General features: G+C 37.5%; 1 protein-coding gene across 1 annotated transcript; it reads right to left on the bottom strand.

Moving 5' to 3' along the window:
• Positions 1–31,756: 31,756 nt before the first annotated feature.
• BET1 (Bet1 golgi vesicular membrane trafficking protein) lies at positions 31,757–50,337 on the bottom strand. Its single transcript, XM_060108371.1, has 4 exons — positions 50,173–50,337; positions 45,424–45,548; positions 42,600–42,656; positions 31,757–32,953 (listed from the first exon to the last, which is right to left on the bottom strand). The coding sequence occupies exons 1-4, from the start codon at positions 50,189–50,191 to the stop codon at positions 32,798–32,800; spliced, it is 357 nt and encodes a 118-aa protein (XP_059964354.1). The 5' UTR covers positions 50,192–50,337; the 3' UTR covers positions 31,757–32,797.
• Positions 50,338–72,089: the final 21,752 nt, after the last annotated feature.

The raw sequence follows: 72,089 nt of genomic DNA, 5'->3' as shown, positions 1-72,089 counted from the left end.
TCCCATATGCCGCGGAGCGGCTGGGCCCGTGAGCCATGGCCGCTGGGCCTGCGCGTCCGGAGCCTGTGCTCCGCAACGGGAGAGGCCACAACAGTGAGAGGCCCGCGTACCACACACACAAAAAAAGAATGTGGAAGAAGAAATTTGATAGTGAAGATAATAAAGAAGAATTGCTACCAGGAGAGGAAGTTGGGTGAAGAGAAGTTTTCCTTAATGAGAAGCTGTCTGGGGCAGTTTTTAGGTTAAGAAAAGGGAGAAATTGAAATGAGAAAGAGAAGTGACAATAAACCAAGTTAATATAGCAAAGAGAAGGTAGTGGACGCACACGAGAGCATTATCTTGGAAAGGACAGCAGACAATTTTCCTCTAAGGTCATAGGGAAGGAAGAACATATGAGTGACAACAGCTGAAGAAATCTGAGGCAGAAGAAATATCATAATAAGCGAGTTTTTATTGTATGGTTCTGGGCGAAGGAAGTAGGAAGTGGGCTGCTGGGCAGCATTTTAAAATACTAGTGCTCTCAGACACAGAAAACAAACTTATGGTTACCAAAGGGGAGACAGGGGTGGAGGAGAGATAAATTGGCTAAGTTAGGAATATGGGATTAACAGATACAAACTATCAGTACTTTATATATAACATAGATAAACAACAAGGTCCTAGTGTATAGCACAGGAAACTATATTCAATATCTTGTGATAACCTACAATGGAAAAGAATCTGGAAAAGAATAGATATGTATAACTGAATCACTTTGCTATACACCTGAAACTAACACAACATTGTAAATCAACTATACTTCAATAAAAAAATAAAAAAAATATCAGTGCTGGGTCACGCTTCCAAAGGTTCTGATATATGTGGCCTGATGTGGAGCCCAGGTGTCAGCATTTTAAAACATTGCCCAAGTGATTCTAATGTCCAGCCAGGGTTGAGGGAAAGGCTGGGGTGCCCCTATTTAGAGTAGGTAGAGAAGGTTTGAACACCTGTTGAGATTAAAGAGCCATTAAGGAATAACATCTTTTGACAGAAAAATCAGGAAGAAGTGAGGCCAGAGAGTAAGGAAGAGTGAATATGCAGTTTTCCTATGCATCCAGTGGACTCTGCATTCTCCCTTATTTAGTTTACACTCATTTCTTATTACTTCCACATGTTGGCCTTTATTTCTGACCAGCCCCACACTCTTTGCTTTCGCATGACCTCCCTTTCCATAATCTGCTTCCCTTGCTTCTTCCATCCTTCACACTTTTCAACTTTTCCTAATTTTCTGCCCATTAGTTCCTTTCCACTTTCCTGTAGCCAAAGGAGCAAAAATCACTTTGGCCAGGCAGGGAACAGAAACCAGACAGTTTTGATAAATGAGCCAAGCCCGAGCTGCCTGCAGAATTGAGCAGGCCTGGAGGATACGGCACTGCCAGAGAGACTGCTGAGCGAGTTGAAGCAGGAGGAGGTAAAGGGCGAGCCACCGCCTCCCCGTTTTGAGCATTTACCTGCAGAGCTATCCTGCCAGGTTCTTTGGGAGAGTTGCAGTTCTATAGACCAGTCTCAGAGTATGAGCAAAATACTGGCAACCAGTCCATGCTTTCTTGTGCCAGTGGTGTGACTGGGAGATTATACTACTTGGAACTGTTTTAATTACAAGTGGGAGAAAGGAATTTGGAAGAGTTTGCGCTAAAAAGGAAACCATTACACAGAAATGTTCTAAGGATGCCAAAGACAGATAGGACTAAAACCAAGAACTAAAATTTTCCAGACTGTCTGTCCCTTACCTCCCCCATATTCTGCTGGTTTTGTTTTCTTTTTCCCTCCATCTTGCATGCTCGTGTTCCCTGCTGCTTTTCCATCCAAGTGGTGGAAACTGTTCCAGGGATAACAGTTCTGACCAGAGAATGAGTGTGTGTGTGTGTGTGTGAGAGAGAGAGAGAGAGAGAGAGAGAGAGAGAGAGAAACTGCCCTAATTTTAGCACTCTTGAGAAATAATCTAGTTGGTTTATTGGGGTTACTTCCTGGTCATCTACAGCTAAGACATTCAGCTCTTCAATACCAACTCGGTCGCCCGGTGTGCAGCCCTCTAAATGAAGGGGTCGGGGGAGAAACGTGAAGAATCTGAGCCACCAAAAGGCAGTCGCTCTAGAGACAATCTTGTTTGGTAACTGATGTTAATTCCCCCCAAAGTTCTAAGGTTGATAATTAAGACTAAATATATCTTAGCATCCCGTTGGTAGTTCGATACATAAAATCTCTATTTTGAAACAAAATAAATAATGTATTTCTTAAATCAAGTCAGGATTCACCCTAGAGAAATGCTGTAAGTGTACTTAAAGGTAAAAAAAAAAAAAAAAAAAAAAAAAAGCTTATCTGAAAAATTACAAATGCAGTAAATTTAGGCAGGTATTAAATTTCACATATGGTCTCTAAGAGTGAAACAGAAGATGGGATAGGGCCTCTAGTAGTGTGTTGTACACTTCACCTCACACAAAAGTGAAAAGGACAGCTATTAGGGGACCGTCATGTGCTTGAAGACTACAGTGTGAATTTACCCTTACTATCATTCCTTTCCATTCCCTCGACAACTTTAAACCATGTGGCTTCATTTACATTTAAAGCATGTGTATGTGCAAAAGTATTAGTCATAGTGGTAGTAGCAGTAGTGTCAGTGAGAGAAGTTTTTCCTGTGTTTCAAGATTTGGGTTTTGTGTCACTGTATGAGAAGTCTGAGAATCGTGGTGTACAAGAATGTCACTGATAATTTCACTGCACTTTTTAGCCCAGCAAATAAAACTGATGGTGGGAACTTATTGGCAATGAGAAAATAGCAATTTGTGTAAAATCGAGTTGAGGGCAAATTTCAGGAATTGTTACTTTAAGCCACATGTCAGTGGTCATGTGAGGTCCTAACTGGGGTACAGCCTGAGGCAAATTCTCTTACTCATTTTGCCTTAGACCCTCATTTTGATTTTGTGGATACTATTCTGAACTAAGCTACTGTCATCTCCCACCTGGACTACTCAAGTATCTTCCTAATTGGTTTAGTCACATGTACTGTGGTCCCCTTTATTTTTTCTCCACCGTGTTGCCAGAGCGTTAATCTCATTATGCAGTTCTGGACCCCCAGTACCAATATGGCTATTTACCATCACTTTCTACCTCTCCTGGGAGTCATCCAAAAACATTATAGTGTCAGGGTTCTCCAGAGAAACAGAACCAATAGGATATATATATATATATATATATATATATATATATATATATATATATATATATACACACACACACACACACACACACACACAAACATATATATGATCTATTGTAAGGAATAGGCTTGTGCACTTATGGGGGCTGAAGTGTCCCATGATCAGATCATCCCTGGTATAATGATAATAAGGAAGGACTGGTTTCCTGGGCTTGCAACTTGTGTAGCTGTAGAGAGCCCCATGCCCAGAAGGGCACATTCGGTTTGACACTCTGCTGATGCCATTGTGAAAAGCATAATAATTTTATATTTTGAGTTTATGTTTTCTAAGTGAAGTCTGAAGGGACAATCTATAAATATTTTATACACACACATAAATAATATGGTTGACAATAAATAGCAAATAAAAAATGCCATGAGAAATTGAGAAAGAGAGTATCCATAGAAAAAAAATACACTATATTTTAGTACCTTTAATGGCAATTTTTTTCTGATTTTGAACATGGGACACTGTGTTCTCATATTGCACTGATCCCTGGAGATTAAGTAGTCAGTCCTGGAGAGGGAATTTTGCAAAGGCGTGAATGTCAAGAGGTGGGAATTGTTCTGGGCTTTCTTGGAGGCCGGCTACCACACTAATTAATACAAGAGGATAATTCTCCCTGCTAAAAAAACTATTTAAAATTTATTTATTTATTTATTTATTTTTGGCAGCATTGGGTCTTTGTTGCTGTGCTCAGGCTTTCTCTAGTTGCAGCGAGCAGGGGCTACTCTTCGTTGCAGTGCATGGGCTTCTCATTGTGGTGGCTTCTCTTGTTGCAGAGCACGGGCTCTAGGTGCGCAGGCTTCAGTAGTTGTGGCACATGGGCTCAGTGGTTGTGGCTTGCGGGCTCTAGAGCACAGGCTCAGTAGTTGTGGTGCACGGGCTTAGTTGCTCTGTGGCATGTGAGATCTAACTGGACCAGGGCTCGAACCCGCATCCCCTGCATTGTCAGGTGGATTCTTAACCACTGCACCACCAGGGAAGTCCTAAAAACTATTTTTAACCTTATACCGAATTTATATATGCATACATATGTGTTGTGTGTGTGCGTATGTGTGTGTATTTACAAAATTTTGACTCATCAAAACGTTGTCACCAATAGGTATCAAAATATGGATGAGTGTTATGGAAGCAGATTAGAGATTAGATTAGTAGAGTTCTAAAAGGTTATGTGTTTTTCATCAGCATATATGTGTTTTTTAAAATCAGTTTCCTCTAAAAAATTAGTTTTTTAACAGTATCATATTTCATTGGGTATTGTCAACATTTTTTTGTTATTAAATATCACACTGCAAAGTTAATACGGTGCTCTATGGGAATAATTCTAGTTCTAGTGCAGATGCTAAGAACTCCCTAGATATTTCTAATTTCATGCAGAGATCATTTCGTACAGATATAATTCTTCTACGGTATGCGGGCCTCTCACTGTTGTGGCCTCTCCCGTTGCGGAGCACAGGCTCCGGATGCGCAGGCTCAGCGGGCCACAGGCTCACGGGCCCAGCCGCTCCGCGGCATGTGGGATCCTCCCGGACCGGGGAACGAACCCGCGTCCCCTGCATTGGCAGGCGGACTCTCAACCACTGCACCACCAGGGAAGCCCCGTACAGATATAATTCTTAATGATCTATCTCCTAGTATTTTTATAGACCAGTTATATGCTGCTAGGGTTATACACAGGTTTTATAGATGAGCTTTACCTCATATATAAAAATACAATTCATGCTCTGTATTCTGGATGTATAGTTTCCATAGCAGTGGCCTTCTAGTCTTGTCAAAGAGTTGTCACTGAAAATAGATCATAATAAAAAAAAAAGTCAAAGGGAAATTATGCAAATTGGGCCGTCTTAAAAAAAAATCTTAGTCTTTGTTTTGGTGTTCTTCTATATTCACTCATAGTCTGAAACTACAGCTGACCATAGAACAACTCTGATAAGCATGGAAGCGAGGTTTAACAAAACAAAGATGAAAATAACGTTGTTAGCTTTCAAAAGCTAACGGACCTGTAAAGTATATTTACGAATGTAAATTGAGAGTTTCCAGGTACTAAGATAAAGTTCTAAGAATTATTTCTTTACACACAGGTTTCAAAAATTTCATAATTTAATGGTAAAATAAAATAGGATACATTATTTGAAATTCAAAATATTGAGCTAATGGACTCCCCTCAGTTCACATCACAGAATAGCTAATAAGATTCTAAACACCCTGACTGAGATTAAAACTGGATATATTTGACTCTTTAACTATATCCCTGAAACTTATTTCCATTTCTACAGAAAGAAAACCAGACATTTTTGTACATTCACTTCGACGTTCAGAAAAAAAATCCTCTGCAACTGATCTGATGTCAGAAAAACCGTAGCATCAAATGTATTTTAAATTAGTATTGGCTGTGACTTTATCAAGCCTATGTCAAAGATGTTTATTCTCTAATAGGTCAAAAGAGGCAGTTACTGTTCATAGAAGGGCCAAGAGGCAGCTAGATATTTAACATTTTTTCTTTTCCTTTTAAGACTAAAACATTAATATATCAATAGAACAAAAATGAGCAGACATTTCCTAAATCTCTTAAAGTTTAAAGAGCAAGCCAGGATATTGCATGCTGAATCTATTAGTCAGATTTTTTCTTCCATAGCACTTATCATCCTCTGACATATATATTTATTAGATATTTTATTTATTTATCTATTTCTTTGTTCCTTCCACTAAAAGTTCATCATTCTTCAATGAGGGCAGATGCTTTATTAACTGCTATATCTTCAGAATTTAGAATAGTAGTGGACACATGGTAGCCACTTAATTATTTGTTAAATAAATAAACCGATCTTTAGGTTGTCTTCAATTTACTAAAAGATGATTTTTAAACTGTGTCATGGGCAAGAAAAGGCAGCGTGAGCCTGGTTGTTTTACATGATGACAAATTTACTTTTGGGTTTCTACCTTATTTCTGTTGCTGTGTTCAAAATTAGCTTTTTAAAGACTTTCCTATATCTAAACCTAGTTGGAAATTATATTAACAGCCAGTCAATACAATAAGACATGCCAGGAGCTGCATGTATTGGAATTACTTCTGGTCTCTAGGAGCCTAAATGTTGAGCAATATACTTTGAGGAATTTCAGATTTGGAAAGGACAGTTCTGGAAACTGCCATAATTTGTGAAGAATAGAAAAAGTATGATGCTGATAATGATACTGCTTTTTCTAGACTAGACTCAATAAATTAGAATGAGTTAGTGTTCACTATTTTATGGATGCTAGCTTCCAAAGATGAATATGTAAGTGATTTTAATGGTGATAAGTAATATGAGAAGGACGACCACTGTGGTATAGAACTGTGACTACTGTGACTGTCAACCCACTTTGGGTGAATTAGAAGAAAAGTGTTCCCAATCTATGAATACCCATTGTAATGTGGAATAAATAAGCACAGAAGACTCCTTAAGAGATTTTGAAGATGGGGTGGCAATAGATAGCATTCTAGAAGTTGCTGTATGGTTTTAGAATGCAGGTACTTTCACAACTGTATGAATGAATCTTTTTACTAAGTATCAAAAATCGTTACTATAGAAGGAACAGCTGCTATAGTGGAAGGACAGCAAATGAGTAATACTTTCCATCCTTGAAGCTTCCTAATTCGTAGGTACATTTTTGGAACATGTTTGGAAATCATATATTTAGGATAATGAGAGACATGTCAGTTCATAGATGCTTTTGAATAAAATAGAAAAACCAATACTAGATGGCACACATATAACTCAAAGTCCAGAGTTAGAGAAGGGCTGTTTGATTCAGTGGTTCTAGGATGCCACCAAAGACCCAAATTCTTTCCACGTTGTCAAACTGACAACCCCATCGGGTTGATACACCCCCTACCCATGCCAGACCACTATACCTTTAAGATGGCTGCACAAGCTAATCATGACATTCCCACAGGATGTTAAAGAACTAGAAGGTAGTCTATTCTCCCACCCCACCTTCGCTCCCAAAAAGGAACTTTCCCACATGCCTTTATCAGATTTTCATGTCACCTTGGCCAGAATTGCATCATATGCTTATTTGTAAATTAAGCACTGGAAAAAAGACATGGTGCAACCTTAATCTGACCTTAGGAATCAAGATTTGCAGGTGGAGAAGGATTCAAGTTACTCTGAAGCACAGGGCTATCTGAGACTTGTACACAAGGTTCTGAGAGTAAGGCAGAGGGAGGAGGAATGGCTATAGGGTTGACACCCCACCGTCTGTCACTAGGCTGTATATGGGATGGGCCCTTGATAGTAATGGTAAGAATTTATTGAGAGTTGACTTTGGGCCAGGCATTGTGCTAAACACTTTGCAGCTATCTGTTTGAATGGCCAAAAGGTGTTTTACCTCTTAGAAGAGAGGAGATATCAAAAGGAGAGTTGAGAAGTCCCATTCTCTCAACTCCTTTCACTTGGGCCAAATCAATCCATTCTTCATAACAGAGGAGGAGGCTCTTCAGAATTATGAGAATCAGATCAGTAATTTTAGCCATTCTAGGTAGTTTAACCAACTTCTCAAGTTCAATGACGAACATTAATACTCTTCCTTTGGCTATTTTGACAATGTTCACTTTTTAAAAAATATTTTAGTAGTAGCTTAGCAAGCCAGGATGGTGAGCGTAGTACACCCCAGATGCAGACAATAAGATTAGGCACCATCTCATCTGGAAGTTGAATGGGTTCTGGAAATCTAATGCACAGTGCAGTGATTATAATGAACAGTACTGTTTTACATACTTCAAAGTTGCTGGTAGACTGCATCTTAACTGTCCTCAGCACAAAAGAGAAATGATAATTATGTGATGTGATGGAGGTGTTAGCTAACTGTATGATGGTAATCATATTGCAGTGTATAAATGTATCAAGTCAACATGTATACCTTGAACTTATAAAATGTTACATGTCAATTATATCTCAATTTTTAAAAAATTAGGCACTGCTGTAAAACAATTTAAAACAATAATAAAATCAAGTAAAGATCCTTTTTTTTTTTTAATTTTTATTTTTTGCGGTAGGTGGGCCTCTCACTGCTGTGACCTCTCCCGTTGCGGAGCACGGGCTCTGGACATGCAGGCTCAGTGGCCATGGCTCATGGGCCCAGCTGCTCCGCGGCATGTGGGATCTTCCCGGACCGGGGCACGAACCCGTGTCCCCTGCATCGGCAGGTGGACTCTCAACCACTGCACCACCAGGGAAGCCCGATCCATCTTATTTTTAATAACACCATCCACCTGCAGTGTTTTAAACGTCAGTGATAAAGTACTCGTCCTAGAAAATAATCTTTTGTTGATCTAATTTCTAAATTGCTTTTTGTTACTGTTGGGTTTCAATAATATATTAAGGGCTTCCCTGGTGGCTCAGTGGTTAAGAATCCGCCTGCCAATGCAGGGGACATGGGTTTGAGCCCTGATCCGGGAAGATGTCGCATGCTGCGGAGCAACTAAGCCCATGCACCACAACTACTGAAGACTGCGCAGCTAGAGCCCATGCTCTGCAACAGAAGAAGCCACCACAGTGAGAAGCTCATTTACTGCAACGAAGAGTAGCCCTTGCTGGCCATAACTAGAGAAAGCCCGCGCACAGCAACGAAGACCCAACACAGCCAAAAATAAATAAATTAAATAATAATAGTATATTAAAAGCATATATTAAAAATATGCATTAATATATTCAAGCATATATTAAAAATATGCTCAAATTAGCATATTTTTATTATCTTTTGATAAGTATTGTATTTTACACAAAAGTAAGTTCAGAGAACTCCCAGATAGTCAATCCCAACACCCACAGACTCAGGGACACACACTCTATTCAAGAATCTGTTTGCAATAGCTCAAAATTATTTAATTATTCAAACTTGCTTTGGGTACCAGTTATATCTCCAACCTCCCAATTCCTGCTTTTAAGCAGTAGATTAGAAATAAACAAGGGTATTATAAGTATATTTATAAAATGCTTATATTATAAATTTTATATTATATAAATATATAATATTAATATATAGTATATAAAATTTATATTAAATATAAACATTTATAATATTTTACTATCAATAAGTAGATGAATTATAATTACATAGATTATATCATTATAAAGATGAAGAGGGACTTCCCTGGTGGTCCAGTGGTTAAGACTCTGTGCTCCCAATGCAGGGACCATGGGTTTGAACTCTGGTCAGGGAACTAAGATCCCACATGCTGCACAGTGTGGCCAAAAAAAAAAAAAAAGGATGAAGAAACAGAACTTGAATTAATTCAATTCTGTTACTCTATGTGACAATTTGGGGGTTTTATTTGTGTTTAAATTTTAAAACAGTGAAAGTTTATAAACCAGAGGTGTCATGGGGTTTATTTTTGTAAATGTAAATTTTAGTTCATACATGAAATACTTTACTTAATTTGAATAATATTTAAATAGAACCTTTAAAAGTTATCTATGTGGATATAACTGCTCTATCATGTCAGTAACTAAATAGCATTCCATTATAAGTTTATACCATATTGTATTTAACTACCTCACTATTGAGAAACACTTGGCCTAAGTCCATCAACTTTACTTTAGTTGTGAAATTCCTGCATGGCATATTGGCTCAATTCCCACAGATCTAAGAATTAATGAGACTGGAAGGGAATACTTAGAATATGTAAATGACAGATTTTGACTTTATATTGTTAAGAAACTAAAACTAGATTTTATATCTATTTTTATTTTTATTTTTTATTTATTTATTTTTTTTTTTTTGCGGTATGCGGGCCTCTCACTGTTGTGGCCTCCCCCGTTGCGGAGCACAGGCTCCGGACGTGCAGGCTCCGGACGCGCAGGCTCAGCGGCCATGGCCCACGGGCCCAGCCGCTCCGCGGCATATGGGATCCTCCCAGACCGGGGCACGAACCCGTATCCCCTGCATCGGCAGGCGGACTCTCAACCACTTGCGCCACCAGGGAGGCCCCTATATCTATTTTTAAAAGCTGAATTGAATGTTGCATTATAAAATCTATTAATAACTCAAATTTTCCATTTGTTTACAAATCTTTAACAATTTCTAACAAATTCTCTTGCATTACAGGACAAAAATGCTGTGTTACTCGTAGATGATTAAGAGCTGCATTATTTTAGTTTAGTGTTTCCATTCCACAAAAGTTATCACATAAACCACCAGAAAGAATAGAATCCAGTTCTATTTGTGACATCTCTGCAAAATTATCACAATATTCCATGAGTATTTGAAAAACCAAAGTAATAATAGGCATTTCTGTTGAGAGTTCCTTTGCCCATGAAGGACATAACCAAATTTACTTCTGGCAGAAACTCATTTGACACATACTGACCAGAATATATTAACAGAGAATTATTTGCATTGCGTGGAACATTAAAATGATATTCCATTTGACCTTTCTATTTCAGTAACACAATAATGAGCATATTTAATTCTTACATATTTCAGTTTAGTGGTGAACCATTTCCTCCATATTACTCCTGCCGCCTCCACTTCAAATTTATCATAATTACTCTCTTGGTGGTTCATCAAATCTACAAATATGGTAAACATGACCAACCAAATACGATTTTTTGACTTTATTGAGATATATTTGACAAATAAAAATGGTACATATTGAAGGTGTACAGCTTGATGTTTTGATAAACATCACTTTTTTGTTTTTTTGTTTTTTTTGGTGGTGAGAACACTTAAGATCTACCCTCTTAGCAAATTTCAAGTATCCAATACAATATTGCTAATTATAGTCACCATTTTCTACATTAGATCTCTTGAACTTATTCATCTTCCATAACTGAAACTTTGTACCCTTTGTCATAAGCCTTCAATTATTCTTAAAAACAATTAACCGCAAATGTGCTGCAAATGTATTTTACAAAATACATCTAATTTGAAAAGCAGATTATTCCTAATTTACCAGACTGAAATATTCAAACACTAAAAATATACAAATATTCCAAAACCATACCTATAAAAGTAGTATCTGTTCAGTAGTGACTCTCAAGACAGGGTAGCCAGAGCTTAATATTCATTGTCATTTGACATTCTTGACAATGTGCAGAAAATCATGCTATGTACAGAATTCAAAAGAGATAACAAATGCCTTTTGTGGGGAAAAATATGAGTGTCAATGTGTCTAAAGCACATTCAATAGACATTTTATGTGCTTTATTATTTGTATGCCCCATAATCATCCTGGAAGTTAGGCTCATTTAATAGATAAGGAGATTGAGCCTCAGAAGGGTTCATAAATTAGCCAAGGTCATACACCTGGTAAATGGCAGAACTGGAATTTTCACCCAGCTGTCTGGGAACTTAAAATCCATATGCTTTTGCAGTACTATGCTGTCTTCGTTTTGGAATTTATAATCTATAACTGGGGAAGGATGACACACATGTGAAACATCTAAGTAACAATGAAAGTCAAATATGATTTTGTACCAGAATGAGTGGTCCAGAATGTGTGTGTGTGTGTGTATAGCTAGAGAGAGTAATACAACTTAGAGAAGTGTAGTTGAAGAGGTTTTTGTCTCCTATTGCTTAAGTTTAGAGGATCTGCATTTTTTTTTCTCAACCTCTGTAAAGTTGAGAGATTTAACATATATTATTTTAAACTAACTTTAGGTAAGTGATAATTACCCAAATATTTACTAAATTGATGAATTTCTACAAGTCCTTTTTTCTGTCTTCACAGAGAGAGTATAAATTACTAATCATTCTCAGTTAGTGGTTCCTTGTAAATGAAATATCTAAATTCATAATCGATCTGTTATATGAAATTGGTGTTATACAACAGCATTTTCAGTAAAGATATTTCACTCCAAAATGAAATTTTATACAATCTAACATTCGTGAAAGAGATAAATAAATGAGTTTTGCAAAGACTGTTCATCAAGACCTTTTTTTAATAGAGGGGGGAAAAAAAAAGAAATAATTAAATATTAGTGGAAAATGGTGTTTCCCCTTTGGGAAATGCACTCATTTAGACTGACAGCCCCCAGAACATTCAGTAAATACCTTCCCTTGTCTGCATAGAATGCCAGTGTGTGGAGAAGCTAATGAATGCATGTCCAAATTCAACCTCTTTGGTTGGCAGATTTTCCTCCATCTCTATCAGCTCTTGAGAAGAAAACACTTCTCTTGACCTTTTAAATAGCTAGACTTCAAAATAATTTTAGAATTTGCATTTTTTTTTGAACCCTGGGCACATACAATACAAATATAATCTTTACCCTATTACCTTTTTCTAAATAACAAAAAAGAGATAGTGATCCCCTTGAGACAGGACACGTCTTATTCACTTTGTCATCCTCACAATGATACTCATGCTCAGCACATAGAAAATAGTTCAAAAATACTACTTGGGTTATAAAATAAATGTCATACAAAAAAGAAGAGAAAAACAAATTTACAAATGCAGCTGGGGATAAACGTGTTAAATATTAGATAAAAGTGTTAAATATTATATAGTATCTGACTTTTGACAAAAGAAAATACTAATCAGGGTTTTCAAAATTCAATCATTCACTTTTTTCTTTAAACCTTTTAGTGTCTCCAGTAATTTACTAGCTGGAAGGTATACCTAAATGTTGTGAATTTTCAAAGTGAACGTAGAAAGCTTGAAAAAGGCAGGGCATACATAGAATAAACAGGCCTTGTCTGAGCCCTGAAAAGGGCGAGATGCCATTATCACAGCATTTTAAATATCTGTGAGTTAGTTATAATAAAAATTACTGTGGATATTTATGTTATTAAGAAAATTACTTGACAGAAAGAACACTGCACGATATTAGCTCAGCTCCCAGTGCACCTAACTGATAAATCTAATAGACTCAAATACATACGGCATACACTGTAATATTTAAACAGAAATATCTATAAAATCTAATATACCCAGAGGTAGTTCTGTTTCTCTGCAAGCTTTATCTGAAAGCCCAGATTTGTCTTTTAACTATTTATCCTCAGACCTGTAGAAAATGTGTCCCTTTGCGGGTGGGGGGAGTCGGGGGGTGCCATACAATAAGGTTCAAATCTAATAATCATAAAATTAACATGCTGTCTCTAAGGCAGCAGCAAACACTAAATCAAAGTCCAGAACATCAATACAGGAAATCTATTCCTCCTTTGAAATTTGGGGACAGTTTAGGTATACAGAGTTTTTCTTAATGCTACGGTTAATGCTAAAATTTAAATTACATGCAAATCTTCCAATTCAGGGGGAAAAAGAATCATAAAACGCTTCTGCTGAATCTAAACAGCCTACTCCCTTCTGCAGGACCCTTGTGCACCAGTTCTCTCAGACACCAGTGATCAGGCTAGTCAATCTTTCTGGAGAGTTAGAGTGAACTTCTGTCCAGGTTTTCCCAAGACCATCCCTAAACATGCTTTATGGTCCCAGCATAATTATTAATGAAGCCCACTGTCACTCCCCAAAGTGTCTCAGTCTGGATAATAAATTATAGAGTTACCCTATTTTAGGTTAAGGCAACAAATAGGAAATTTTATTAATGATATGGGTGGTGTTAATGAGATTTAACTAAGAAAACTTTATTTATATAGTAACTTTCCATGAAGTAAGCTTTCTTTTAAAGAGGCAGGAAAATGCTTTATTAAATAAATTTTTAAAAGAGATTTTGCAGCCCTTTTTAGCAGCTGAAAAAAAATTTTTTTAGAGTCCAATTGGAATTTTTTTAAAAAAAGACAGTCTTGAGAAAATTCCTGAAAGAGGCTTTGCTTTTCTTAAAATAGGGCTTTATTTGAGGCACCAGGCTATCGTTGTATTTCTTCCTACCCAGAGAACAACAGACACTCAACATCAAGTCTTTGGCCATAATTCTGCTGTAGACATTAGTGTATCATCCAGTCCGTATGTGATTGAGTGTGAACTGTTAGCTCTAGAATGTGAGCTCCCATCTGTCAGAGACGAAGTTTGTTTCTCCTGTGTTATAATGTCCACGACAATGCCTAAGTAGACAGGCAACAAAACCAATATACACAAAGTGCTATCACCGGTGTTGGCTTAAAGGCAGAACACGTTGACCCAAGGTTGTTTTCTAATTCAATTAGTATTTATAGAAAGCCTATTATGTGCCAGGCCTTTCAACACATTTTTTATTTGATCCTAATAACAACCTGTGAGGTATGTGTTACTTTACAGGTGGGGAAATAGAGAGCCAGAAAGATTAAGTGACTTCCTTGAAGTCACTTAGCTGGTAATTGATGGATGGTTGATTCAAATCCAGGCTGATTGATTCACATGTGTGCTCTTTCTGCCCCACCTCTGCTTACATCTCTGGCTCCAATCTTTGATGGTCTGGCTGAGAAGAGTTTTCAGATGGGTAGAAAACCACTTCCTGCTACACTGAAATAATCTCTGCATGGAGGTAAAATTGAATATTTCTATTTTACTTGAAAAATCTTCAACACTTGCCTTAGAAAAAAAGTGGTTAGACGGCATCATCCTTATCTTTTTTCCTTCTCCCATCTGCCCTTGACCATTTTATGAAGACAATTGTGTATATTTCAGTGGGAAGACTATTATTGTACTGCCTCAAGACAGCCTTATCTTCTCCATTTCATTTATTTTTTGATGATGTAAATGGGCTAAGTTCTTCAGCCTTTTCAACTTCAAAAATGAAAAGTTGGCTCTAAAATTAAATAGTATCAAGAGTCCACAAAAGAGTGGGAAAATTTGAGATTCTTTTCATTTAGCTTTCAAGGATCATTGAATCATTTGGTTACAGAGATATCTGAAGTATAGTTAACAGATATCAAAAAAAAAAAAAGGCCTGGGCTACTTGCAGTTATGGATGCTACAGATGTCAAAACTTCACATGTGGGATGAAAGATGGTCCATACTATGGAAGAAGAGAATCCAGTACCTCTTCCAAAATATTTATAAATTACAAATGAGAAGATAGTAACTGTAGAATGGAGAAACTTGGCAGACACCAGTTTTACAAAGTGATCAAGGTTAACATAACCCATGATATGTTGACATCATATATTCCCTGATATGATACATGGAGAGGGATACATCACATCTCCAGTATTCTCACCAAAAATACATAACCTCAATCTAATCATGAGAAAACATCAAACAAAACCAAACTGATGGACACTCTACGAAATAACTGACAAGGCCACTTCAGAAGTGTCAATTTCATCACATGTCAGAGACATGACAACTAAATGCAACACGAGATCCTAAAGAGGATCCAAGAAACAGTAAAAGGACATTAATAAACAAAAACTGGAGAAGTTTTAATAAAGTCTGTGACTTAGTTAATAGTATTATACCAATGCTGATCTCTTAGTTTTGGTAATTGTACTACAGTTATGCAAGGAATTAACATTAAGGGAAGCTGTGTGAAGAAAATAAGTTAACTCTCTGTGCTGTATTTACAACTTTTCTATCCTTCTAAAGTTTTTTCTAAACAAAAAGTTTTTAAAACTGAAACAAAATGTATCAGAATATTAAGAGCAGTGATCTTTGGAGAGTGAAAATATAGATGATTTTTATTTTCTCCTTCATACTTTTCCATTTTCTAAAATTTCTACAATGAGTATGTATATTCAGAAAAAGAACTGTTTTTATCTTTATTTTTAGTCTGGAAATTCCTTATGTGTGGCTTTGGTTGTGAAAAATTAACACATTTTTATTTTAAAAAGATAATGCAAAAAATTTTATACTGTGTGTTAGAAAATATCTGAAAACTTTAACAGCAAAGATTTGGCTTTTGATAGGAGAGATCCCCTGCCAGTTAATGTTGTCTTTGTATAGAAATTAAATTGCCATTGAGTCATCCTTTATGTTCTAATTACAAGCAGACTCACCATTTTTGAAAGCTAGAACGATCCCTGATATAATTGAGTATATGTGGAAAATGCTGCGTTCTCTCGAATAGTTGAAGAATGTCATGATACCATCTTTCAATATCATGCTCAACTATAACTCCAGATATTGTTTTCAATTTTCAAAGTATTAGGAGTCCACAAAATATATTTGTTTTAAAAAAAACTTACCTCTTTCCTGGATGTTTTGGAAGGCACTGTAGGATTTCACAGTGTCTCCAAGCCATTATTTTGACATATTATTTCCTAATATGTAGCTGTGGTAGATGGGACTGAAAGGAAGCCTGTTTCCTTTTAGGCTTCTGGACAAAGGACAAGGAATAGATGAACCAGGCTTCCACTGTTATCATTAGTTGGAACCTGAGGGGTCCACTGTGAAAACACCTGCATCTTAGTTTCCAAGTATTTCGAACATTTTGTTTAAAGTTAAAGTAAATATAATTTCAGGAGAGCTGCAGAAAAACTGAGCAGTGAATGAATGGAAGGCTGATGCGATAGGAAACCTAAATCATTCTTTTATCCTTCCTCTTCCCCATCCCCTCGCACATCTGGAACCATTTTTCACATTGTGAAGGAAGGATGTTACTTTTTTTTTTTTTTTTTTTTTTGTGGTACGCGGGCCTCTCACCGTTGTGGCCTCTCCCGTTGCGGAGCACAGGCTCCGGACGCGCAGGCTCAGCGGCCATAGCTCACGGGCCCGGCCGTTCCGCGGCATGTGGGATCTTCCCGGACCGGGGCACGAACCCGTGTCCCCTGCATCGGCAGGCAGACTCTCAACCACTGCGCCACCAGGGAAGCTCAGGATGTTACATTTTTACTTTCAAAAGTAGAGCAAAGAAGATATGACAAGATTATTTTGAGAGCTTTACTAAACAGGATATATTTGAAAGGTGTCTATTTATAGTATATATACAAACATATATGTATACATGATATATAATATTCACAGTAAGTGGTGTAATGACAACTTAAACATAAATTCTTATGCTCTGACACTATCAACTCTATTTATCTACTAGGGGAGATGAATGCAGGCAGGATCTCTGAACAATAGCTTTTGTGGGAACTATAAAAGAAAAAAATATATTATACTTTAGAAAATAGGAATTAGCTTAGTATTATAGCACTTTAGTATGTTTCACATTTTATCCCATCATGATAATTCGTGGTTAATAAAAGTGTCATCATTTAATGATGGGCACTTGGATACTTGAGTTTGGTCTCCTCTAGATCTTTCAAGGATTAATAACATGGAATTAAGATTTGTCCATTGTTCACAGGGCTTTCAGCTCAAAGGTGAAGGGACAATTCTGCTTGACAGTGACTTAGAATTTGCTTTAATCTAAACACTAGGATAGTAGTTGGAATATGTCTTGTCTTTAATACATGTTTTTTCTCATAAGTTTGATTTTTAGGTGGGTCGAGTCAGGAGACAATTGTCTGGTAATTGACAGGAATACATGATCAAAGTGTTAGATGGAGCTTAGTGGTGGAGCTTTGTTATTGCATCTTTCAAAGACAGTTTTATTTGGATGGTCTGTTTTATTTGGCTGGCCTGTTTTCCTCAGAGCAGTTTTTTCAGTAAAGGTAACCAGACATGAAAAATACACAAACACTTCAAGGGGCATCCAGATGAAAACTGTTATAAGCAAGATATTTGTTCAGCTCATCCTAGATAATTTAGCAACTTTGGCTACCACCCTCTGAGATCAAGTAACTGAATTTGAATGTTATTTAGACTAAAAGGAATATATTGTTAGAATATTTATTTTGCTATAAATTTAATACAGTACAATTAACCTACTAATTAAATTGTAGAAAGGAAAACATCCAACTTGTTTTTATTTGAGTATTTTAGAATTGATGACCTATTGTAAGATTACACATGCCTAAGAAACTCTATTCAAAATTACTTTTTTTCTCCTCTGAAAATATCTTAGGCAACTATACTTAAATTATTATATTAATACTAATAATGAATTTTTCCAAAGCCTTTTATTGGTTGCTATTTTACTCACTAGATTTTATGCCATTGAAACTCACTGCAACTGTTACCACATGTCCAATCAAGTGTTTGTCTGCAAATCAGAGTGACTACAAGAGTGTAAGTAGGTGGCAGTGGGTAGGGGAATGGTGATGCTGAAGTGTGAGATGTTCTGTGGGTGCTTTTTATGCACCATCTCATTGAGTCAGCCTCCCACCACTGCAATTCTATGTCCACTGTCCCACCAGCCTTAACCCCAAGCTCTTTGCTCGGTTGTTTCATCTCATCCTCCCAACCTCAGCTTCCCAGAGAGACCTTCTCTGATCATCCCCTCTAAAGTGGCCTCCCCAGTAAGTCTCACTCTGATTACCCTACTTACTTACTTCTTTATCAAAATATGCTCATTTTTATTATCCCTGGATTTAGCTTCTCTCTTGCCTGCTTTGTGCTTAATTTATCCCTAATGCCCAGCAAAGTGGGTGACCTGTGGAGCAGCTTATTAAATATTTTGCTTTAACAAATGAATGAAGGATCCTTTCAACAGTCCTGTGACGGAGATAAAGGTATCCCCAGTTCACAGAAAAGGAAACAGTGCTGGAGAGATTACATGACTTACTGCACAGCTAAAAATGGAAAGGCTAAAATTTAAACCTAAGTGTTTCTTTTTTTTTTTGAATTTTATTTTATTTATTTTTTATACAGCAGGTTCTTATTAGTTATCTATTTTATACATATTAGTGTATTATATGTCCATCCAATCTAAAACCAAGTGTTTCTGACTCAAAATTTTTCCTGCCCCATCAAAGCTTCAATTAGTTGGCTTTTAAGACTTTGGGTAAATTATATTCTTAAAATTGTCATAACATTATTATTCTTTGTACAGGCAATTGTTCTCCTATATTAACCTTGTATAAGCTGCACAGCACCTGGAAAAAAAAGTAAATGCTTAAATAAGCTAACATAGCACATACAGTTTAAGCAATGCAGGAACATTTTGTTTGCTTTCTAACTTTCTTTCCCCTAAAAACATTTAGTGTTTTTAGTGATATTCCCATTCAGATATTGAGATCTTCTCTACACCAAGGCTATTTCATTCTTTCTCTAGGTACTTCCCTCAAACCATGGTGATTTTTCAGTAAAACAGAAAAAATACCTATGGCATAAATTTTCTGCCCTATTTCATTATTAAATTGGGTAAAACTGAATTGAGGGGAAAGGTAGCATTTGTCTGCAAAGTGTTTGTCTAATAAATAAATAAGTGTATTTCTGAAGAAATTGAATCTTCAAATCATAATTTTTTTTTAATTCAACAAACATTTTTATTTTATTAAAAATTTTTTTATTGGATTATAGTTGATTTACAATATTGTATTAGTTTCTGCTGTACAGCAACGTTAATCTGATATACATATACATATATCTACTCTTTTTTAGATTCTTTTCCCATATAGGTCATTACAGAGTATTGAGTAGAGTTCCCAGTGCTATACAGTAAGTCCTTATTAGTTATCTATTTTACATATAGTAGTGTGTATATGTCAATCCCAATCTCCCAATTTATCCCTCCACTCCATTTCCCCCCTGGTAACCATGTTTGTTTTTTACATCTATGACTCTATTTCTGTTTTGCAAATAAGTTAAGTTGTACCATTTTTTAAGATCCCACATATAAGCAATATCATATGATATTTGTCTTTCTCTGCCTGACTTACTTCATTCAATATGACAGTCTCTAGGTCCATCCATTGTTGCAGTAAATGACATTATTTCATTCTTTTTTATGGCTGAGTAATATTCCATTGTATATATGTGCCACATCTTCTTTATCCATGCCTCTGTCGATGGACATTTAGGTTGCTTCCATGTGCTGGCTATTGTAAATAGAGCTGCAATGAACATTTTGGTACATGACTCTTTTTGAATTATGGTTTTCTCAGGATATACGTCCAGTAGTGGGATTGCTGGGTCATACAGTAATTCTAGTTTTAGTTTTTTGAGGAAACTCCATACTGTTCTCCATAGTGGCTGTACCAATTTACATTCCCACCAGCAGTGCAAGAGGGTTCCCTTTTCTCCACACCCTCTCCAGCATTTAGTGTCTGTAGACTTTTTGATGATGGCCATTCTGACTGGTGTGAGGAGATACCTCATTGTAGTTTTGATTTGCATTTCTCTAATAATTAGTGATTTTGAGCATCTTTTCTTGTGCTTCTTGGCCATCTGCATGTCTTCTTTGGAGAAATGTCTATTTAGATCTTCCACCTGTTTTTTTGATTGGGTTGTTTGTTTTTTTGATATTGAGCTGCATGAGTTGTTTGTGTATTTTGGAGATTAATCCCTTGTCAGTCAATTCACTTGCAAATATTTTCTCCCATTCTGTGTTGTCTTTTTTTGTTTATGGCTTCCTTTGCTCTGCAAAACTTTTAAATTTAATAGGTCCCATTTGTTTATTTTTGTTTTTATTTTCATTACTCTAGGAGGTGGATCAAAAAGATCTTGCTGCAATTTATGTCAGAGAGGTTCTGCCTATGTTTTCCTCTAAGAGTTTTATTGTATCCAGCCTTACATTTAGATCTTTAATCCATTTTGAGTTTATTTTTGTGTATGGTGTAAGGGAGTGTTCTAATTTCATTCTTTTACATAATGGGTTTTTTTAAAACTGGTTTTAAATTTTAGTTTTTTTGTCTTATATATTATCCATTTTAAAATCTGTTTAGTAATATAATATATTTCACAAAGCAGGTAGGTATAATCAGATATCAAATTTCATTAGCCTTCTGTCTTCTGGTAGCATTTTTGCAGATATATGAATATTCATTATTCAGTGAATGTATAATGAAGTGGATATTTTGCCTGCAAAGCTCAAAAGAAAAGATAGCTGTTTTACATATATATATATATATATATATATATATATATATATATATATATATATATATATATATATTAGTCATTAATGCTGCTTACCAAATATTTTTCTTTCTGTCTAGGCACATAGGAAGATTTCCCTTTCTGCCTTCTGATATTTGGGTGGCTGTGAGATGGGATTTGTCGGTGAAGTGTGATCATAATGTCACATGTCACTGCTGGACAAAAGCATAAAGCGTAAAGCACTGTTTGCCGCATTCCAGTTTTCTTCCCTCAGTGATTATGAAGCTCAGAGATGAGACCTCCCTAACTGTAAGCACAGAGGATAACACAGAGCAGAGCTCCCTAGACAAGCGGCCATGGGCATGTGGCAAAGAGCAAGAAATAGACTTTGGCCTTTTAAGCCACTGAGAAGTTTCTGTGGTTTGTTACGGTAGCATAAGCAAGTCTTTCTTGCCTGATGTATATATTTAGATGTTTTAAAACCAACAAAGAAACTTGCTGTGAACTCTATTTCTTTTGAGTGACATTCACATGACAAAAGTGGTTGAAAAGCAAACACGTTTGAGGGGGAGTCTAGGTGGTGATATGGACAAAACACTTGATTAAAAGGTAACCAGATCTAGCTTCAACTTTGCTACCACCGACCTCTGGGACGTTAGGCAATTCAACTCATGTGATGATCTCGTAGTTTTATCACTTTTTAAATGGTGTTTTGGATCACATTGCCCCTAAAATCTCTTTCACAACCATTAGCTTTAAAAAAAAAAGTAGTTTTACTGTTTCTTGTAATAAAAGAAGCAGGCAGGGGTCAGAAATAATAACTTAAAATTAACTAATTCTTGTGGAATAAAAATTTATGTGGCTTTTATTTTTCTTAATGACATCTTTTCTGCAGTTTATGTAGTTATAGACTTAAAATTTTTAAAGGTTGATGTTCTATGTATTAAATGTATTTATCCTATGAATTAAAAAGTTATATCAGTTTTCCACATACTTTATAGTTCTTAACTTTTAAGAAACAATTTATTCTAGATAATAAGCTTCATTGGATACTATTAAACTCAAAAAATTCATCTAGCCATTTAAAACATTTTGATAAAAGCTATATTCTCCCTCTATCCTAAACAGATCTTAACCAGTTATTTCTGTGTGCCAATTATTATTTTTTAGTTGTATTGTAAAATCCTTATGTGTAAGTAGCATAAAATAGCTGCAAGTAAGCAGAAAGGGCAGTTGCATGGATAGGAATTGTACAGAAGTTTAATAGCTGCTGAATGGCAATTAGGGAGAAGTTGAAGGAGAGAGAGCCCCTATGTTCTTTAGATAGAGTACCAGAGCCTGTAAACAATGAATTCTTCCTTAGTTAAGGAAAAAACATCCTCTTCTCTTATGAATCCCAAATTCATAAAGATGGACTGAGAATCTACTTATAATAAGGCATTTTTTTCTTTTTTTAAAAAACAGCAGAAGTGAAGTCATCATCTTACATTATCCAGGCTTATAGAAGACTTGACAGGTAGCACCTTCCTGTGTTCCCTCCTCTCAAAAGAACTATTAGACCTCATAGTTTGTGGAACAAGAAAAAGTCTTCTATATGACAAAAATCCCACTGTGTTGCCTATAGGAATCGTGATCAATATTTTTACATTTGGGCCCTTTGGAAAATAAACATTTACTTGATTGCATCTTCCTTCCATTTAAGATTGAGAAAGTTTTTATTTACTTTTTCATTACTGAAGTTTAAATCTCTCTTGACATGATGATGTCCCTGAATGAATGAGTGAAAGGAAATTTAAGTGCAGTTGCGGGTGTACGTAGAATCAGAATATTTTATGTAATAGAATATATACATATATGTATGTAATTCTTTTTTCGTTTTTTTCTCTCCTTCAGCAAAGTGAGACCTTTTCGAATAGCATCTAGGTTTCTTCCTCTAGACCTCTATGATGATGTGAGCCTTTTAAATTACTTTAGCAAATATAAGTTGTCTGTTTTATGTTTATGTATGACCAAGAAGGATGTTCAAATGATGAATCAGATCAGCATGTCCCTAATCAGCTGCTACTTAGAGCTCAAAGGAAAGTGATATCAGTGTATAGACTAAAAATATCATCAATATCATACTCCCAAGAGGTAAGTTACCTAGTTAAAAATGAAACATGCCTTTTTAATAAGAATGCATTATATGAAAGACAAAGTATATGATGCAGCATAGTCAGATTTTGAGTTGAATTTAAAGAGTTATCTGCAGCTGTTAAGATATGCGTTGCTTTCTGCATAGATAATGGTTTATGTAGTACCAAGACAAATTAGAAATACTTCTTAACAAATTAACTCACCCCACAATTCACAGAACATTTTCTTCTATAAGTTAAGGTGGCAAATACGTAAGGTAAAAGACCATATGCCCATTTTGGGTGTTTTCTCTTAGTGATATTAAAATTACTGTAATACATGAACTTGTATCACAAATGGTAAGGTATATCAGTAAGAGTTTAATGCTAAGAAAATAGCTTTGGCTAACTTGAAGAGAAAATGAGTCTGGTTGAAGGTTGCCCACATAATCATTCTGGAAGCTGGGGGATCAAGAAGAGAACGTGGATATGGACAAATGAAGCTTGGCTAGAGAGCAGGAAGCATAGCCAGTCATGACTCATGAGCACTGTGGTTGGTTGCCACTGGCACTGCCCCTAGTGGACGGCAAAGCTACGTATTGTTTTCTTTTTTCTGCCACTCCATTCAACATGGCACATTCAGGCTGCTGCCACTGGACTGCACATCAATCTCTGTGCAACAGTTGATGCTGAGGCTTCTGCCATTAGTAGATTCTCAGCTGCTTACCTCTTTTGAAGTCCTGGTTGGTCAAGACTGGATTCTGAGCCTACAGCTAGGCTACCAGGAGGGCAGGAAGAGAGTGTCTTCAGCCACTTTGGCTTCTGGGGTGGGAAGCAACACTTATACAGGCTGAGAATGCCCCATAATAGGCAGTCCCTGGTTGCTGGCTACATAAAAACAACCAATGTCCACCAAGAAAACCCAGCTTTGCCAATTTTCAATACAATGGCAAGAACATACAACCAACTGAAAGATGCATTATCAGTATCTCTACTTAAAAATATGCTTTTATTGTCTGAAAATAGTGGGCTTTTCCCTTAAGTGTCATGTGGTAAATTAGTGAACTTCAGCTTAACATGACCTCTTAATTTTCATAAACTTGTCCTCTTTTAAATATGATTGCACAAAAAATCAGTAGCTAGATTCTGTTTGCTTTTAAAATTTATCTTGAGAAAGTATGATGTAATTCAGAGTGATCTAAATTATATTTTTAAATTACAGCTTCCTTTGTGTATCAGATTGCATTAATTCTTTCACTCAGTAAATATTTATCGAGCACCTGGGCCCTGGGAATAGACCAGGACACACAACAACCAGCCCCGATTCTCATGGAACTAGTCATTTACTTTGCCTATAATCATGTCCATTTTAATCCTTTGTTCCTTTGACCCCTGAACTTCAGGCATGGGAGTGAAGAACAGCAGAGTCTTTTCCATCCATTGCTGGAGAGTTTACCTCTTGTCTGTGCAGCTGGGAAACTGGTACAGGATCTGATGTTAAAAGTGAGTGAAACATGGGCTTCCCTGGTGGCACAGTGGTTGAGAGTCCGCCTGCCGATGCAGGGGACACGGGTTCGTGCCCCGGTCCGGGAAGATCCCACATGCCACGGAGAGGCTGGGCCCATGAGCCATGGCCGCTGAGCCTGTGCGTCCGGAGCCTGTGCTCCGCAACGGGAGAGGCCACAACAGTGAGAGGTCCGCGTACCGCAAAAAAAAAAAAGTGAGTGAAACAAACAAACAAAAAAAATGAGTGAAACAAGTCTTCTTAAACTACCATAATCCTATGTGTTTTTCCTAGATTTGACTTTCCAATGGTGTTTATTACTGTTTTTAAGGATCTTATTCCTTGCATTGGTGGGTACAAGGCTTTGAAAAGGAGCAGCACACTTGAGGCCATACTATCTCCTTGTACAAGAACAGGTGTGACATAATTACCTGAATTGGGGGCATAAATTTAAGCCTGGTTCCTCTCTGATCTCTGTTCCCATTAATCCTCACCTATGTGTCTGAAGTGCTGCTACTTTAGTCTCCATTATGGAATTCCATAGATTGGAGTGGTTTTATTTCACAAGCCATTTTCTCCCATTTTTCTTAGTCTATAAGATCTGAGAATAGGGCAAAGAACAGTTCACATTTGCAAGAATATGGCCTGAAAAATTAGGTACTTTTTTCTTTAAAATGTTCTCCTCATGTTCATCTTCTTCATTCTATGTACAATTGTCCTCTTTCTAAAGAAATACATTTAAGACTTCTTCATCTTTAATGTTTGCACTGTTAATATGTTGTGCCTAGCTGAGGGGCTTTGCTTCTTTTCTTTTCTTTCCTTTATAACCTGTTTGCATCGTAGTGTGGCATATCGATCTGAGAACTCAGTACTTTGATTCGATTTCTGGAGAATTTTCATTCATTATCTCTTTCAAGACTTGCCTCATTTCCATTTTCTCAATTTTCACTTTGGGAATATTAGATATATGTTGGAATTCTCATTTTACAAATCACTATAAATTCTATAATCCTGTGAACAGACCAGAAATTTTTAGCTCTGAAAATTCAAGGTAGACTTAAAGAGCAGAGTTACTAAGTTGCTAATATTTATCACTTGCCTTTCGTGATGAAAATTGACTGTTCTGAAAGATAAAAAATGAAGCTTCCATTTCCTCTGATTTACTTTTTCAGCAGATATCAAGATAACAGATGTGAAGAAAGTGATGACTATATTGTCAGTGGTAGCAAAGTGTGGGCCACCCAAGAATGCTATGCTCACTGGATATGCATGTCTCCACTAGTATGGAACGTCCCATTCTCTGACCTTGATCTGGATGCCGGTGAAGTTCTCTGGTAAATGAGAAGCCACCACTTACATTAATGACAAAGTGGGTTGCACATCTTCTTGTAGCGCTTTGAGTTATATGCAAACATCTTGGCTAAGGACAGTAGTCAAGTCTAGTTAGTCAGAAACAGAAAAAAAAATTCTTAAAAAAGCCTAGGTTTTCTGGAATAGAATGCTCTATCCATCTGATCACCTTGGGTCAGAGATGTTGATAAACCTCTTCTGTTTTGAAATGTGATTGGTGATGGAAGAAGAGGAATATTAAATGGCTTTCCTCAACTCCTCTGCCACTTGTGCCTGATTAAGTGGTGTCCATTTTTGACCTCTTAGGCAGAGCATTCAATTTTAGCCCATCTTCCTTCAGCTTTAAAAAGTGAAAAACATAAGAATTTTAAATTAGCAATAATTTTTCGCCCCTAATTAGCCTAACGGCTACCATACTGTGCCTCGGATATTCAGAGAAACTCAGCTCATAACTGAACTTGGAATGTCATTTATCATGCCACACATTTTTTTTTTTTTTTTTTTTTTTTTTTTTTTTTTTTTGCGGTATGCGGGCCTCTCACTGTTGTGGCCTCCCCCGTTGCGGAGCACAGGCTCCGGACGCGCAGGCTCCGGACGCGCAGGCTCAGCGGCCATGGCTCACGGGCCCAGCCGCTCCGCGGCATATGGGATCCTCCCAGACCGGGGCACGAACCCATATCCCCTGCATCGGCAGGCGGACTCTCAACCACTTGCGCCACCAGGGAGGCCCATGCCACACATTTTTATTAAGGGCTTTCTATGGTCTCAGCACTGGAATTTTAGTGAGAGATAATAAAAAAGACACATTCTCTAGTAGGAAACATCAACGTATTCACCAGACACTTCTGGAGATCTACTACTGTCTAATATTGGCAGACACCCTGTCCTCGGCATTCAGTTTTTCACCAAGCCTTCGGAAGAGGTCATTTCGTGGGAATTTTGAGGATGAAACGGTATGTAATCAGTAAAAAGAATGTATACTCATTGCTCTCTTTTAAAAAGCTCTCTGTGTGGATAGAACTATTTTAGTACTAACTTTAAATTGTTCAGTCACGAGAAGTAAATGTAAAGTCAAGAGAGTTTAAGGGAGCAGAATAGCATACCCCATTCAGAAATTTGCTTGTCTTTCAAGCAATAACATAGAAGAGAATCCATTAATATTGAAGGAATTTTAATCTAATAGTATGGAATTGGTGTGTGTGTGTGTGTGTGTGCACATGCACGCAAACAAATTCAACTTACCTTTAAAAATGTTTAAATAATGTTCAAATAATTTAAACATAAATATACATTAATGTGAAATTAAAATATTTTTAAAGACTTTTTGAAGACACTAAGCATTAAATCTGTATGTAAGCAGACTAAAGCATTTCAGTCCAATAAATTTTCTGAAATACAGGTTATCTCACACAACTCCAGTTTTCTTGAAAGTAAGAGAGCTTAGCTTATATGCTTTAAAGCCAATGGATTATTCAATAATGCAGAAAGCTTCATAAATTATCAACTTACAGGATGATTTATTCATTAATGAGATAAAGTTGAGGAGGAATAATTATAAATACTTATAAAATATAAATTAATGACAAAGTTTTTCATTATACATTAATATCTGTTTTATCTGGACTTTTACTTCAGCTGTGCTATGATTTTTCTGCTCATTTCCAAATTCATTGTAGGCATGAAAGAATTCATAAATACTGATATAAGCAGATTCAGCTGTCTGCTTTCATGTGACTCACACCACGATTATGGATCTTTGAAAAAGCACAGTAGGAACAATTTTTATACAGTTAGGTATTAAAATTGATCCTTGTTGAAGTTGCGAAGTTGACCTGATCAGTAAAAAGAAACCATTAAACATTAGTTTTTCTTTTTAAGCGTTGTAAACACTTTGTAGAATACTAACATTTACAATGGATAATGTGGTTATATTTTGCATTATCCTTTACTATTAAAGTTATAGATGATAAATTAAGCTTTTGTGAATTTTCAAGTCTCACACCTAATAATATATGGATGATTTTTCTGGTCAAAAACATTTTATGTGTGTTTCAATCTTTCTGTTCATTCTGAAGATTAGGAAAGATTATGTTAAGACCTGGACTTGGCCCTTTGCAGAGCTCTTCAGTTCATATAGTAGTCCTTTAAAGGCTCATGAAAAACTCTTCTCAAAGGGTGAGCAGGCAAGACCTGAACACCTCAGCTAAGATAACATTTGTCTATAAAGAGAAAAGCTTTATAAAATATCCAGAACAATTCCTGCACTCTGTTTGAACATTTAACTGGAGGGAAAAGCATAGAGAACAACAATAATCAGCTACCTTTTAAAATATGTAATTTGTATACAGTATTTGAACTACCAGAAAATGGGAGATCAATAAATGTAGCATGAGTTTACCCGTAAATATTGAGAAAAGAAGTTGACATATGACATTGAAAAAAATATTATTCTGGTTAATTTATCAATTTAAGTTTATGTTGCCTGAGTTTTTTCCTATTAAAATTTAAGTGTGAGATTCTCATTTAGGAAACAAATAACTTCTACATTTTTAAAAAGAATATTTATCATCAATGTAACCAGTGGTGTACTAGAGCCAGCTTGTACCACATTATTAGATCCAGTTGTCCGTCTGTTTTCATAACTCTGTGTTCAGTGCTGTTACATTTGGTAGCTTGAAATCAAGTGTGATGGAAATATTTATACCACAGAAATTAAAAATTACTATGAATCAATCCCCCCACCCCCAAGAGAGCTGGTTTACCACTATATATCATTAAATATAAATATATAATGAAAAAAATGTGAAATTTGCTTGGAGTCAAAATCTAACATTCCAGTAGGGGAATATTTTTGTTTTCAGTGAAGGTTATAAAAGATTAATGTGATTCTTATCAAAATTCACTATGCTTTATTAAAATATTATCAAAGTATGTTGAAGTTCATCAGAAAGAATAAATTGAATAGATATGTGCTGGCTATTAATATGTTATGAAACTACAATAATTAAAATAGTGTGGTATTGGTGCAAGGATAAAGAAAGTGAATGGAACAAAATACAAATACAAGAAAATGACCCTATCATATACCATAACAACATATAAGGAGAGAAAAAAGGTGTTAATATTTACTGTGGGAATAACTGATTGGCACTTTGTAAATTAAAAATAAAATCATTTGTGCCCCTCACCTCATACCATTAATCAATATTTCAAAATAGAAGAAAGTTAAAATTTTAACTATAGAAAAAGTAAAAAGGAAATGGAGTGTCTATAACTTTTTACCAAGTAGAAAACTAAGCTCCCTACAAAATTCTGCTTCCAGAAAGTTAAAAAATCTGTTGTTCTCACTCCAATAACTCAGGCCAGATACACTCAAAAGTCATAGGTTTAAAAAAAAAAAAAAAAACCCATCAGATTGCCAAGGATACAAAGAAACATAAATGAACTAAATTCCAGAAAATGATGACTCTTCCCAGAAAAGACAAACAGCTGCTTTTATCCTTGGCAGGACTGTGAGAGCGGGAGAAATCAGCCAAAATTCTGTCTGGCTGGTGTGATTAAAATTCCCAAGTGCCCATCCACAGACCCACAAAAGCAACAGCCACCATTGAGTGCCAGGAACCCATTTGAAGTTCTTTATAAGGAATATCATTTTTTTTATCATAATAACCCTATGAGTGTATTACAATTTTTATTTGTTTTACAAATAAAGTAACTGAGGTGGAGAGGTCATCAGCCCAAAGTTATGATGTGAATGGTGGAGCCAGGATTTATGCTCAGGCAGTGTGACTGCACAGCTTTCAGTCTTAGCTATGATGCTATTCCACTTCCCAGTAAATAGAGTCAAAGTTTGCTCATCAATATGGCCTATAAACATATTTGCTAACTGAATAAACCCAAATTATCAAGCACTTTTCCCACTTTTTCTACAAGGAAGCAAATTCAATACATATAATTAGAAATTTAAGAGCACTGAAAAATTAGGAAAACTAGTTTGGTAGAAACAGAAACTTTTTATGGGTGCAGGTGCTAGGGTTTTCTGCTCCAGAATTCTGATGCTTCAAATGTTGCCCATTTGTTTAGATTTAACAATGATTCTCTGGTCAAGAATTAATTTACATGTTAATTTAAATTCTATCAGTATTATGTATAATTCTCCCTTTCCTCATCGTGGAATCCTATGCCTGGCATCTGTACGGGATGGAGCAGGTAAGTTACACTTTCTATTATTTGCAAATGTGTCAGCACACTTTCATAGACCAACTCCTAGTGAAATGAAGTGACCAGGTATTTTGCAGAAAAAACTTTGGACACTTTAGATTTTGCTAAAGCTGCTTTCCCATTTAAAATATGGGATTTATAGTGTGTTACCCACCACCCAAACACCTGCAAATCTTACGCTGTTTGAGTAAAAATGATAATGTGAATATTTTGTTTGTTCAGTTATTACAATCAACCTCCCCAACACCAATAGCAATAAAGTCCTTTTCAGATTTAGCAATAAGTTTGTAAAGGATTATGAAGAATTAGAACTTGTCCATATTTGATGTTTTCCCAAAATTTTATTTCTCGAAGTACTTTTTCCTAGGGGTCCCTAAGCAGAAGGAAGAAACAGGTGCTGGCAGAAGGATCCCTGAGAGGGCAGAGACAGACCTTTCCAGAGTTCCCTGCCTGCCAGGAATCTCAGCAAAGGTAGTAATGGGGAGGGGTGATATAAAATGCTGGTTAGGGACCTATTTTAGGCAGCTCTTAAAAAAGGATTGTAAAATATGAAATGATGGATAATGCAGTGATGAGAATCACTTTTATATCACCCCAAACCCCTTTTCCTGAAATCCTCCCCTCCTTGATAACAGCCAACATTGAAATAGTGTTTTAATACTTTACAAAGTACTTTCTTATAATAGCCAAACCTTAATCTTGAAATCCATCCTTCTCTTGCCATCATTGCTTTTCCTGAGGCTTTGCTCTCACCTATTTCCATTGTTGATTCTCTTCTGTTTCCATCTTCCGGTCATTTTTTTTAGCCTTCTGTTCTTCCCTTTTTTGCAATTTTAATTATTGACAATGATTTTTGAGTTTTCTCTGATGTTACATAGTTGGCAGAGGACACAGTTAAATAATTCTTGAAAAACAAATCATCTCTAATTGTCTGATAGAAATTTCCACTTGGAGGTCACATCCTCACCTCAAGCTTACTGTCTTGCCCTTAAATTTACTCCCTTTTCTGACATGTTTGTTCATGACATGGAGAACTAACATTTACTGAGTCATTATCATGTGTCAAGCACTTTCCAATATATTATCTTCCTCTCACAATAATCTTATGAAATAGATGATTAAATGAAGAAACAGGCCCCCAAACACTGAGCAAGTGAAGGAATAGAGATTTGAACCCAGGTCATCTAACCCAAACCAGTGTCCCTCACCTCACACCTCAGGCCTGTCTCTTACATGCTGTCACTTAACCCCTCTCAGCTCTAGTGTTTTAACCTGTCAGGTGGAGGCCCAAATAACAACAAGCAGATGACAACAAGCGGAGCCAGAAAAGGTAGGCCTAAATTGATAGGTAAGTAGGGATGAGCAAAAAAGGATTGCAAACTCAGCAAAACCAAAGATAATAGATTTTTAAATAAAAATTTAAAGAAAGAGAATTTTGAAACCAGTCATGATTTATCTCATTTGTTTGCAGCAAGTTCTGAAATAATACAAATATGTTAAGCTTTCCTGAGTTTGTTCTGAGTTTTCAGAACCACTTCTCAGTCTATGGAGAAAAAAAAAAAAGAGAGAGAGACTTGAACAAAGAAGCAACAAAGTCAATTAATATATTTCATTAAAAATTTTATTTTTGGAGCCCATAAATGGGCAAATTCCAAAATAGTAGAATACAGAGTATTTCACATTTTAATATCTCTTTCTATTCAGCAGTCCACTTTTGCATTTTGTTTTCTATAGACAAATACACTGGATTAAAGTAACAGTGCCCTTAACCGCAAGGTCAATGCCTGAGTATTTCCAATATTTATCTTGAGCACATAATAAAGCAGAGGCAATTACTTTTCTTGAACATTTTATTTCCATTCAGAGCTTAGCAATTACTTTAGCTTCACATTATTGTCATAAATGATAACCAAATGGCCTAAGTAGCTAAAATCATAAAACTATTATAAGCCAAGTCAATGGTATATATATAAAATTAATAGAAAATGACAACTATACGGGTACACATTTGTTTTGAACCTTACTAGAAATATGCCAAAATAACAAGTTTTATTAAAGAATGAGGTCCTTGGGCAGAAGCGGAAGAAGAGTCATATCATCAAAAATTATTAGGAAAACTGTAGGTAAAAAGAAATCAGCCTACAATTTTAACCAAATAAAGGAGGAAAGGAGAGTACATCATCAGGGGCGATGACAGTTCAGGAAAATACATTCACCATCCATCACAAACTTTCTCACCACCTCAAGAGCTCAGCACAAGGCTCTCCAGGCATTGTTATTTTCCCACTAAGTTTCTTTATGTGGAACATAAACCTACATTTATGGTAACAACAGGATATTATACTGCTATTTAACCTGACAGCAAAAAACAGGAAAAAAACAATATTATTAGGGCCAGACTGACCTCAGACCATCTCAATACCCCTGAAAATAGGGGCAAAAAAAGGAATCATTAAGAAACAGTATTCAAAGAGCACTGTATTATCTAATGTGATTTATAAAACAAGTAAAATTCAGTAATCTTTGATGGAAAAAGCCATAGTATTATTTGAAATTTAGGAATGTTTAGATGCTGATTTTTTTTACTGAAGTGGTACTCCAAGCCGTTAAGTTGGTACAAGTTCCAAACTCACAGTTACTTGCATCACCTCAGTTTAATAATCCAATAAATGACAAAAAAGACAAACAATGAAAACAGCATCATATAGCACAGCAGCTTTGTTTGGCTCCCTCTGGATAAAATCTTCAGTTTTCCCATGGTTTTACCTAGAAATCCAGTTGTAGAATCAAACTGTGAATCCTATGAGGAGAAAAGGAAAACAAAATATAATAGTTGAATTCTAATATTCTACACATGCATACTTAAGTAATTTAATATATTGTTATTAGAATACATTTTTAATGACATTTTCTGTGTTTAATCAATTCAGGACCCTGTTTATAACTTAGGTAATCAGCCTGATTACTCCATGCAAAATAATTTTCTCAATAAATAAAAAGCTCGGGAGAGAGAGGGGAAGGTGGCGGAAGAGTAAGACGTGGAGATCACCTTCCTCCCCACAGATACACCAGAAATTCATCTATACGTGGAACAACTCCTACAGAACACCTACTGAACGCTGGCAGAAGACCTCAGACCCCCCAGAAGGTAAGAAACTCCCCCACGTACCTGGATAGGGCAAAAGAAAAAAGAATAAACAGAGACAAAAGGATAGGGACAGGACCTGCACCAGTGGGAGGGAGCTGTGAAGGAGGAAAGGTTTCCACACACTAGGAAGCCCCTTCGCGGGCGGAGACTGCGGGTGGAGGAGGGGGAAAGCTTCAGAGCCACGGAGGAGAGCACAGCAACAGGGGTGCGGAGGGCAAAGTGGAGAGATTCCCGCACACAGAATCGGTGCCGACCGGCAATCACCAGCCCGAGAGGCTCGTCTGCTCGGCCGCGGGGTGGGCGGGTCTGGGAGCTGAGGCTCGGGTTTTGGGTTTCGGTCGGAGCGCAGGGAGAGGGCTGGGGTTGGCGGCGTGAACACAGCCTGAAGGGGTTAGTGCACCACGGCTGGCCGGGAGGGAGTCCGGGAAAAAGTCTGGACCTGCTGAAGAGGCAAGAGACTTTTCTTCCCTCTTTGTTTCCTGGTGCGCGAGGAGAGGGGATTAAGAGCGCTGCTTAAAGGAGCTCCAGATACGGGCGCGAGCTGCGGCTAAAAGCACGGACCCCAGAGATGGGCGTGGGATGCTGGGGCTGCTGCTGCCGCCGCAAAGAGGCCTGTGTGCAGGCGCAGGTCACTATCCACGCCCCCCTTCCGGGGAGCCTGTACAGCCCGCCACTGCCGGGGTCCCGGGATCCAGGGGCGGCTTCCCTGGGAGAGCTCACAGCATGCCTCGGGCTAGTGCAACGTCACGCCGGCCTCTGCCGCCGCAGGCTTGCCCTGCCCTCCATGCCCCTCCCTCCCCCCCGGCCTGAGTGAGGCAGAGCCCCCAAAGCAGCTGCTCCTTTAACCCTGTCTTGAGTGAAGAACAGACGCCCTCTGGTGACCCACACGCAGAGGCGGGGCCAAATCCAAAGCTGAGACCCGGGAGCTGTTGAGAATAAAGAAGAGAAAGGGAAATCTCTCCCAGCAGCCTCAGAAGCAGTGGATTAAAGCTCCACAATCAACTTGATGTACCCTGAATCTGTGGAATACATGAATAGACAACGAATCATCCCAAATTGAGGAGGTGGACTTTGAGAACAAGATTTATGATTTTTTCCCCTTTTCCTCTTTTTACAACGGATCATCCCAAATTGAGGAGGTGGACTTTGAGAGCAAGATTTATGATTTTTTTCCCCTTTTCCTTTTTGTGAATGTGAATGTGTATGCTTCTGTGTGAGATTTTGTCTGTATACCTTTGCTTCCATCATTTGTCCCAGGGTTCTATCCATCTGTTTTTTTTAATAATTATTTTTTTATTTTAATAACTCTTATATTTTATCATACTTTATTCTGTTTTACTTCTCTTTTTTCCTGCCTTCCCTCCTTCCTCACTCCCTCCTTTCTTCCTTTGTTTCTTTGTTTCTTCTAATTCTTTCTTTCTTCTAATTCTTCCTTTCTACTTTTTCTCCCTTTTAGAAAGGCTCCTGGTGCTGCTGCCTGGAGTCGGTGCTGTGCCTCTCAGGTGGGAGAGCCAACTTCAGGACACTGGTCCACAAGAGACCTCCCAAACGGTGAAAATCTCCCAGAGATCTCCATCTCAACATCAGCACCCAGCTTCACTCAATGACCAGCAAGCTACAGTGCTGGACACCCTATGCCAAGCAACTAGCAAGACGGGAACACAAACCCACCCATTAGCAGAGAGGCTGCCTAAAAACAAAATAAGGCCACAGACACCCCAAAACACACCACCAGACGTGGACCTGCCCACCAGAAAGACAAGATCCAGCCTCATCCACCAGAACACAGGCACCAGTCCCCTCCACCAGGAAGCCTACACAACCCACTGAAACAACCTTAGCCACTGGGGACAGACACCAAAAACAACAGGAACTACGAAACTGCAGCCTGCAAAAAGGAGACCCCAAACGCACTAAGACAAGAAAAATGAGAAGACAGAAAAACACACAACAGGTGAAGGAGCAAGATAAAAACCCACCAGACCTAACAAATGAAGAGGTAATAGGCAGTCTACCTGAAAAAGAATTCAGAATAATGATAGTAAAGATGATCCAAGATTCTATTTCCAAGATCCAAAATCTTGGAAATAGAATAGACAAAATGCAAGAAACAGTTAAGAAGGACCTAGAAGAACTAAAGATGAATCAAGCAATGATGAGCAACACGGTAAATGAAATTAAAAATACTCTAGATGGGATCAATAGCAGAATAACTGAGGCAGAAGAACGGATAAGTGAGGTGGAAGATAAAATAGTGGAAATAACTGCTACAGAGCAGAATAAAGAAAAAAGAATGATAAGAACTGAGGACAGTCTCAGAGACCTCTGGGACAATATTAAACGCACCAACATTCGAATTATAGGGGTTCCAGAAGAAAAGAAAGGGACTGAGAAAATATTTGAAGAGATTATAGTTGAAAACTTCCCTAATATGGGAAAGGAAATAATCAAGTCCAGGAAGTGCAGAGTCCCATACACGATAAATCCAAGGAGAAATACGCCAAGACAAATATTAATCAAACTGTCTAAAACACAAAGAAAACATTAAAAGCAGCAAGGGAAAAACAACAAATAACACACAAGGGAATCCCCATCAGGTTAACAGCTGATCTTTCAGCAGAAACTCTACAAGCCAGAAGGGAGTGGCAGGACATATTTAAAGTGATGGAGAAAAACCTGCAACCAAGATTACTCTACCCAGAAAGGATCTCATTCAGATTTGATGGAGAAATTAAAACCTTTAAAGACAAGCAAAAGCTGAGAGAGTTCAGCACCACCAAACCAGCTTTACAAGTGCTAAAGGAACTTCTCTAGGCAAGAAGGAAAACACCTACAACAATGAACCCAAAACAATTATGAAAATGGGAATAGGAACATACATATCGATAATTACCTTAAATGTAAATGGACTAAATGCTCCCACCAAAAGACACAGACTGGCTGAATGGATACAAAAACAAGACCCATATATATGCTGTCTACAAGAGACCCACTTCAGACCTGGAGACACATACAGACTGAAAGTAAGGGGATGGAAAAAGATATTCCATGCAAATGGAAATCAAAAGAAAGCTGGAGTAGCAATTCTCATATCAGACAAAATAGACTTTAAAATAAAGACTATTAGAAGAGACAAAGAAGGACACTACATAATGATCAAGGGATTGATCCAAGAAGAAGATATAACAATTGTAAATATTTATGCACCCAACATAGGAGCACCTCAATACATAAGGCAAATACTAACAGCCATAAAAGGGGAAATCAACAGTAACACACTCACAGTGGAGGACTTCAACACCCCACCTTCACCAATGGGCAGATCATCCAAAATGAAAATAAATAAGGAAACACAAGCTTTAAATAATACATTAAACAAGATGGACTTAATTGATATTTATAGGACATTCCATCCAAAAACAACAGAATACCCATTTTTCTCAAGTGCTCATGGAACATTCTCCAGGATAGATCATATCTTGGGTCACAAATCAAGCCTTGGTAAATTTAAGAAAATTGAAATTGTATCAAGTATCTTTTCTGACCACCATGCTATGAGACTAGACATCAATTACAGGAAAAGATCTGTAAAAAATACAAACACATGGAGGCTAAACAGTACACTACTTAATAACGAAGTGATCACTGAAGAAATCAAAGAGGAAATAAAAAAATACCTAGAAACAAATGACAATGGAGACACGACGATCCAAAACCTATGGGATGCAGCAAAAGCAGTTCTAAGGGGGAAGTTTATAGCAATACAATCCCACCTTAAGAAACAGGAAACATCTCGAGTAAACAACCTGACCCTGCACCTAAAGCAATTAGGGAAAGAAGAACAAAAAACCCCCAAAGTTAGCAGAAGGAAAGAATCATAAAGATCAGACCAGAAATAAATGAAAAAGAAATGAAGGAAACAATAGCAAAGATCAATAAAACTAAAAGCTGGTTCTTTGAGAAGATAAACAAAATTGATAAACCATTAGCCAGACTCATCAAGAAAAAAAGGGAGAAGACTCAAATCAATAGAATTAGAAATGAAAAAGGAGAAGTAACAACTGACACTGCAGAAATACAAAAGATCATGAGAGATTACTACAAGCAACTCTATGCCAATAAAATGGACAACCTGGAAGAAGTGGACAAATTCTTAGAAACGCACAACCTGCCAAGACCAAATCAGGAAGAAATAGAAAATATGAACAGACCAATCACAAGCACTGAAATTGAAACTGTGATTAAAAATCTTCCCACAAACAAAAGCCCAGGACTAGATGGCTTCACAGGCGAATTTTATCAAACATTTAGAGAAGAGCTAACACCTATCCTTCTCAAACTCTTCCAAAATATAGCAGAGGGAGGAACACTCCCAAACTCATTCTACAAGGCCACCATCACCTTGATACCAAAACCAGACAAGGATGTCACAAAGAAAGAAAACTACAGGCCAATATCACTGATGAACATAGGTGCAAAAATCCTCAACAAAATACTAGCAAACAGAATCCAACAGCACATTAAAAGGATCATACACCATGATCAAGTGGGGTTTATTCCAGGAATGCAAGGATTCTTCAATATACGCAAATCAATCAATGTGATACACCATATTAACAAATTGAAGGAGAAAAACCATATGATCATCTCAATAGATGCAGAGAAAGCTTTCGACAAAATTCAACACCCATTTATGATAAAAACCCTGCAGAAAGTAGGCATAGAGGGAACTTTCCTCAACATAATAAAGGCCATATATGACAAACCCACAGCCAACATCGTCCTCAATGGTGAAAAATGGAAACCATTTCCACTGAGATCAGGAACAAGACAAGGTTGCCCACTCTCACCACTCTTATTCAACACAGTTTTGGAAGTTTTAGCCACAGCAACCAGAGAAGAAAAGGAAATAAAAGGAATCCAAATTGGAAAAGAGAAATAAAGCTGTCACTGTTTGCAGATGACATGATACTATACACAGAGAATCCTAAAGATGCTACCAGAAAACTACTAGAGCTAATCAATGAATCTGGTAAAGTAGCAGGATACAAAATTAATGCACAGGAATCTCTGGCATTCCTGTACACTAATGATGAAAAATGTGAAAGTGAAACCAAGAAAGCACTCCCATTTACCAATGCAACAAAAAGAATAAAATATCTAGGAATAAACCTACCTAAGGAGACAAAAGACCTGTATGCAGAAAATTACAAGACACTGATGAAAGAAATTAAAGATGATACAAATAGATGGAGAGATATACCATGTTCCTGGATTGGAAGAATCAATATTGTGAAAATGACTCTACTACCCAAAGCAATCTACAGATTCAATGCAATCCCTATCAAACTACCACTGGCATTTTTCACAGAACTGGAACAAAAAAATTTCAAAATTTGTTTGGAAAAACAAAAGACCCCGAATAGCCAAAGCAATCTTGAGAACGAAAAATGGAGCTGGAGGAATCAGGCTCCCTGACTTCAGACTGTACTACAAAGCTACAGTAATCAAGACAGTATGGTACCGGCACAAAAACAGAAAGATAGATCAATGGAACAGGACAGAAAGCCCAGAGGTAAACCCACACACATATGGTCACCTTATCTTTGATAAAGGAGGCAGGAATGTACAGTGGAGAAAGGACAGCCTCTTCAATAAGTGATGCTGGGAAAACTGGACAGGGACATGTAAAAGTACGAGATTCGATCACTCCCTAACACCATACACAAAAATAAGCTCAAAATGGATTAACGACCTAAGTGTAAGGCCAGACACTATCAAACTCTTACAGGAAAACATAGGTAGAACACTCTATGACATAAATCACAGCAAGATCCTTTTGGACCCACCTCCTAGAGAAATGGAAATAAAAACAAAAATAAACAAATGGGACCTAATGAAACTTCAAAGCTTTTGCATAGCAAAGGAAACCACAGACAAGACCAAAAGACATCCCTCAGAATAGGAGAAAATATTTGCAAATGAAGCAACTGACAAAGGATTAATCTCCAAAATTTACCAGCAGCTCAACAGCAAAAATACAAACAACCCAATCCAAAAATGGGCAGAAGACCTAAACAGACATTTCTCCAAAGAAGATATACAGACTGCCAACAAACACATGAAAGAATGCTCAACATCATTAATCATTAGAGAAATGCAAATCAAAACTACAATGAGATATCATCTCACACCAGTCAGAATGGCCATCATCAAAAAATCTAGAAACAATAAATGCTGGAGAGGGTGTGGAGAAAACGGAACACTCTTGCACTGCTGGTGGAAAATGTGAATTGGTACAGCCACTATGGAGAACAGTATGGAGGTTCCTTAAAAAACTACAAATAGAACTACCATATGACCCAGCAATCCCACTACTGGGCATATACCCTGAGAAAACCATAATTCAAAAAGAGACATGTACCAAAATGTTCATTGCAGCCCTATTTACAATAGCCCGGAGATGGAAACAACCTAAGTGTCCATCATCAGATGAATGGATAAAGAAGATGTGGCACATATATACAATGGAATATCACTCAGCCATAAAAAGAAACGAAATTGAGCTATTTGTAATGAGGTGGATAGACCTAGAGTCTGTCATACAGAGTGAAGTCAGAAAGAGAAAGAGAAACACCGTATGCCAACACAAGTATGTGGAATTTAAGGGAAAAAAAAAACTGTCATGAAGAACCTAGGGGTAAAACAGGAATAAAGACACAGACCTACTTGAGAATGGACTTGAGGATATGGGGAGGGGGAAGGGTAAGCTGTGACAAGGCGAGAGAGAGGCATGGACATATATACACTACCAAATGTAAGGTAGATAGCTAGTGGGAAGCAGCTGCATAGCACAGGGAGATCAGCTCAGTGCTTTGTGACCACCTGGAGGGGTGGGATAGGGAGGGTGGGATGGAGGGAGACGCAAGAGGGAAGGGATATGGGAACAGATGTCTATGTATAACTGATTCACTTTGTTATAAAGCAGAAACTAATAAAAATAAATAAATAAATAAATAAATAAAAAGCTCTTGCATTATCCAATAAACATTCTTTCAGTTTCGGAGTAATTCAAAACCCCGAAGTATTTAGGTCTTATTCCAATTATTTGGATTAAAACATATTAACAATAAAGTAAGTAGTTTATCTACTATCACACAGGTTTTTTCCCACTTTTTGTTGGGGCATTGCTCTCCAAGGTCAAAAGGTGGGTTGTTTCCCAGTACAGAATTCACCTAAAATTTAATATGGTTAGCAGTTAAATTTACCTTTACTTTTAAGATCCTTTTATTTAGGTAGCTGATTTAGAAGGTCAGCAGAGTCTATTAAAAGTTAAGAGAATATCATGTATCGGTGGTAAAATGTGGTAGAGACTACAAATATGGATGGGGAAAAACGACCACATTAAAACACAGGTGGAGACGGTGTGGAGAAAAGGGAACCCTCTTGCACTGTTGATGGGAATTTAAATTGATACAGCCAATATGGAGAACAGTATGGAGGTTCCTTAAAAAACTAAAAGTTGGGGCTTCCCTGGTGGTGCAGTGGTTGAGGGTCTGCCTGCCGATGCAGGGGACGTAGGTTCATGCCCCGGTCTGGGAGGATCCTGCATGCCGTGGAGCGGCTGGGCCCGTGGGCCATGGCCGCTGGGTCTGCGCATCCAGAGCCTGTGCTCTGCAATGGGAGAGGCCACAACAGTGAGAGGCCTGTGTACCGCAAAAACAAACAAATAAACAAAAAAAACCCTAAAAGTTGAACTACCATATGAACCAGCAATCCCACTACTGGGCATATACCCTGAGAAAACCATAATTCAAAGAGAGTCATGTACCACAATGTTCACTGCAGCTCTATTTACAATAGCCAGGACATGGAAGCAACCTAAGTGTCCATTGACAGATGAATGGATAAAGAAGATGTGGCACATGTATACAATGCAATATTACTCAGCCATAAAAAGAAATGAAATTGAGTTTTTGTAGTGAGGTGGATGGACCTAGAGTCTGTCATACAGAGTGAAGTAAGTCAAAAAGAGAAAAACAAATACCCTATGCTAACACATATATATGGAATCTAAAAAAAAAAATGGTACCTAGGGGCAGGACAGGAGTAAAGACGTAGACATAGAGAATCGACTTGAGGACACAGGGAGGGGGAAGGGTAAGCTGGGACGAAGTGAGAGAGTGGCATGGACATATACACACTACCAAACGTAAAATAGATAGCTAGTGGGAAGCAGCCGCATAGCACAGGGAGATCAGCTCGATGCTTTGTGACCACCTAGAGGGGTGGGATAGGGAGGGTGGAAGGGAGGTGCAAGAGGGAGAGGATATGGGGATATATGTATACGTATAGCTGATTCACTTTGTTATACAGCAAAAACTAACACCACTGTAAGTAATTATACTCCAATAAAGATATTTAAAAAAAAAAAGCTAGAAAAGAAGTCCTTAAGATGAGAGAACTAGGTATGTATTAGAAACACTGCACTTTCATAGAAATCTCAATATCCTGAGATGTAAGGCCCTGGCACAACGATAGCCTTTGCACAATTCAGGCTCTATGCAGCTCAAGCACTTTACATCTATAGTCTTCACTGGGGTTATGCATCAGAATCACCTGGGATCCTTTTTTCAAAATAGATATACTAGGCCCCTCCCCCTAAAATTCTGAATCAGTATATTTAGAGTGAGGACCAGGCATAAATATTTTCAAAGTTCCGCAAGTGATTCTAATGTACAACTTTCACAAGGAGATTGCTTTCAGTGCAATATTCATTTTTGAATAGTACAGTTTTAAAAGCATTTGAAGAAACTAGGGAAGGTCCGGAGGAGTTTGACATACAAAATAAACATTGGATAATGAAAAGAGCCTCTAACAAGAACAGGTATATATTACTGAGTTTGTTTAGATTAGAGATAAAAGGCTTGGGGTTTGTTACTATGTTCAAGTCTTATTGACTTGTTCACAGTGATCCTTAGAAGATCAAGCAAAAGAAATAGGTTTACCTTAAGTAAAAGACATTTGGTTGGTTGGATATAAAGTGTTTTTGATTACTTGGCAGTCTATATCCAGAGATCTTTAAGAAGACTCCAAATAGTCATTTGTCCTGAGTTTTTAACAGTGTTTCTAAGCACAGGATTAAAGATAAATTGGCTTCCACCTCCTCCTACTACTTGTATGTGTTAGGCAAGATGAAAAATGTAAAACTATGGCAAAAACGAATCTTAGAGGTATTCCAAACCAAATTTGAGAATATCAGATCAAGTTTCTTAAAGTTAAAATCATATTCACTTACCATTTCAGCTAATAATTTATTTTGATGTTTAACTTCATGGCCTATTTCAATGGAAAGCTATAAAGTAGAAAGCGTAAACATTATTACTTACATAAATGTTTTTAAGTATTATAAAGTAAAAACAATAATGACATTCTAAGCATAAACATTTTCTCAAATAAAACTGTATTCTAAAAATATAAAATATACTCTCTTCTTTTATTTTCTCACTGAAATTAATGAAAAATAAATTTACAATTTCTATTCCTTCCCAACTATGGACATTGTCTCCCTGTTCTTCATTTTGATTTCATCTTAATATTCAATTCCATCTTTTAATTTTGGTACATATTTCTCTCTGGTTCTCTTATCCTTGCATTCTTTTTTCTCTCTTTATACTGTTCACACAATAGCATTTGTTTGTATATTTCTTCATTTACCTTTTAAAAATGTATCCAAGTTCCCATATTATCAATTCAAATCCAGATATAAGCAATATTTTCCTAATGAATGTAGCATTACTTTGAATAAACATCTAAATTAATTATTTCTTTAGATTCTAAAAGTGTTTTTCTTTAAAATATGATAAGTTGGAAAAAAAAACTCACAAGTTAGTGTTACCCACATCCTGAAGCTATGCACAAAAGAGGCTGAGTCTAAATGAAATACCATAAGTGAGTACAGCTGCTATTCAAACCAAAACCTATCTAATACTTTATACAACAAATTCATCAAAGGCTTCATTTCTAAGATATTTGAATAAACACACTACTACTAAATCTTGGAAACTACTAAAAATCTTGGCAAACCACTGCAAATATTGTTCTCAACGTATTTTGTGTGGAAAGCATCTGGGGTACTAGTGATGCAAAACCATGCTAGAATTCTATAGATCAGAATGTGAGCTTTTTCCCCAAATTTAACAATTCAGAGATAATAAAGCACCTATGAAACTAGATAGCCCAAATCACCTGTTTCTACAACTGTCATTCATGCCAGGGGAAGAAACGTACAGGAGAAAAAAGCTTTCTTCTAACAAGAAGCCTAAATTATTAATATTGGAATTTAAAAAAATCATTTAATTCTTAATTTCCTCTGAATGTTATATTTTTTAAATTATTGACATTATACAATATTGCTTAGTTCATAGATCAACTCCTTTTGATTGAATATGACTTTGAAAACAATACTCATTTCAGAATGTAACAGTCTCCAGGCTGAATATAATTCTATTTTCCAAAGACTAATGAAATAACAATTAGGTTTTGGCAGCATAAGCTTCCAGTGAATGCCCTATAAGTGTACTGCATGTTTATTTTAATGCAGAATCAATCACATACACTGTTAAAACTATCTTTTGATAATCCTTTATTTAATACATATTAACTCAATTCCACTATAAGGAATTATGGTAAGTGCTATGTAGAATATAAAACTAAGTACAATAGAAAACCCTATTCTGGTAAATTTCTTTTACATACAAATAATTCCAATGCAGATCATTATGCAATAAGTGCTACAGAAATGGTACAAATGGTCTTATGTTCATAAGGAAAAGGTTACTTTTATGTGGTGATCAGGTATGGCCTGGAGGAGAGAAGATGCAATGAGGTGGAGCCTTTCAGAAGGGCAAGACTTCAGCCAGTGTCAGGAGGGAGAGGCAGTCTAAGGCAAAGCGATAGCATGCCCAAAGATACAGGAGTGGGAGAGTGACAGCATGCGTAGGACACAAGGAGTACTTGAATTTGTCTGGCAGAAAGGATGTATACATTCTGGAGGTACAGGAGGTAAGGTCTGAAAAGCTGTGGACAATATTTGCAGAACCTATCTGATGGAACTACAGAGTGTGAACTTCATTTCTTACATCATGGGAGGCCACTGAAGACTTCTGGGAGCGAGGATGCAAGTTAAAAAATACTCTAAAAAGATGACTGGTGACAGGGCGTAGCTCAGACCAAAACATGGGAAAAATTAGGAACAGATAGGTTAAAAGACTTTCCCAACAGTTCACCTAAAAAAACCGGGGGATAGTATTAGAAATAGAAAGGTGGAAATAGGAACAGTAGAAAAAAAGCACAGGACTTGGTGACTGACGTGAGGTACAAAGGCAGAAACATGAAAGATAGATTTGTAGCTTTTGAGACTAGAAGAAGAAAAGTCAGAAGATGAGCTACTTGGGGGTGGAAGGTGGATTGCTCTGAGACATTAGTACAGACAACATACAGTATTTTAGACTTAACTCCAAAAAAAAAATTCTGAAGTTAAAAACAAAACAAAACAAATATACCATATGTTTTGATTGGTCACATTTTCTAAACTTGTACTTAAATCATGTCTAAATTTTGAGTCATGTTGCTAAAACTTAATTGCTATTTCATTAGCCTTTGGAAAGTAGAATTGTAAAAGCCTGGAGTCTGTTATATTTTGAAATGAGTATTGTTTTCAAGGTCATATTAAATCAAAAGTAGTTGATCTATGAACTAAGCAATTTTGTATAATGTGAATAATTTAGAAAATACAACATTTAGAGAAAATTAAGAATTAAATGATTTTTTAAAATTCCAATATTGATAATTTAGGCTTCTTGTTAGAAGAAAGCTTTTTTCTCCTGGAAATTTCTTTCCCTGGCGTGAATGACAGTTGCAGAAAGTAGTTAGGTGATTTGGGCTGTCTAGTTTCATAGGTGCTTTATTATCTCTGAATTGTTAAATTTGGGGGAAAAAAGCTCGTATCACCAAACTACACTATTTGGGTAACTGAATTCCTTAGTATGATGCCAATAAAAGTATAAAATATACATGTATATATAAATAAACTAAAAAGTATATATGTGCTTTATACTTACAGATTTTATAGCAGTTACTTTGTTTCTCAGACTTTCCGTGAGTCTCTCATTTTCTTCTTCACAGGCACTATACCCACTATTAGGATAGCCATAGTTCCCATAGTTGCCAGGAGGTACTCCTTCACCTGCAAGGATTAGAGTCACAAGCAGAGTTGCAGCAAAAACAAGCCACTTTTGAAACCCTGACAAGAAAGAACCGAAAAAGACCCCTGGAGGGCGTTGCAGACCACGTATGTCTATTATTCACACTCCAAATGAACTTTAAAAATTAATAACCAAATAGAGATCAGAACAATTCTAATACCCTCTCCTAAGCAAAGAATACTGAATTCAGTTCAAAACACATTTGTTGATTTCATATTGATTGCCCACAAGACACTGAAATAGGCACTGATATATCAGGAGATTCTGGACACATTTCCTGCTCCCTAGAACTACACAGTTTAAAAAAAAAATCTAAAAGTATCATAACATCAACTACCTATGGAAGAAGCTTGGCTGTGGAGAGAAAGGCAGAAAGAGGATAATACAGTAGGATGGAGTTCATGGCAGAGGGAGGGTCCTTTACTAGCATCTTTTTCTTTTAAATAGAAAAGAGCTGGAATAACTTTTGGAGAATATCAGCTGAGATTTAAGAGGGACTCATTCATTCTTCAACAAATACTTGAGAAACTCCATGTATCAGAATCATTGTTCTTTCTAGGTGCCACTTTTTGGAGCTCATCTTCTAGGGAACAGCATTGGGATACAGGACTGTAGTCCCAGCCACTGCCTAATACAGTATTTGATATTCATCAGGCAATCAAACAGGTAGAGTGAGCCTTGAAGAGTGAATACATATACTAACATGTTGGAGGACTCAGAGAGGAAAGCATAGTTGACAGTGTTATTTAACCACATTTTTTTTAAACCATTGACAATTTTCTGCACTCCAAGGGCAGAAAGTAAATTTGTTCTGCTCGCGGCTATAGATCCCCCTACAAACATACACACACAGTAAGGCACACCCAGTAAATACTTGTAAATGAACGAATTAATGAACAGAATCTGAATTCACTGTTATTCAACTTTGAATGTGCCTGCCTTTGTCAGCAGTGGGGTCACAGGCTTCTTTGAGGACAGAGGCAGTGAGGCAGTGTCTCAGCCTTCTTCTATATCCCCTTACCTAGTAAGTACTTTACATGCAGCAGACACACAATCTCCACCACCACAAAAGAGTAAAGCCTGTCTTTGAAGAATGGTGATCATTTGGGGGAATAAACAGTAAAGAGAATAATGGAGGAACGTGACTAGGGTCATACAGGATTACTACAGGGATAAAAACAATCTTGGCTGAGGCAATATATTGTAGTGTGATTTTTCTCCAGAGGCACTCATCGGCCTAAGTTAGCCCATGAAAAGCTGGATGGTTGGACTGATCAAGAGTTGGAGGTTTACAGTGTTGGGGCTGCTGAAGAACAGAGCCCCAAGAGGATGAGATTCCTTGCAAAAAGACTGGGTGAATATATGGATTATGGGGATTCGACTGGACAAGGACTGAAGTATTGTTAACAGAAGCCTGAGAATATGGAGGAAAGGGATGATACAGAAATTAAAGGTCTCCATAAACTCAAAGAGTGGATGGAGTGGCAGTGGCAGAGACAGTAACACATGGAAGGGCCGAAGTAGCAGGCAGCACTGGTTGTTGAAGGAAGGTCCAAGTGTGAACAGAAAGCTCTTTCAAGGCACAGCACAAATCCCACTTTCTCTAAAGAGCAAAACTCTCTCCTTTGAATTCTTACAGCTCTGACTATATGTAACACTAATATCACACTCTAGACTGCACTCCAAGGGCAGAAAGTAAATTGTTCTGCTCGCGGCTATAGATCCCCCCACAAACATACACACACAGTAAGGCACACCCAGTAAATACTTGTAAATGAACGAATTAATGAACAGAATCTGAATTCACTGTTATTCAACTTTGAATGTGCCTGCCTTTGTCAGCAGTGGGGTCACAGGCTTCTTTGAGGACAGAGGCAGTGAGGCAGTGTCTCAGCCTTCTTCTATATCCCCTTACCTAGTAAGTACTTTACATGCAGCAGACACACAATCTCCACCACCACAAAAACCACAACAAAATGCTAAACGAGTATGTTCCTGAGGAGGAGTCACTCTCCCCAAATTTTCCCTCAACTGCTGACACACTATCCACAAAGCTCTCTAAGTGTGCCATTATAAAAGTTAAGGACTCAGGTGACTAGACATAATATTTTCCTCCACTCAGTGATTAAAATAATCATCTAAACAATGCACTCATCCTATTAATCAATGATACTCTGTACAAACTCTAATAAGGACCAAAATCCTTACAGAAAAGAAAAATGTCTTCATATTTTATGCGACTAAGGTTCTAGATATATAACGTTTGCCCAATAAGTCATTACTGACTGGATGAATTTAACTACTTGACAACCAAGGAATTCATTTCTAAATTCATGGCTATTTGTCTCACTTCCTTTATTGTTATTTTTGCCTATCTTAATTTTATTTTTAGAGTTCTTCAGTACTGTTCCATTTATTAAAAGTGAAATTCTCAGAAGTATTTCAAGGCACATTTCTTCTATGAAAGGGTTAATCTTCCCTCACACCATCATTCACTACCAATATTAATAAATAAATAAATAAAATAAAATGTTAGGAGTTGTTATTCTTTTGTGTGACTTAACTGATATAAAAAGTTGTAGGAAAGCTAATGGGTGCCAAAGATGATCCTCAGACTTTGTCCATTAGACAAATGCTACTTCTGGATAGTTTCTATCAATAACTGAACCAAATCACCGAGAGAGACATGTGAAGTGTGGAAGCTTCTCCACATGAATATCTACTGATTCACGATCCCAGGTTTAAAGTTCCAGGTCAATACACACTGACCCTTTAAAAAAAAAAAAAAAAAAGCTCTTGTCATATCATGTCACATCACACCAATGTAAATTACAGCAATTGATACATCACCTTTCCTCCTCTCAACTACAGGGGAGCTTAAAAACAAAAAGCAAACAAAAAACCACTCTATTCTAGAGATTCTAATTTCATTAGTCTGGGCTGGGGTCTGGGTATCAAAGCCCTAAAAGCTCTCCAGGTGATTCTAATGTACAGTCAGGGCTCAGAACCATCATTTCTCTAGTCCCTTTCCTGCAATTTATCATGGCACACTGCTGCACAAAAACATTCAAAGGGGCCAAAAGACCTACCGATGAGATCCAAATTCCTTGCCCTAGCACTCAAAGGTCTACACAATGTGGTTGGTTCTGGTTCTATGTCTCCTACTTCAACCAAATTGGCTTAATCATAATCCTTTAAAACACATCATTCATAATTCTAGATTCCAGCCCTACAACTATTTCTGGGGGGAAAGGGTCATCCTTCCACCTGGAAATTACCTCTCCTACACCTCATTATTTAAGCTTTAGTCCAAGTTCCTATGTCTCCACAAAGTACTAAGTGCTCTATCTGTGAAATCCCGAGACATTCACTACCTGTAGAACTTATTTGGTATTTGGTTGTATAGCTACCGCCTTGTACTATAATTTATCTTTGTACATATTTCTACTCCTCAACTAGATTGGAAGCTTTGGGGAACACAAGCAGAGCTACAAACGACTGTACACCTAGAGCTTACTCAAGTACACAATAAATGTTTGCTGTCATTAGTAATGATAAAAAGGAAAAACATTTAGGCATATAAAACTAACCTTGTTCAAAATGAATTATATTTTTTCTCTACAATTTATTTGGCCAACTTTCCTTCTATGATCCAAGTAGTCACAAAAACTACATTCTTCAAAAGCTGTTTCTCATACTACAATTTACTAATGAATGTACATGCCTAGAGTTACTGGCAACTTTCACTAACTTTAAATACCTGACACTTTTGAAAACTTTTTTTTTCTTTTTCCATCTTATAAGAACTGAAAGAGGTGGTAACATTATCTTTTTTCAATATTTCATATATTTTCTCAGGTATATTGTACACTGATTTGGCAGGTTTTTTCTTTTCCCAATTATCTCTTAACAGTTTCAGAACAAGAAAATCCTGTTTTAATGACTCTGTGTTATAACAGCCCATTATAAGTCCTTGTGCCTAATTTGTTCCAGCTGCTTGGTGAACCTGCTTCCGAAGCTAAAAGGTCAAGAACAAATGCTAAGTCACCAAGCATTACCACATTCTACCGTCTTACCAGTGGAACAAGGCTCAGATAAGAACTGTTGTGGGTAAAATGGCCTTTAACAGTAATGATACGTACGTTTACCTTTGTAAAAACTCACTGTAACCAGGCTAATATGATTATTATTAGTGTGCTCTGCATGCAACACTCACTCTTCAAACTTCGCTTCTGAAGAAACTAACATCAGGTCCAATAAAAAGAAACCGAAGACAGCAATTTCCATAATCACGCTCAGACAGTCAATAACACTAAAAGACTCATCACTGAGTTGGCACCTGTACATACCTCACCTCCAATCCTCCACTACTCTCTGTAAACCTACCATCCATACCTGGGACTGAACTAAACTTAAGGAACGCCCCAGGATCTCGGACAAATGGTGTGTTTCCACTTGGTACCGCCTCCAAAGACCCCTCCATACACCCTGCTCTCTGGTTCAGATTCCAGTGACATGAAACAGATCCGACTTCCTTCCGCGTCCCCGCACCCAGCACGGCCAGTTCTAGGGCCCCCGAACTTAGAATCTCAGCCCTCTTCTTACCCAGGCCTGCACGCCTCATCCTGCGAGAGGAGCGGGGGAAAAGGCGGGTGGAGGGGTGGGTAGGAAGAGGCCAGGGGTCACCCGGACCGCGTCCTCAGTACCGGGGCCCGGCGAAACACCAACTTCTTCCCCTAAAGCGCCACATCAGCGTAGTCTAAACGTGGCGCTGGCTGATGGCGTCACCCAAGGCGCTTCTCGGCGTCCTGCGAGGCGGCTTGAATGACATTCTGGGAAATGTAGTTCGCCGCCGAGGCCGGGCGTGTGGTAGGGGCGTGGGGAGAACCAGGCTGGAGGAGCGGGCGGGGCTTCCGGAAAGGGGGCGCGCGCTGCCCCAGTTCTGACTGCGGGCCTGGGACTATGGATCTCAGCTGTGGCCTGGCTCTTTCTCTCAGCTGTCGGCCCCCGAGTTTAACGCTATACATCTTGTCCCTCCCAGACCATGAGAGGATGGTTGACTTCTCTTTCCAGATTCCGCCTTTCACTTCCTCTCACCTCGAGTTAATTCAGGTAAAGTGAAAGAAAACCATCCAAGTTTCTGATCTCACACATAAGTAACCTGAGACCCATAGACAGGAAGGAAGAGTGTAACCCATCGGTGCCGGGTCACCAGTGGTGTAGAGAAAACCAGGCCCCTTGCACTAGGGCTGCTGCTTGGATTAAAACAGTCGATAAAAAGTAACAGGGTCTCCTCGGAGGCACTGAAGACTTCGTTCCCTGTTTCCGAGTTTGTTTCATTTCTAGAAAGAACCGCGGCCATTAGTTGTTAAGGGCTCGAGGGACCCCTAAATTTCCTCCCACTTAGACCTTTTTAACTTACACAAAGGATACTGAAATACAGTTTACACAGGGTAATGTGCCAATTTAACAGGGGTGCTGGCGGGGGTGGAGTGGTACTGGAATCGGGATTAGTCCTAGAATTTCATTTTATCTCACAGGATTATCGTGAGGATTAAATGAGATAACTTTAAAAAAAAGTCTGATACACAGTAGATGCTCAAAAACCACTGGATGCTTGCTGTTTTGTCGTCGCTGCTGTATGACAGTGGGATAATCTCCATACTATAGATTTCTGAGAATGCAATGTCCGATCATTTAGTGTTCCCTCATAGTGTCTCAGTATGAACATTGACTATAGTAGTGGCAGAGTAAGTCTCTGCTCTAAGGTCGTTTTTGTAAAATACACACACCCAAAAAAACAATTTTTAATAAAAGTTATTAACCTGGGAAATAAGCTTAATCCAATAGCGTTTTGAGAGGAAAACAGTATTCATAAAAATAAACAACCATTCTCTAAAAACATGAGAATTAAATGAAGATTTTATCAGAAACAATTATTGCAAATAAACATTGACGTTTCAATAAGAGAGATGGGGCTTCCCTGGTGGCGCAGTGGTTGAGAGTCCGCCTGCCGATGCAGGGGACACGGGTTCGTGCCCCAGTCCGGGAGGATCCCACAGGCCGCGGAGCGGCTGGACCCGTGAGCCATGGCCACTGGGCCTGCGTGTCCGGAGCCTGTGCTCCGCAACGGGAGAGGCCACAACAGTGAGAGGCCCGCGTACCACAAAAAAAAAAAAAAAAAAAAAAAAAAAAAAAGAGAGATGATGGCATTTTATCTTACAATCTGTGACATTTCTTTTGTAAGAAGTACACATGTTCTATAAGCAAAACATGTCAGAAAAATCATCTTGCTTAAAGAAGACTTTCTCATATTAATGTAATTTTTTAAATCTAATGTTGAGTTTACCAAAACATCATTTAAATTACATATGTACGTATCCTCTTATAAACGACTTCCCCTATATGGTAGGGAGATATAATAATAAAATATAAAAGGGATAAAAAAATAAAGTAATAAAGGGTACCAAGAATATAACTCAAAACAGGCAAAGCTGGTTTGTATTGAGCTTGTGACCCAAAAATCCAAATAGTTGCTTATCGCTCCTGTTGCCAGTCTCAAGTTAGAATAATCCCATCTGAGAAGACTTTGCATGCAAAAGGTGAAGTGGAAAAGATGGATTTAATACACAGAAAAAGTTATTCAGTGGGACCACAGTTGACATAGAGACTAGAGGGAGTTCTCTTCACTTTTATCATTTTCTATTTTTCTTTTCCTTTTTAATAAAATCCCTAACTCTTCTTACTGAATGAAGACCAATAAAATTCTTAGAGATGAAGAGTATTTAGAACTTTTTTTCAGTTCTCATAGGATAATTTCATAGAAAACATCTAATCTTTGGGGTCTCTAGGAAATGAATGACAAAAAATGACAATTAGTCTTTACTACTATTTCTTGTAGTAATTACAGAAACAAGAATATGAGCAGGAAATGTCTGAATCATGGTGCAAAATTTGAAACTTTCTTTTTCAAAACTGGCTAAATCAACATTAACAAAATTTCCAATCATGAAACAAATTCAGTGTATCAAGCATAATACTGAACTGTGAGAAAATGTAAACTAAAATCCAATAGCTCTTGACTTACAAACAGGATATGGAACAAAAGTTAGTTTGTCAGTTATTTGGCACTTAAAGCACATTTCTCCTGGAAACTGGATTGATGGTAAGGTTCCCAACCCAGGCCAATAGCGTAGCTGCTGTGCTTCCTATGTTGGCCAAAGTCTATGTAATCCATAGTATAGCTGAAATATACTATACATTCTCAGCGAAAACCAGTAGAAAAAAGTAACTTTACTTTTCATGATAAAGTGATGTCATTAAAAAAGAAATTTTTAAATAAAAAAATTTAAAAATTATTTTGAGAAGGAATTCGTTTACTTAATAGTTGAGAATGCAAAAAAAAATTTCAAGGAGTTTTCAAAGAGCCACCAACTTGACCTTCCCTTTCCATAATTCAAGAATATTACTAGCACCTATGTAATGCTTCTCAGCTTTAGTTAGTAAAAATGAGGCACACAATTCCAACTGAAAAGTCTTCAGCAGAGCCAGCTGTGTGATCTGTGGGACCCAATGCAAAATGAGAATGTAATACCCCTCATTCAAAAAGCAGGGGAAAAAAGTACAATTAAAAATAGTAAAAAATAAAGTTTTTTCTTTTGTTGCGATCTTTGCCCACCAACTTGTCATGGTGTTTTATTTGCCATTTTATGTCCTTCTAAGTAAAGAAAAATAAAATTTTAAATGATTGACATGAATTTTACCCTTTAGATTGTTCAGTTTTAAATGCAAGCATGAGAGCATTTAACTCATATGTGAAATCACCAAAATCACACAGTTCGAATTTCATAGCTCATACATGAACATGTGTAATATTTTGTAGGAACACTGCACAAAACTAACTCAACTGTTTTTATTCCAATCTTGATGTGCGCCAGGTCTTGATAGTCTACCAAAACTTGGTCTTCATCTTATTGGTGAGTTAGGAGGGCCTGAAAAGTAAAGTAATTACGGTTGCCCTATCTTTTCCTTTCCTTCGGTGTCATCATTTTAAATATAACTGCCTAATACAAGGAAGTAAGATGAGTAAGGAAGAATATAAGTTTCCTTGGATGTTTTCTTCTTTCTGCAGAAGAACTTCTGGTTCATGTGGTCTTTCAGGGCTGTCAGTGCCCACACTTATTCAGTCACAGACTTAAAACACTTACCTTGTACTCACTTTGAGTTTTGCAGAACTTCCATGCATCATGTGTCCACTGGAATTCTGTGCTTATGGAACATCACAAATGTTACATGTGAATGGGGTGGCAATGAACAATAAACATGCATATTGCCATCTCCTCTGCTCATATGCACGCTCCATGGTTCCATTAGACTTCATTTACAAAACACAAATTCAAAGATAAAATGAAGAATTTCAAAACAGTGAGTGCAGAGCATTAAACCAGGCAGGATGTTCTTCTAGCCAAGAGACCTATGCAACTGCAAAGATTGCAAACTGGTGAACTTGGCCCTGGGCTGCAGAGAGAAATCTTCCAAGGTAATGGGGACATAGTTGGTAGAGAAAAAGGAAGAAAATGAGTGAATACAGAGGATATATATATCCACAGGGAGAGACTGATCAAGGGGAAATAACTGAGAGGTGAAATCCTCAGGGAAACAAGAAAGTAGAGCATGCAGGTGCTGCCCCAAGCAAAAGGAAAGAAGAAGGAAAGGAAGAGGTTGTTAGTTGCATCGTTTCCCCAAACCACCCACCAAGTTGGTCTCAGTAAGTGGTTAATGAACCATAGATGAGTGAAATTCTTGTGACTTGGCATGTATCAGCAGTAGAAAAACTTTTCTCAAGGCAGGCATGATCCCAGAAAACCTGAATGATAGGGTGTGATTGCAGGGATAAGGCCTTTTCTTGTGTTTAACTCCAAGACGTTTCACTCTTCCAGCAATTCGGATGTATTACTTAGACCTCATTCTGGGAAATGACTCCTTCCTTAATGTCAGTGAATCAGTAGCTTTGATTTTTTTTCTTCTTCTGAATATCTGGACCCATATCAGAGCTAAATTTCAAACAGCACTTTGCATAGGCTGCCCTTTTAATATTCCAATTTTAGATAGATTTTTGACATTTATAAAACATTGTTTTAGGTTAAAGATGATACGTTTAATTTCCATTGCTTAGAAAATATTGGTGTTGTATGTTTTAAAAGGCTGTGCATTATGACTCAATGTTAGAAACCAGAATATCTAACTTACAAATTGTTTTAAAAGGTATTTTTTAATGAACAGTAAAGTTAACAATGAATAAAGTTGGCATGATGTTATATTTCTTGCAGGGCTTTTTGGTTTTTTTGCATTTGGGGACAAGTAGGAAGACAGAATTTCAAGGTGGACATCGTGGATTACAACTGCGCAAAGTAGAGCCTGGCTTCTTTGTGGAGAGCCCAGATGCAGCTGATTTTGTCCCTCTGGGGCTACGTGGTATCTCCTCTCAGCACCTCTCACCTACTTTACTCTTCTCTTTGAACACTGGATTCCTATAACTGTTCCAGAATGAAAGCCTCGGCCCCATGTCTCTTTGACCTTCCAGTTTGATCCGTGTAGCAAACCGTTTCCCAGTATGAGTTTTCTGGAAGAGAATTCCGATTGGTCAAACATGGGTAAGGGGTCCATCCCTGGTTGGTCCAAGCAGCTGATGCTGAGTGATAGGGATTCCAGAACTTTGGGCAGAGCAGAGTCTCTAAGTGGATGCAGGGGTAGGGGAAAAGGTTATTTCTTAGTACATTAAAGCATGTATGTGGTTTGAGTCCTTGCATAAAAGCTCTTGATCTCTGCTCTGAGCCACAAACAGATTTCATGCAATAGCTTAAGGCTCTGTGCTCACTCCCATCACTGAGGCCTTTATCACTATCATTAACCGGCCGTGAAAGTTATGGTTAGTTAGTTAGGGTAATGATTTGTATTCCTAACCCAGGTGTGTTTGGCCACGTGCCTTTACTCTTGTTTATTTTACTGAATTCTCTTTATTGGGGTTAGAAGACCATCTTCTCTTGGGAGGCAAGGATAAAGACCTGATCGTGTTTGAAGCAGGTCTTTATGGGAGACGCTAGGAATTTGATTTCTTCTCTTGCCCCAGTACTTCCCCCCTGTTAAAAATTCTCTATAAATAGGGCCTCAAGGTCAAAAACATAATTTGAGCAATAACTGTTAGCAAGGAGTTATGTGGAAATAAGAACTCTTACAGAGAAAATTAGGAAAATTGATTTCACAGGAGCAGGGGAGAGAGCATTTGCCTTCACAGCCTCAGCACTCTAACTGTAGTAGAGGGTTGATACGGCACTTCTGGGCACTTAGCATGCATGCCTATTCTAGGCTAGCGTGAATTTTTATAGCTCAATTAGAAAGCTTTGAAAAGATTTTAAAAAGTGTTTTTAAATGATAATGTGTTACATAAATATGCATGGTTATGCAGTCCTCTGAAATCTGGACCACTTAGAACTTTCTTCCATTAAATAATGACTTTCTTTATTTTTTTGCATACAGGTGCCATTCACTACAGGGATAGTGACCAATGACATCCATTACTCACGGCCATGAATATTCATCTAGTGCCTTATCCCTGTACCAGAGAGAATAGGAAAAGAGTTATGAAGAGGCTTTTCTTCCACACCAGATGACCAGTGTCCTTCCTCAGCTCAACTGAAAAGATTAAGTGGACTGGTCTTCAGGTGAGGCTTCATACCCCACTAATATTCTGCTGGGTGAGGGTTAACTTAACTGATGAAAGAAAGTACGTGACAGATTCTCATGCTAGTGGAATAATGGAGTAGTTTGCCAGGGTCTATTGATACAACTCTTTATCTAGAAGGCCTTAAGACAAGGTCAGTTCACAATTTTGCTTAGTATCTGTGTGACTTAAGAGTTACTCACAGGCAGCCCCCTGAAGAACTGTCAGTCTCTATACCAGCACTGTCCTTTCCCCTCTACTCCAAAACCAGCCAAGCTTACGCAGATGACACCACAGCTGTAACTCAGTGAATGGATGTGAGAGAATTGGGACAGACAGTGAGTAGCCAGCCATGTGTCATTTACCCGCAGACGTTACTGACATCCTACTCTTGTCACTCTAGGCCTGACCCCTTTCTTTATTTCCAGTAACTTACTTCTCCCGTTCTTTTGAGCATTTCTGTTTGGATATCCTGCCATTATCTCAAACTCAGTCATTATCTTGCCAAAAGCAGCTTGCCTGTCTGATTTTCTACCCTTGTTAATGATATGATTAAACCTCAAAACCTCTGAGTCACTATGACCTTTCCCCACTTTGCCAACACCATCAACCCAATGGCCAAGTCCTCTTGAAGTGTCTTTTTGATTTGCCCCTTTCTTTCCATTTCAAAACTAACGATATTATTAAAAGTTTCAAACACGTCAAATCTTGCTGGGGCTTCTTAATTTCCTCGCTTTCAGGTCCACTCCCCTCAAACACACCAGATTAAAATCTCCAGAACTCTAATCTTGTCTTATCACTATTTAATTAAATTAATTTATTTATTTTCTGGTCGCACTGCGCAGCTTGTGGGATCTTAGTTCACCGACCAGGGATTGAACCTGGGCCCCCTGCAGTGGAAGCACGGAGTCATAACCACTGGACCACCTGGGGATTCCCATCTTACCACTATCTAATGGCACTTGATGAATTCTGCAGGATTTATTGGGGGAGGGGTGAAGAGTTATATTTTGGTTTCCCTGAAGTCATCTGGAGACGCCCCGAAGATGGTGTCTGTGTATGGTCTTCAGTAGTCACAGTTTTGAGGAAAAATTTAGTGGACATCTGAATCTTTCTTGCACTCTAAATTATTAGTGTTCTGTCATTCACATTTATATCTATACTTTAACTGTAATTAGTTTCGTGTATGGTATGAGATAGTAATCAAGTTGCAATTTTTTTGCTGTATGGATACCCAATTTTTCCATTATCATTGTTATTAAAAATACCGTTCTTTTCCCATCTCCCCCAGTTCTTTCTCATGAACCAAGTACCTCTACATCTGTTGCCTTTTTATAAGCTCTCTGTTTATTCCATTGGTCTATTCTTTTATCCTTGCTTCAGCAACACACTCTCTTAAATAGCTTTATAATGACTTAGTAAAACAAGTCCTCCTACAATGCTCTTCTTCGTCCAGAATGTCTTAACTAAGACCCTTTTGTTTCCATATAAGTTTTAGAAAAAGCTTGTCAAGTTTCACTTTTTAAAAAGTCCTATTGCTATTTTGACTGGGCTTGCATTGCAGTAGGGGAACAATGATGTCTTTACAACATGGAGTTTTCCAATTCTTAAGCACAATGTATTTCTCTAATTCTATTGGGTTTCCTCAATTTCTCACAATAATGTTCTATAGTTTTCTGTGTAGAGGTCTTGCAAAATTTTTGCTAGATGTATCCCTATGTATTGATATTTTTGATGTTATTATGAATAGTATCTTTCTTAAGAATTTCTTCTAACTGTTGCTAGCATATAAAAATGAAATAAAAGTAAATTCTGATAGATTATCCACTGATTCAAGCAAGTTGTCTATAAAAAGTGGATAATTTTATTTCTTCATTTACCATCCCTAATCCTTTTTTTCTATTTTTTTCTTTATTGCACTGGTTAGGATCTCCAGCACAGTGTTGAACTTATGTCTAAAGTCAAGGTGATAACTTTCAGTACTATAATATTACATATAAATGTTTTCATAGATACTTCTTATAAATACTTTGTCAGATTCAAGAAGTTTATGTTCCTAGTTTGCCAAGATGGTTTTTTAAAGAATCATTAATGGTTATAGGATTTTATCATATTCTTTTTCTGAATATTTTGAGATGATCAGCTTTTAAATTCTTTTAATGTGATGAATTAAATTAATTTTTAAATGTTAAACCAACTCTGCATTCCCAGAATGAACTCAATTTGATCATGATATAGTATTCTTTTTTCATATACTATTTACTTCAATTTGACAATATTTGTTAAAAATTTATATATCTTTATTCATGAGAGAAACCTGCCTGTAATTTTCCTTTCTTGTAATGACTTGTCAGGTTTTAAACTCAAGGTTATGCCAGCCTAATTCCTTACATAATTGGAAGAATTCATTGGTGAAGTCATTGGGATCTGATGAATTTTCACCTATTTTCTTGAAAATATTCTTTAGGGGTTACTAATGTATGGGTTCAATACCTGAATCACCTGTGGGTCTGTTTATATTGTCTTTTTTCTCTTTGTTTTTAGTCACAGGTCTTGTTTCTTAGCATCTCCATTAACTCTTTTTTTTTTTTAAACTCTGTGAAGTTTACTCTTTTTTGTTGTTGTTGTTGTTGTTGTTTTAACTCATTGACTATTTTTTTAAATTAATTAATTAATTTATTTTTGCTGTGTTGGGTCTTCGTTTCTGTGCAAGGGCTTTCTCTAGTTGTGGCAAGTGGGGGTCACTCTTCATCGCGGTGCGTGGGCCTCTCACTATCGCGGCCTCTCTTGTTGCGGAGCACAGGCTCCAGACGCGCAGGCTCAGTAGTTGTGGCTCACGGGCCTAGCTGCTCCGCAGCATGTGGGATCTTCCCACACGGCTTGAACCCGTGTCCCCTGCATTGGCAGGCAGATTCTCAACCACTGCGCCACCAGGGAAGCCCCTCCATTAACTCTTAATTGAATTGTAGAAAATATGTAATGTCACTTGATAAAATTGTAAATGTTTTTTACTGGGAAAAAAGCATAGAAATTCAGCATTTTCCATCTCAGTATATGGTATGATGCATTTTCTGGTTTGTTCAATGCTTTTAAAGAACAAAATGAATTCTGCTTTGAAAAATGCATGGGCCTGAAGCATCAAAGATTTAGGTAAACAGATGAGAGTCTCAGTAAAAATTATAATGGAATGAGTTAGTATAAAGATAGAGCATATCTATATATTATACATTTGAAAAGTAAAAGACCCATAAAATTGAAATCTGTACAGGTAAAATAAAACTGTTCTCAAACTGATGCACCACAAGTTTGTGAACTGGTTCTGTTACAAAAAGAATGGAGTGAAATTAGCAAGCTTTGCTTAAACTTTTAAAATCTAAATATAATAGAAATCCAGACCTTAAAAATGTATTTATTTTCTCTACCTTATTGTGAGTCTAACAGTTCTCTTAGGGACTAATTATGAAATGTTTCAAATAAATACAAAATAAAAAAACCTCTTCCATGAATATCCTTAAGGCAAAAGCATAGAGCAAAAGTAGTTATTTTTTTCCCCACATGCCCCACAGGATTTAGTTCACTTTTATAGAACATAGTTTTTATGTTTATCTAAATGCCCAGCTATTTTAACCTGTATTTGACATGCATGGATACTCTTAATTTCTGTGTGTGTCAGAGAAGGGGGCAGGGTTCTATTTCAGACCAGAGAATTTGTATTGATGCCACAAATGAACTTAAATTTTAAACTGGACCCTTACTTTTTGCACACACACCCACACAATTTAATTATAATATGCTGTCCACAAGCTGAAATACAACAGGATGGCAATACAATGATAGAAAGGGTGCATGCTCTTTTTGCTGCACCCTCCATTTCCAGAATCTCACATTATATTTCTTAAAAACCCATTTTGCTCAAGAAATAAAGTTTATTTACCAAGATATAATTAGAAATTATTTTTTTTTTCAAAAACACCTTCTACAAGCAGACTTATTCCCTTCTTATTTGTTGGAAGTAGAAAAAGTTTTAGCTTCTATGGCTTTTTCCCTCTAGATTTTTTCTAAAAAATTTAAATGGCAGGTATTTGTAGAACATAACAAAAATAAGTTTTTTGAAAGTAAAAATATGATTTAAAAACAAGGAAGTTAGCACATTTATTGTTAAGGACAGAGAGCAAGTATGGAGCATGGAAAATTGAGAAGTAGAATGTATTTTTGCCCCCATATAGCAACATTAAAATAAAGGAATGGGACTATATTTTCATATCAAATACCTAAACCAATTGCTTGTTTTACAATTTGTTTTTAAATGGCAATAATAAATTCTTTGTTTGTAAAAATTCCAATTTATAACCGGAGCCAAGTCAAACGTGAACCAACAACTATTCCAGAATTGTAGGATCTCCATGGCCCACAGGAGATAAAAAGGAAGAAAGAAAACCATTTTTCTAACAATCCACAGAGGCTGCTTAACTCATGGCAGGGCAAGCAAATCATGTCCTCTGAATGAATGAATGAATGAATAAATAGATAAATAAATAAATAAATAAAAGCAACCTTACATCTCCAAAGCAGATAGCCAGCATTCTTTCAGTGAAACCAAAAGATAAGGGAGGAGAAGGGGAAGTAGTGAATCATTCCGGGTTCCCTGTAACCAGTTTATCACTCTGGTCATAAACAGGTGCAGAGAGCTATCAAGTGGAATTACCAGATATTATTTTTTTAGGAGATTTAATTTCGTTCTGGTAGGCAGTTATATCTGGTTAAGCTATTTTATTTTTGATCTGCCCTTACTCTTGGAGCATAGCTCCTTCAGGCTCTCATTCCTCCTGGGCCTGAGCCATTCCTCCCTGGTAAACTCAAAATTCAGTCTTCCTGGAACCATCCAATCACTGCGTCCTTTGCTTAAAGGTTTAGCCTTTTAGAAGCTGCTTTCCGCATGGTTTCTAAAAGCCTCTCACAACACTTGCACTGGTTCGGGGTCAGCAAATGCATTGAGGGTAGGTTATCTATAGAAGGGTGGGCTTCCTTTTCTGCAGTCCCCTCTTTTTCTGGGATCTCGATCCTTCAAGTCCTGGTTGTCTTGGAGGCTCTGAACTTCATTTCTATCTCCCCAGCCCAACGAGAAGAGTGTTGCAAGCTCTGGGTTACCACTTTCTGCTCAGTCTCTATGCTCCGATGCAACAAATCAGAAAGTAATTTGCAAAGAAAAAGAATGTTTGATTTAATTTCATAAAACTTAAAAACTTCTGCTTGTCAAAATGGTCCAAGTTGTATCAGAAATTGTATCTGTTTCCTAAATTTTGTTCATCCTTCCTAGAGTATACAGTTGTAGATGGGAAGTAACAGCCCAGCCAGGGACTAAATTTCCCCATACCATTGGCCACTAAGTGTAGCCAGTGAAATATAAGTGAAAGTAACGCATGCTAACTTATGGGCCAAGATTTACAAAAGGCCAGTGTACCTCCTCCATATTCTCTTCCCACCTCAGCTGGACGTAGATGATGATAAGGCAGGAGCTGACAGTAAAGTCACAAGATCAAAGCGCCTGGATCCTAAAACCACTTCATTGAATGAGCCATTATAAATTTAGAGGCCTAGTTGTTAAATAATTTAGTCTACACTAGCTAATACATAAGGTTAAAATTATAAACTGAAAATACATGTTGTCAAAATGTATAAATTATTATAATCTGAAATGAGTTTTAAAATTCAATTAATAAAAGAGAAATATGTCAATAAATATTAGAATAAAGGCAATTCTCAAAAGAAGGTATTACCTTCTGATTATTACCAATCAGTCCAAGGCTGATTGATGACAGAAATATGCTGTTGATGTTGAAATATGATGTTAAGTTATTTTATACTTTGAAGCAGAAATAACACCCTGACACTTTTCCCAAAGAGAAAATGAGTGTAAAAGGATGTAGCCACCATAATGTTCATTTTATCATTATTAAAAAATGCCAACAGAAAATAACATCAGTGAGATTAACCATATATAAACTGTGCTAGTATAATAAAATCATGTTTGTAACATACTTTGAGTATTCTTTCTATGAAGAATTATTCATATGTAAATATATACATTTAACTTGTGTGTGTGTGTATGTGTACGTGTGAATGTGTGTGGAGATAGAAAGAGGGACAGAAGAATCTGGAGAGATGTTTACCAAAATGTGAACCATGGTTATCAGTTGTGATGGTGCTCCTGCTTTCATGCTTATACCTCTTTGAACCTACATCAACACATCATTATCACCCAAAGTCTGTAACATACATTAGAGTTCACTCTTGGTGTTGTACATTCTGTGGGTTTGGACAAATGTTTAATGTTATGTATCTACCACTGTACCATCACAGTTTTACTGCCCTAAAAATCTTATGCTTTTTAAAGTTGGAGAATCCTTTGATGAAAGCCACGATCTCCTTCCCTCAAAAAAATGGACAGGGAAAGTGGACCTATGTGGATAACTTGGCAGGTAATGTCAGGAGTTTCAGGCTGCCTAAGAGTCCCTGCTCTAGCACAGAGAACTGCATTTAGACTCAGAACAGTAGTCCCTTCTAGGGTCTTCCCAAGGGCAAAATAGACTAATTATCTTATGTACCAATGATCTTCCTGGGTGTCTCTCAGAACATTTTAGATGCCAGAAAGGAAATATTTCTACATTGCAATTTCTGTGTAATGTTTGCTCATAATGACAAATTATCCTTTAAAAATTATTATCATATCAAATAGATAAAAACTAGTTTGCCTGAGTAAGAAAGATAACATGGAAACTTTTCTTTCTCCTACTTTCTTCACCTATCACGTAGCTTTCAAGAACAGTGACCTTTCTTCTATTGATATTTCTGGCAGAAATCGTGGAAAACTGAGTCTAACTTTAAGCATTCCCAGCAATAGATAAATCATTATTACAAAGTGAAATAGTCAGACTGAAATTGAGAGTTGGATATGTCTGCTCATTACATGGATAAAAGTTTTGGGGTATGTTTGCTTTAATATGATTCCAGCATATTCTGGTGGCTTATTTTTTGTTTTCATTCATCTCCTCTGCCAAAATTATAATTTTAATTAATTTGTTTGCAAATTTATGTCTTCTGGAGACCCTGTCTCCTAAACACCATCCTCCTCTTTCACCATATTCTCCTTCACTTTCTTACTCAGGTCACAGTGTAGTTCGCTCACCTTTTTAAATGTCATGCTCCTGTCATTCCCTGGGTTTCCACCCACATATGTTGTTTTTAGAGCAGCACGTGTTTAGAATGTTCTTTCTCTTCTTTTAACTCTGCTAAATTCATGTCATCTGTAGTAAGCAGAATGTCAGTCATTAAAAAATGGCAGTATCCCGACCTCCAGAACCTGTGTGTGCATGCTAAGGTGTAATTAAGTTGCAGATAGAATTACAGTTGCTAATCAGCCGACCTTAATGAGCCTGGACTATCCAGGTGGGCCCAGTGTAATCAGAAGGGTCCTTAAAAGTGGACAAGAGAGGAGAAAGAGGAGAGTCAGAGGATAATGTGGCTCTTAAAGAAAGGTGCAGGAAGAGAGATACAGTGTTGCTGGTGTTAACTACAGAGGGAGGGAACCATGAGCCGAGGATGAGACCAGCCTCTAGGGGCTGGAAAGGGTGAGGAAACAGATTCTCTCTTAGAGTCTCTAGGAAAGAACAGAGTCCTGCTGATGCTTTGATTTTTATCTAGTGAGGTCTGTGTCGAAATTCTATCCTATCGAACTGTAGGATAAAACATTATGTAAGATAAAACACTATGTTTGTGTAATTTGTTACAGCAGCAATAGAAAACTAAGACATCATCCTTCAGATTGCAAGCCAAAAAATCACTTCTTGATTTCCTCCAGATACTCAGGTTCCGCTCTTAGGCACTTTATTAGCACAGCACTTATTCTTTTTAGCACTTTAAAGCATGTAAAATAACCATAACAAAATGTTTTGTTTTCTTGTTTGTTTTCCCCTGCTTGGGTGTGAACTCCAGGGTGTGGTCCTTGTCTTTCTGTTGCCTGCCACAGAGTAGGTGTCATAAGTGTGTGTTCAAGGATGGACTCTCCCTTTTCTTCCCTACATGTGCATACATCCAAAGGAAATCAGGTAAGTTCCCTTGAACAAAATCATGGGACACAGAGAGTCACCTTCCATTTAGTAACATGGTAACATTCACATGGTGTTTCATTTGCCTAGGTCATCAGTTCGAAAAGTGTAGTCCCTGACTAGCAGCATCAGCATCGCCTGGGAACTACTGAATTAGCGTCAATCCCAGCAATGGGTGTCTAGGTGATTCTGATACACTAACTTTTGAGAACTACTGCTTTAGGCCCAAGTGCTTTAGGAACTGCTCACAGAATTTCTGACTTAAGAAGTCTGAAGTGGGGCCCAAGAATTTTCCTACCAAATTCTGATGCTGCCAGTGCTGTGACCTCACTGTGAGTGTAACTGACCTAGCCAATGAGTAGGCCAGGGAACTTCTGTCGGTGGAATTTGACCAGCAGAGATCTCACAATTTAAAGAGGCTTTATCACTTACTGCAAAGTGTGGTCTGTGTGCCGTCCTTAACCAGAGACTGTCACTGTCTTTAGAGCAAAATAACATGGCCCCTTATAAAGTCCAGCTTAGATCCAAATTACAGTGATTGGCAATTAGATTGAACAATCCAATTGAAATATGTAACAGTATCTAGTTTTCAACTGTACATAGTTAAAGTTGCATGATTTTTCTAAAATAGCAATAGTCCTTGCAAAAATAAATGCATAGTGACCGTAAACCAGTTTACTTTTCTCTAAAACTGCATAATTACTTTCCTAAGAAGGAATGTAAAATTCCCTGATGTTGTTATATTTGACGTAGTGACAGCAATCACTTAGAAAATATTTAATAATGTGCTTTAACAACTAGGAAAAACAACTTACTAATGTAAATTACACTTTAAGGAATGATTTGGTTTAATGAAAGATGAATAGAGTTTATACATTGTTTTGAAGTCAGCCTGCACTTGAATGTTTCTATACCAAGAATGACTATGGCGCCAGTCTTGTGGAGGGTGGGTCCTTGTGGAAGGTTATTGTCTTAAAGTCAACATGCCGGTGCTGTGAGGCTGATAAGACAACACTGCAACACCCACAGTGACGCATCACGGCCTCTCAGACTGGTTCCAAGGTGCCAATAGGATCCCTCTGCCCTTTATCTACCTGCCTTCTACAGGGAACAAGTCCTTACATTTCACAGTTGAGGGATCCAGTGCTCAAAATGTCAATGACCTGGGACAGGTATCAGATTGCTTTCCACCCTCTGTTAATAGATTCCATTTGAAAGAGAATGGAGTGAGAGCCTAAGAGAAGAGCACACCTCCAGGGAAAGCTGGGAGACAGAAAGTAAACAGAGGAGAATAAAAACATAACTAGGCATGAAAATGCTGGGAACTGGAAGGGCTTAACTGACAAACTCGAGCATTTTGAAACAACTTGTGATTGGCTTATGGTGACACTAAGGATGTCACCTTAGGGTGGGAAGTTAAGAATAGGTTTATTAAAAAGCATGCAAGTTAAAATGAAGCAATTATTAACTCAAGAGAAAATATAAACATGATACATCTGTCTCTAATGAACAGTATTTACAAAGTTATGCCAATATATAACATGGTTTTCTATAACTGAAATCATGATATAATTGTATTGGCTACGAAGAGAAGGGACAGTGGGCATGTGTAATTGGGCTATATCCACCGCATATCACTTAGAAATATGAAAACAAATTCACCAGCATAACCAAGAGCAACCACACAGCACGAAGTGTTCAAAGTGATTGCTCTCCAGAGTGGAAATAGGGAGAGCAAGGGGCAGGGTGCAGAAGCTTTTATAAATATATTTTAAAAATATGTGCATGTATTCATAAAATGAGAAGGAACACCTTAAAATAAAGGCTATCATGTTTCATTTCTTTGTTTTGAATATTTCAAAGGTGACTTGCAAATTTATTCCACTTTCACTTTTAGAAGGAGTATTTCATCATTAATTAAAACAAAAGATTATCAACAACAAAACTCAATCAGGTATCTTTAACCTTGGGCGTTGAGCTCCAGCGCTGCTGCCTCACAGAGCTGCGTGAGCTTGGGCAGCTCATCTTGTCTCACTTCTCTGAATGTCAGTATCCTTATGTGTAAGAGTTACTGTGAGGATTAAATAGGATTATGCCTGTAAAACACTTGGAAGTTGCCTGGCACGTGCTTACTTCAGCCATTCCACTCTTCATCCATCCCTTCCAGTTTTCTGAAACTTACATCACACACACAGAAACAGCTTTTAAGTCCATGTCCATAAGTACAAAAAGCTCTTATGTGACTTTGTAGTATCATTAGCCATATTTTCATTGCATTTGTATTTACAGCATCTGTTTTATTATCTGTTTTATTGCAGTCTCCCTCAATGCCTTCTAGTTCTATGGCCCTAGCTGCTTTGTCTCTTTTGATAGTTTCTCCTTCTGGAAGCACTTTCCTAGGGACTCTTATCATTCTACAACTTCACGCCAGATGGCCATATCAATTTTCATGGTGTTAACAGCCACACACTGACAACTTCCAAGTTTGTATTTCCAGCACAGACCACTCATCTGACTTCCAGACGTGTATATCCAACTACCGATCTGATATCTCCTTTGGGATGAATTCAGGTGTATCTCAAACTCAACCTCTCTAAAACCAAACTCCTAATCTACTTCTCCTAAGTGTTCTCTCCCACTGCTTCCTAATTTCATGAACAGTACTTTAACCATCCAGTTAACACATCCAGAAACCTAGCAGTTCCTTGACACATCACACTTTGGAAATTATATCCTGCCCAAGCCCAAAATCCAGTCCGTCAACACAGACTATTGATTTTACACCCTAAATCTCTCTCAAATCCCTCTCCTCTCATCCTCCACCACCACTACCAATCCCACTCTAATCCATGCCACTCCACACCTATACCATACCAGCTTTCTAACTATCTTACACATATCCCCTCTTGCACCATAGAATCCATTTTCCACAGAACATCCCAAATTGTTGGCCTTTTGTCACTGTCCCTTCCTCTGGCATCAGGAGCTTTCAAAGCATATTTTGTTGAATAAATGAGTATTTATTTATCTGGGACCTACTTAAGTACTTATGAATCATATGCATGTATTAAATACAATATATACAAGTATATAAACTGTAAAGCAGGACTTACAATGTTTGGTAATGTTGATGTTAATACTTTAGAAGTAAATTCCACTAAGTATGAAAAGCTCTTCCACCTTTTGAGGGAAAACAAATTAGATTCAAATGTATGGGAAAACAGAGAGAAAGGTAAGTTTCAATAGGAGAGGGTCAGCCTTTGACCCTTGCATTGCTATTTGTAACAGTGTTTCTGGGTTTTTTTCGTTGGGGGAGATGTGGTTTTGGTGGGTTTTTTGGCTTAGGTTTCTACCTTTATCCCTTTGGGTTTCTGAAGTAGCTATTTAAGGCATTTGATGTTAAGGCAAAAATAATTGATTTTCTGTGGTAAAAGAGAGAACACGTTCATTAGTTTAACTCTGGAGAGGATTAGAGGCCAACCACACATGATGAGCTGGCAAATGATCAAGACACATAGCATAACGAACAATGAGAAAGTCTAAGAAAAGAGAAAGAGGAGCCATAAATGGAAGAGGTCAGAGTCTAAGCACCCGGCCATGTGAGAGGAGGGGAGGAAGAATCTGAGTCTCGTTGGATCACAGGAGACTGCAACATACTATGTGGTTGGAGGACCCACTTGAAAGCAGAGTTTATGGGAACTATGAAACAATTATTCCATTATGCTCCACTCTGAGCAAACCTAGAATATTCCACTTTTCAAGAGAAGCAGGATGTGGGGAATGTGTGTGGGAGTTGGAAGGAAGTCCACAAACATGAATAAATGCTGAGAACATTAAATCTGTATGGATTATTTCCACATGAAAATTGTGAAGCTTACAAAAAGGAAGGTGAGCTCTTTTGGAGCTAAACCCTCCTGTTTTTAGAAGGAACCTCTCCTAAAATCACTTGTAGTAAATCCTTAAAGAAGCATTCCTTCAAAGTCCTAGTCTGCTAGACTATATGGGTTTTGCTGAGGGACCTCACTGGAGGGAGTGAATGCCAGAGCTCTATGCTATGGAAGAGCTGCTGGGATAAGGCCATTGTTCAACATGGCATCTATCTGTGTACAGGGGGTTTGGCTGTAATGAATGGATAGCGTGTGGTATGATTATTGCTCATTTTGCTGGTACCGTTCAAAAGACATGGCTGAGAGATTAGTGTTTTGGTTATTCTGTGGATCCAGAGGGTCTGAGAAAATATGTGAGCCACGAAAAAAAAAAATGTTCGCCCAAATCTGACTTTTAATGATGTCTCTTTTTTTATGTCAATATATTATATTGACTAGGATTTGGTAGAAGAGGGAAAAGCTTTGACTTCCTTAGTCTGGCTACACAGGGACCTTCTAGGCAGAGACATGGAATAAACTTGAAAAAGATGAGAGAGGGCAAAATCTCAAATGAGAGGTTGGTCATTCCATGAAATGAGGCTCCTCATTTTCCTTTACTTTTAATATCTATGTTGAGAATATTTTTCAGTTTTTATACTATGACAGTATAGAATGACTCCCTCCCCCACCGCCCCCTACTCCAGATTATACAATGATTTCTATGTCTTTTCTGGTTGTATTAAATTTCTGACAACACAATCCAACCAATCCACCATCTGCAGGACACTGTATTGTGTGACTGATGTTATATTAGGACATTGAGAAACGTGTGCTATAGTGGAAGGCCATGCTGTGATGCAGGGTATGTGGGGAAGGGGGCCAAAAGGCAAGAGACAATGACCCATCCCTGGGACCCAGATGCCATTCTATGCCTTTTGGAGCCCTTCTTTTTTTAGCAAAAGTATTTTAATTAGCAAAAGAACTATCATAACAGTTTTGCTTACTAAACATGAAGTTTCAGCCCTTGTGTAGTGTATAGTTATGAAATCAGACATTGGCCAATTTCTCAGAGGTTGATGGAGATCTAAATTCATAAGGACTCTCAACAGTGCCCTTGAGTTTGTTTGCCCCTAATCACATTTTGCATTTTATCTTTCATCACACTTTTCAGAGGAATCCAGTTTGTATTAACCAGGGTTCTCTTGGTCACAATTCAAATGAACTTAAAACAAAAAATTATTAGCTCACTTAACCAGAAATTCCAGGAATTATGCCTTCAGGGCCAACTGTTATCGAGAGTTTCAAATCTTTAACAGTCTGTCTTCCCCTCCATGTCATGTTTCTGTTTGTCTCTTCTCTCTGCATGATGGTCTCTTTACTTTTTGTTACAGTTTCCTCCATGTGGCCAGAGAAGATGGCCACTTGAAACCACAACTTCACACCATCCTGGTTTGACAACCAGTAGAAAGAAAGCAGCATTCTTCTCGACAGCTGTATATGAATCCCAGGCAGGACTCTCCTTGGCCCTGCTTGCAAAATATGCTTCTTTTTCTATTCAGTGTGTCCAGGGGAATGGAGTACTGGGACTGACCATTACTAAAGCATAACTGATATCTCATCAGAAACATATAGAATGGAGGAAGTATTTTCCAAGGAATCAGAGGATGGGAGGAGGTTAAGTCTCTAAACAGTAGAAATTACAGATGCTGCAGTTTGATGCATAAGTTATCTCTCATTAGAACTCTTCTGAGGCTAAATATCTAGGTAGCTTATAAGCTCTCTGACATTCTACCATGATTTAATTTGTATGATGGCTAATTTTAAATGTCAACTTGACTGGGCCATGGGGTGCACAGATATTTTCTTAAACATATTCACTGAGTGAAGCAGACTGCCCTCCCCAATGTTGGTGGGCCTCATCCAATCTGTTGAAGGCCTGAATAGAACAAAAAACAGAGTAAGGGAAAATTCATTCTCTCTGCTTGACTGTCTTTGAGCTGGGACACCCACTTCTTCTGCCTTCAGTGCTCCTGAGTTCATTGGAGCTCCTAGGTCTCCAGATTGCCAAATGCAGATCCTGGGACTTCTTAGACTCCATAATCCCATGAGCACCCCTCCACCCTGTATAAATATGTGTTATATATATGTTAACTATATATATATATTATATATATACAATTAGGGATATTTGGGTGGCAGAGGGGAGAAGGGGTATCTGGACTACAAAATCAAGTTTTATGTCTTATGGCTTAGCTTCATTTGGGGGGATATTTTTTCCCATCTTCAGATTCCAGAAGGTTCACTGTTATCTTTGGAGGGGTGACTATTAAAAACTAAATGAGAGATTTTTGTTTTGAGTTTATGCTTCAAAATGCAATTTTAGATATTATACCAGGCAAAAGAATAAACTCTACCAAATAGCATAAAGTGTTGAAAATTTTTCATACCTCCTATATGATGTGATATGATTAAAATTCACATTGCTTTTCCTACGAACTCAAGAGAAACACAGAGGAGAAATCCAACGCATTAATATTCCATGAATACTGGGGATAGGTAAATCTAGCAATTTCCTTTCAACTATGTGCTAGGATTAGAATAATATCATGTAGAAAAGACAATTATGCTTTAAACTTATAACCCATGAAAATGAGTAAATTATAAACTTGGCAAATACATTTTCCAATTTTTATATTTCCTGTTGTAATTTTTAGAACATGGATATGCAATTTAATATTTAAGATTCTTAGTTCATCAGGCTAATTACAATTTATATCCATGTATATTGTACTGCAGTTCTAATTAATTGATAGAATACTAGGTAGAACAGTTCTTACCATACTAATTTTGGTCATCAACTGAAATTAAAGAGAAAAACAAGCAAACATTGAACTTCCTGAGCAATTACGGAAATGGTATCTGAGTAATAAATCTCAGGTCAAGTGATTAAGCCAATCCAATCCATAAATTGGGGGATTATCTAAATAATTCAAACTGACCTGCCTTTAACTATATAAATGGAATTTAGAGACCGATTTTCTCAAATCAGAGTTGCACTCTAATCTTTACTGCCTAAAGTCATGCAATTGAATTTGCTTCCCTTTGTACTCTATAGACCTGATGGAAGTAGGACTCCGGAGGGCACCTATTTTCATTCAGTGTTTCAGACTCCATAACAATGGTCTTGCCAGTGTAACAAGCTGAAAGAAAAGCATATTTAAATGCATGCCAGTCCCCTGGATTGCTAAATTGACTGAATTTGATATACTGAAAAAATGTCCTCCCTTTTTCCATGTGGGGAAAAGACGGCAGATGACAAACAAAAAGGGCAGGGAACATAAAAAGGGAAAGTTCCTCCCAAACTATCTGGGATGAAAGGTTCCCTGACTGAAGGATTCTGTGGCTAGAAAAGTGAGAGTGTGGCATCCCACATGACAAGACCCACGTGCACACCCACAAGGAGTTGTTGGTCTTCACTCAGGTGGTAGAGGTCTTGAGCAAATTGCATGAACTCTATTAGGCCAGGAACTCTAGGCTTCTCAAATGATAGTGCATCCCTCTTCCCACTCTCACCCCTCAGCAAATTTATATACGTCCAAGATTAAATGATATCCTTAGATCAACAAGATACAATCAGCTAATTTTTTTTTTAACATATAAGAGTTTCGGTTTTTTGCTTTGGTTTGTTTCGTTTGGTCATCAATTTTATAAGAACTTCAAGAGAACAGTTAAATAAATAAGTAATATAAAACATAATGTAATGAATGTTTAAAGTAAACCTGAGATGATGAAGATAGTTTCTATCTGTAGGTGTGTCATTTCTGGCAAACC

Source organism: Mesoplodon densirostris, chromosome 9 (genome assembly GCF_025265405.1).
Source record: "Mesoplodon densirostris isolate mMesDen1 chromosome 9, mMesDen1 primary haplotype, whole genome shotgun sequence".
Taxonomy (NCBI): Eukaryota; Metazoa; Chordata; class Mammalia; order Artiodactyla; family Ziphiidae; genus Mesoplodon; species Mesoplodon densirostris.
This window is presented reverse-complemented; position numbering and strand designations above follow the sequence as displayed.

Bases quoted from the DNA above. Each gene is read 5' to 3' on its own strand.
- BET1 (XM_060108371.1), bottom strand. The intron at 42,657-45,423 runs GTAAGTATAAAG...TCTACTTTATAG, and splicing joins AAGTAACTGCTATAAAATCT to CTTTCCATTGAAATAGGCCA. The intron at 32,954-42,599 runs GTAAGTGAATAT...TTCTCCTCATAG, and splicing joins ATAAATTATTAGCTGAAATG to GATTCACAGTTTGATTCTAC.